Source organism: Lepidochelys olivacea (genome assembly GCF_965140295.1).
Source record: "Lepidochelys olivacea isolate rLepOli2 genome assembly, chromosome: 10".
NCBI lineage: Eukaryota > Metazoa > Chordata > Testudines > Cheloniidae > Lepidochelys > Lepidochelys olivacea.
Window position 1 is genome coordinate 43,303,067 of NC_140420.1, and position 70,908 is coordinate 43,373,974.

The window sequence follows — 70,908 nt, forward strand, 5'->3', positions numbered from 1 at the left end:
GGGAGTCAAGAGGTCAGGGCTCTGCTCCCATCTGTCAAAGATTACCTAGGTCTGACTATACTAGGCCTAAAAGCACTGTACAGTACTAAAAACCTGACCTGGAATGCCTTACGTTTGCTACACATGTGCAATACCATGTAGTCACACAGAACAGCAGTCCCAGGCATTTTATGAGCATATGGTTGTGATACCTGGGACAAAGCCTTTAGCTCAAAGCCAGCTGAACTTGTGCAGTCTCCACTGATGTCTTCTCGTTGTGAAGTGTAAGCCACTAATATTTCAAAAAATTCACTGGTCCTCCCAGTCCTCTTAATGATGTCATGAAATGCAGCCCCTCACAGACACAGAAAATGGCTAGGATGATATAGTTGGGGTTGGTCTTGCTTTGAGCAGGGGGTTGGACTAGATGACTTCCTGAGGTCTCTTCCAACTCTAATCTTCTATGATCCCACTCCCCCCCTCCACCTCCAGCTCATCACTAACTTTCAGGGGAGAGCTCATGCAGACCTTACTTACAAACCATAATTTGAAATTACTAGGTTGGCCAATATCGCCAAAATGAATGTGCTGATATTGTCATAAAAAAACGCAAAGCCGTGTGAGGAAGCTAGTCTTTGTTCATACTTTTCAAAGCTATTATGGTTTCTCAGGTACTAGTATTTTATCATATACTGTATATGCTTTTAAAGTGTGTATTAATGTTTCAATTTCAATTCAAATTTCCAACCAGCAACTAAATTGTAGTTGACCATCTGGAGTGCGGGGGTGATTGGGAAATTCAGGGGGCTTGTAGGGAAATCTCTCCCTTGGGGAGTCGTTTATATCTGTGCCAAATGGCTACATTCTGATTTGGAAGCATGAGATGCCCACTGAGTATAAATGACTGCAGAATCATAGGATTGGAAGGGACCTTGAGAGGTCATCTCTTCCAGTCCCCTGCACTCATGGCAGGACTAAGTATTATCTAGACCATTCCTGACAGGTGTTTGTCCAACCTGCTCTTAAAAATCTCCAGTGATGGAGATTCCACAACCTCCCTAGGTAATTTAGGTGCAGAGCAAAAGAGAACCAGGTTCATTTGGTGCAGCATAGTGTGTCTTGTAAGTTCCTTGGGGGCAGGGACTGGCGTTTTGTTCTGTGTTTGTCCAGCACCTAGCACAATGGTGTCCTGATCCATGACTGGCGCTCCTAGGTGCTACCACAATATAAATTAAATTAATTAATTAAATAATATCTTGCCTAATAAGCTACAGTGCTTGCAAGCAATTGATAGCTGATTTTATAAAGCTAGCTCCCGGGGGCCGAGTTAAGCTTGCGTGGACATTTCCTTAACTCTGTATTTCCTGCTTTTCAGAGGTTTTAATTTTGCTGAACTCAGTGTTCTGGAAGGGTGTGGATTATCACCAGGCAGCCTTGCCACTGCATTAACAACATTTTTTCTATTTAATATTCTAAGGCTAGATTGTCAAAGGTATTTAGGAGCCTAAAGATGCAGGTGCACAGTGGGATTTTCAAAGCGCCAAAGCAGACCCAACTCCCATTGACTGCTTGGCACTTTTGAAAACCCTCCTATATGCCTGTTTCTTTCCTTAGGTGCCTAAGAACTTTTGAAACTCTGGCCCTAGGTGTTTGACACCATTCAAACACTGCACTAATTTATGGGCAGAACTGTCCAATGCCCTCACAATACAGCAACCCCCTCCCCCTCAAGTAATCATAATTTTCAGGCTAGAAGGCACCATTATGATCACCTAGCCTCACCTTCTGCATCACACAGGCCAGAGAATTTTAGCCAGGCAAACAACTTAACCAAGGTCATATAGCAAGTTAGTGGTCAAACTGGGAATAGAATTCAGGCTTTCTGCAGCTATCTAGGCACTAGAGACCACACTGCTTACCCAAAACCCTGTATCATGCACCACTGGGATTTGAACCCAGACCCTTCTGGTTTGTAGGCAGCTGCCTTAACCAGCTAAACTACAGTGCTCTGTTATTAACCCCTCTCAGACCCTCCATAGCCCCACCCCAACAGTTCATGCTCTCATCACCCTTCCTAAATGTCTGGGAAGAGGGGTGAGGAAGGTCACCAGATTTAGGCTGTGCTCAGGTGGATCAAAGGTGGAGTGACTTCCACAGGCAAGGACCCTCCTGGGAAACATGGGTTCGGACAGAAGGGACTCCAGCTCAGCTGCCTCCACCCATCACAATTGCAGCTGCGCAACACAGGGGCTGGCTTCTTCTGTTAGCAAGTGTTGGATGCCTGCAGGAAGATGGTAACTCAGCTCTGGGGTCTCACTGTGGCAGGAGTAGCTTCTTATCTCCACCCTGTACATAAGGGCTTGATCCTATGAGGAGTTGGACACCTTAAATTCCCACTGAAGTAAACAGAAGTTACAGAATCATAGGACTGGAAGGGACTTTGAGAGGTCATCTAGTCCAGGCCCCTGCACTCATGGCAGGACTAAGCATTATCTAGACCATCCCTGACAGGTGTTTGTCCAACCTGCTCTTAAAAATCTTCAATGATGGAGATTCCACAACCGCACTAGGCAATTTATTCCAGTGCTTAACCACCCTGACAGTTAGGAAGTTTTTCCTAATGTCCAACCTAAATCTTCCTTGCTGCAATTTAAGCCCATTGCTTCTTGTCCTGTTCTCAGAGGTTAAGAAGAACAATTCTTCTCCCTCCTTCTTGTAACAACCTTTTATGTACTTGAAAACTGTTATGTCCCCTCTCAGTCTTCTCTTTTCCAGACTACTTAACCCAATTTTTTCAATCTTCCCTCATAGGTCATGTTTTCTAGACCTTTATTCATTTTTCTTGCCTTTCTCTGGACTTTCTCCAATTTGTCCACATCTTTCCTGAAATTTGGCACCCAGAACTGATCACAATACTCCAGTTGAGGCCTTCAGCATGGAGTAGAGTGGAAGAATTACTTCTTGTGTCTTGCTTACACCACTCCTGCTAATACAACCCAAAATGATGTTCACTTTTTTTTGCAATAGTGTTACACTGGTGACTTATATTTAGCTTGTGGTCCACTATCACCCCCAGACCCTTTCCGCAGTACTGCTTCCTAGACAGTCATTTCCCATTTTGTGTGTGCAACTGATTGTTCCTTCCTAAGTGGAGTACTTTGCATTTGTCCTTATTGAATTTCATCCTATTTACTTCAGAGCATTTCTCCAGTTTGTCCAGATCATTTTGAATTATAATTCTATCCTCCAAAGCACTTGCAACCCCTCCCAGCTTGGTATCGTCTGCAAACTTTATGCATACTCTCTATGCCATTATCTAAATCATTGATGAAGATATTGAACAGAACCAGATCCAGAACTGATCCCTGCTGGACTCCACTCATTATGCCCTTCCAGCGTGACTGTGAACCACTGATAACTAATCTCTGGGAACGGTTTTCCAACTATTTATTCACCCACCTTATAGTAGCTCCATCTAGGTTGCATTTCCCTAGTTTGTTTATGAGAAGGTCATGTGAGACAGTATCAAAAGCCTTACTAAAGTCAAGATATACCACTTCTATCACTTCCCCACATCCAGAGGCCTTGCTACCCTGTCAAAGAAAGCTATCAGGTTGGTTTGACACAATTTGTTCTTGACAAATCCATGCTCACTCTTACTTATCACCTCATTATCTTCTAGATGTTTGCAAATTGATTGCTTAATTATTTGCTCCATTATCTTTCTGGGTACAGAAGTTAAGCTGATTGAGTTGTCCTTGTTTCCCTTTTTATAGATTGGCACTATATTTGCCTTTTTCCAGTCTTCTGGAATCTCTCCTGTCTTGCATGACTTTTCAAAGATAATCACTAATGGCTGATTATCCACTAATTGGCTCAGATATCTCCTCAGTCAGCTCCTTGAGTATTCTAGAATGCATTTCATCAGGCCCTGGTGACTTGAAGACATCTAATTTGTCTAAGCAATTTTTAACTTGTTCTTTCTCCATTTTAGCCTCTGATCCTACCTCATTTTCACTGGCCATCACTATGTTAGATGTTCAATCAGCACCTACCTTCCTGGTGAAAACCGAAACAAAGAATCATTAAGCACCTCTGCCATTTCCACATTTTCTGTTGAGTAACGGGCCTACCCTATCCTTGGTCTTCCTCTTGCTTCTAATGTGTTTGTAGAATGTTTTGAGTTCATAGAATATCAGGGTTGGAAGGGACCTCAGGAGGTCATCTAGTCCAACCCCCTGCTCAAAGCAGGACCAATCCCCAATTTTTGGCCCAGATCCCTAAATGGCCCCCTCAAGGATTGAACTCACAACCCTGGGTTTAGCAGGCTAGTGCTCAAACCACTGAGCTATTGTTACCCTTTATTTCTCTAGCTACTTTGGTCTCATTTTTTGCCTTGGCCTTTCTAATTTTGGCCCTACATACTTGTGTTATTTGTTTATATTAATCCTTTGTAATTTGACCTAGTTTCAACTTTTTGTAGTACTCTTTTTGGATTTTTAGATCATAGAAGATCTCCTGGTTAAGCCAGAGTGGTCTCTTGCCATACTTCCTATCTTTCCTATGCAGTGGGATAGTTTGCTCTTGTGCCCTTAATAATGTCTCTTTGAAGAACTGCCAACTGTCTTAAATTGTTTTTCCCCTTACACTTGCTTCCCCTGGGATCTTACCTACCAACTCCCTGAGTTTGCTAAAGTCTGCCTTCTTGAAATCCATTATTTTTATTTTGCTGTTCTCCATTCTACCATTCCTTAGAATCATGAACTCTCATTTCACGATCACTTTCATCCAAGCTGCCTTCCACTTTCAAATTCTCAACCAATTCCTCCCTATTTGTCAAAATCAAATCTAGAACAGCCTCTCCCCTAGTAGCTTTCTCCACCTTCTGAAATAAAAAAATGGTCACCAATACATTCCAAGAACTTGTTGGATAATCTGTGTCCTGCTGTGTTATTTTCCCAACAGATGTCTGAGTAGTTGAAGTCCCCTTATCTATCAACTCCTGTGTTTTAGATGATTTTGTTTGTTGTTTAAAAAAAGCCTCATCCATCTCTTCATCCTGATTAGGTGGTCTATCACAGACCCCTACCGTGACATCACACTGTTTTTTACCCCTTTTATCATTACCCCAGAGACTTTCAACAAGTCTGTCTCCTATTTCCATCTCAACCCCAGTCCAAGTGTATACATTTTTTAATATATAAGGCAATACCTCCTTTCTTTTTTCCCTGCCTGTCTTTCCTGAGCAAGATGTATCCTTCTATACCAATATTCCAGTCATGCGTATTATCCCACCAGGTCTCTGTGTTACCAACTATGTCATAGTTGTTTATTTACTAGCATTTTGAGTTCTTCCTGCTTATTCCCCATACTTCTCGCATTAGTATGCATACATCTAAGATACTGATTTGATTCCCCACCCCAGTTCTGTCTTCTCTCTTCCTTATCCCTGCTATAACAGCCCATGCTTCCCCCAAATTCCGACCCTTCTCCCAGGTCTCCATGTTTTTAACTTACCTGTGGGCTTTGGTCACCTGCCCCCTTCAAACCTACTTTAAAGCCCAGTCTGTATCCAAATATGCTCTTCACCTTCCTGGAATAGCATCCCATGGTCAAGGAAGCCAAAGCCCTCCTAGCGACACCATCCTCACAGCGAGGCATTCACCTCCAGGATGCATCTGTCTCTGCCTGGGCCTCTACCCTTGACCGGAAGGATCAAAGAGAACACCACCTGCACGCCCAACTTCTTCACCCTTACTCTCAGGGCCCTAAAGTCACTTCTGATCTCCTGAGGGTCATACTTTGCAGTATCATTAGTGCCCACATGGATGAGTAGCATGGGGTAGTAGTCAGAGGGTTGGATGATCCTCAACAATCCCTCCATAACATCTCAGATACTGGCCCCTGGCAGGCAGCATACCAGTTGAGAGTGCTCAGCACCTTGCAGGACTGAGGCTTAAAAGAGGCAGGAATGGTCCGTGATCAGAGGGAGCTGGGGCTGGGGACTGAACGGTCCCACTGGAAGAAACTTAAACACAGCCAAGACTTGGGAGATAGCTGGGACTGGTGTGTATGTTGTTTCACATTGAATTATGGGGTTAATAAAGCCAAATATCATGAGCTTTCCTCATCTTCAGTCCCACCAATGGGTTGTATCTCTCTTTTCTGTTGCTGGGTGGTAGAGATGCTTGCTACATCTTACGCTTGCTAAATTATGCAGGTTCCCTGTGTACAGTGGTTGGAGAGATAAACTAGTTTAGAAAGCTATCCATTCACAGGAGATGCCAGTGCTATTCAGGACAACATTATAAGAGATCACACCATTGTTTTTGGTAATTTGCCTTTTTCTCCAATTCATCGTGAACAGCTTACTAAAAAGCTATGCTTGATTCTCTGCTATCAGTGGAGATCAGAATTGTCTTGGCTTTTTGTACATAAGTTTATTACCAACCAACAAATTGTTCAAGATGAGGTCCTCAGATTTTGCTCTAGAGCAGAATTTCTGTGATTCTATTATACCACCAAACCATCTACACAGTGATTGTCTTCCCCAGGCTCCCAGACATTAAGAAACAGCAATATTCACTAGCTCATCCTCCACAGGTTTAATTTCTAGTTTTTATACATCCTTAAGTCTTATTCTGGAATATCAAATTCCCTGTTTAAGTAACTAGCAGGAATACATCAACATTGTTTACACAGCAGCTCACCTATAAATACATATTTAACCGTTCTTGGTTGCTAACATTGAAACATGTTTAATATCTTGTGTCAAGAAGCCCCGTTTAAGTTCAGAACAGATTATAACCCTAGCAAAACTGTCAAGTACTAATTAAAGTTTGTCTTTTCTTTGCTAGAAACATTGCAGCCAAAGAGGCACCCCACTAAATCTGTGGTGGCCATGCCCCAAATTTTCTTCCTTCTTGTTTTTCAGACAGAGAAGTTTCAGACCACAGCTGCTTTTCACACCTGAAATTTTCCTTCTGGGATTTCATCCCAATGATAAATGTTTATAAACAACCACGAGATCATCTTCCTGCCACAAAGACTGCCCTTGTGCAAATGGGGAAAATGAGATTCTCCTCCTACAGAAAGAAAAGGGATTTAGCTTAAATGGGCTTAAATTGCAGCAAGGGTGGTTTAGGTTGGACATTAGGAAAAACTTCCTAACTGTCAGAGTGGAAGCACTCTCTCCCTATATATATATATATATAAAAGCACTGGAATAAATTGCCTAGGGAGGTTGTTGAATCTCCATCATTGGGGATTTTTAAGAGCAGGTTGGACAAACACCTGTCAGGGATGGTCTAGATAATACTTAGTCCTGCCTTGAGCGCAGGGGACTGGACTAGATGACCTCTTGAGGTCCCTTCCAGTTCTACGATTCTATGATTGACAGAATCTTCAACATGGAGAAACTGACTTATTTACTACAAGATATGCGTCAAAACTTTGCCAGTCTCTGGTTTCCTTTTCATACAATTTTATGGAACTCAATTATCCAGGGGCTAATTATTCATCACAATTCCATAACGTTGATATTTACTGGTTACCAACTTACTTCTTAGAGATAATATTGCCTTGTAAGATGACACTGCTGTGTAGTTACAATTGTATATAGAGTACAATTTTTGAAGAAGTGTGGATTTTGTTTGCTCTTGTTTTTCATTTTTCCTTGAATGTTTCTATCCAGGTTGAAATGTGATTTAGATATAAGTGGGCACCCCGTGCTATTTCAGTCTATGTTAATTACATGAACAGTTTTAATAATTGTTAATAGTGAAACTTACAAGAGGAAATATTGCATTGTAATCATTGCCCTCGGTAAAGTTAAGCAAATGCTTAACTGCTTTATTGAACTGGAGCCTTTCAACACACTCATTTCAGTTAGGCCTGGTCTACATCTAAAACTTAGGTCAACCAGATACACCGCTCAGGGCTGTGAAAAATCCATCGACCTAGTTACCTCCTCTTGAAATAGTGGATTTACTACAGCAATGGAAAACCCTCTTCTGTCGCTGTAGTAAGTGTGTACACTACAGCGCTACAGCACAGCTGTAGAGTAGACATACTCTTATAGACTGAGGAATTCGCCAATGTACATCTCTGGCTACTAGTTGATTTAGGTTCACCTAGCTGCTTTAACTCTGTCACTGGCCCCACAGACTCGATTCATGGCTCCATACTCTCTGCCCCCACCACACACAGACCTGAGAATTTCACACACTGAAGATTCTCAGCCTGCATGATTCTCAGGTGCTGATCTACTAACATGTCCACCTCTCAGCCAGTGCTGCTGACCTCTGGAAGTGGGTAGGCAAAACAAACATATAAAGAGGCATGCTCTGAGTTGAAGAACAGCAGATGATACAAATCAGACTATCTATTGCAAGGCCTCCCCTTAATATAGAGGAACCTCCCCTGCTACCTATAAGAAGGCGCAAGCCTCTGTATTTAATGTTATGACTTTTTTTCTTTTCTCATGTAATGATGCCCTTATTTAGGTCATCTCTGGGTCCTTTGGGGATAAAAGCATGAGCCTCTACTTCTTAACTCATAATGACAGGTTTCAGAGTAACAGCCGTGTTAGTCTGTATTTCAAAAAGAAAAGGAGTACTTGTGGCACCTTAGAGACTAACCAATTTATCAATTGATTAGTCTCTAAGGTGCCACAAGTACTCCTTTTCTTTTTACTTCTTAACCAAAGGAGCAGGTCCCAAAAACTCACAGTAAGTAGCTCTCATAGATGCCTCTGCATGGTCTAGCCACTAGAGGGCAACAAAGACACATCATGTTAACCTGGTTTATACATGCATGCATTTGTTGTATTAGGATTATAACTTGCACAGTATGAGACACCTTTCATTACAGCAAAGGGATTCACAAACTTATACCGAAATATAGGAATCATTTCACCCAGTGCTGAAATGCAACTACATCTGGGATGGAACCTGTCAACTGCTTAACAGTGCACAGCAGCAGTTCCAAAGAGAGAAGAAGATTGTATCCAAATGAAATAACACAGGGAATTTGTAGATATGCAGAATGCAGCTACCTGAGTTTGACTGGCCAGGACAGTTGAGTTAACATTCCTATACTGACAAGTGCACAAGATCTTTAATTATTAATATTATCCATCATTAATAGTGTGGTAGCATCTAGAAGCATCAACCAAGTCAGGACGCAGTTATACTAGGTTCTGTACAAACATATAGAAAATAACATACCTTGCCTCAAAGAGTTTACAATCCACTTACATGGTCAAGACTCTGGTTTTACATCTCTTCCAAAAGGCAGCACAGCTGCTCCTAGGAAAGAGTGCCACTTACTAGATCAATATCACTTCCCGCAGCATACACCATAGGTATTCTTTGGAGGTCTCCACTCCCACTATTGACCCAGCCCTGATTTAGCTGGAGAGATTTGAAATGATCGCACAGGAAGGGTTTTTCTAGACTAGACTTTGACTTCCTGATTTAACTAGTTAATTGACTGCCAGTAAACTCATTAACTAATACCACTGTATTACTAGTCTAGATACTATACAAACATTTGCAGTTTGCCCAGTACTGAAAGCAACAAAGCCGTGAGTTGAAAGCAACAAAGATATTTGCACTTTGTACACCTATAAATAAATAGATGCTTTACAAAAAAAATCCAATAGTTTTTGACTGTGCAAATATCCCTCAAGGCTGAGGTAAAGATTTCCAAAGCTGCCTGAACTGGATAGCCACATCCTTTCCCTGGCTTTGAAAAATCTCATCCCAAACTTTTTGTAGTAAACTTGCCTTTTAAGTTACTATTTGTTAAAATGTTCCCATTCACAAATATATCCACAGCTGAGAAATTGCCTGTCTGCTAATACTGAAATTGATAATATTTTGTCATGCTTCCCTGTGCCCTCACATCTCCACCGGTCCCTTCACTTACACTCTAACTGAAATATAAATTGACCACATTCATCTGTTAAAGCCATTCAGCGGCAGAATATAATGTAATAGGAAGCCATATCAACAACCGATCCAGCTGCAATGTCATGGATTGCTTTTTAATTGGTTCAAAATTACACCAGACTGAATCCTGCATTAGAATCAGGCTTCTGGTATAGAAGAGGGTAGTCAATCAAAGTTCTCTGCACCTTCGGGTACCAATTAAAAACCGTCTTTAGCTTAGGAGCTTCTTTACTAATAACTGTGTTACATTGTACTTAGCTGTCATTTTCTAACCTTAACAACCACCAATTCAGGTTACTGTTACTTTAACTCTTAGCCCTCTGTCTAATGTAATTAATCATCCAGTTACACTACAGGATTTAGAATGACTATATATTAGCCGTAAAAACTTTAGTAGAACTGACTCCCAGATAAATTATTCCAAACCCAATGAAGGAAACACATTCTTGTTGTTTCACTTTCAATATAGCACAGCAAATATGCCAGACACCACCTCATCCAGGAGGCTTGTTACATTCCAGCTCTTACGTGAAGTTGTCCTGAGCTACCTTGTTCCAAAAGTACAGAGATTTGCAATATAAGGGCCCAATCCTGCAAACGCTTGGGCATCTGCCATGGCCCCTTACAGCTGGGACAGTTGGACATGCTCATTTCAGGAGTCTGATCCTGGAAAGTGGGCAGTGACACAGGACTAATGCTGGGCAGCAGAGTCACCACTCGGAGAGGGGGAATGGAAGAGCTCAAGAGAGTGTGTTAGTGTGGACCCCATGGCCAGGGGTAACTAAGGTCCTGGGCAGTGCAGGCCTGTGGCAAGGGGTTCAATGGCCTCATAGGTTGGGCATTGGCTGTAGGAGCCCTGGCCCCCACGCTGGGTCTCATTTGCACCCTTGGCTGCATTTTCCACATTGTGCCTGGCTGGGAGCGTCAAATCCCCGGTCCGGAGGCCCAAACCCTTTGAGGATCTGGGTCTGGCCAGGGGACTCCTCCCCAGGACTCTCAGGGCCCATCTCTGGGGGGAAGGGAGTACTGACAGGCACTAGTGTTGCGGAACTCTGGAGTAGAGTTTTGGGCCCAGCTTTGTGGCTGTAGATAAATGACTCTTGGTTGTGGGGGTGTCCTGGGGGGAAGGTTATGCTGGATGAAGCTGAGGAGATACTTGTGGGAGGGGAGCTCCAACTTGATGGTTAGAGGGGCCTTTGAGGAAAGTGCCTTCCTCTCTGGGGATGCAGCCCCCTGGCATTCTCCTGATTTACAACACTTTCTCTGCAAAGGCCCTAAGTGTGATCCATTAGTGTAAGCCCCAAAATACAGCACAAGTGGACTGAGTTAAGGATCCTCGGGAAATGGTAATTCAGGCACTTCTGAGCTTGCGAGCTATTGGCTTTGCCACCTAAATGTCCGTTTAACATCAGGGTCTGGGGTGAAATAGGGAAAGAGACAGGGCCCAAATTTGGGGGTTTGTCTCAGGAACTAGCCCAGATTGTCTAATACATAAGCTGATAGCAGGGGCACCTGGAGATGGGTACTTCATTGAAATCGCCACATAATAAATGCTTTGGGGAAATATCTGTTACATTTTCCATGTTTCCATGACAACCAGCATCTCTGCCTTTACCCAGGGAAGCTGCTGTTGCAGACAGTGACACTGGTCCTGTTTCTCCTCCCACTCCCTCCTAGTTTCACCCCTGTGCCTGCCATTCATTTCCGTGGAGTTCCTCTTGATACCCCTGGTGTGAGATCAGAATCAGACCTACAGGCCTGGGTTAGGCGAAATGCACTTCTGAGAGTGGGGAATGTTTCCATGAATTGGCTTTTACGGCTTCAGAGGCCCCAGTTCAGCAAAGCAGTTATGCATGTGCTTTATTTACAGCACGTTATAAATCCTACTGTAGTTAACTGGAGTAGAGTTTAGGTATGTGCCTAAGTGCTCTGTTGAGCTGGGACCTGAGGGTCAGATTTTCAAAGGGATTTTGGCACCCAAAGATGCAGATAGATAGCGAGGTGCCTCACTCTCTGGATACTCCTGGGAAGAGTCACACTGGCCCTGGGGACCCACTGGGCTGTTCCCATGGGGGTGAGTCATATGTCCTTACAGATGCTCACCCCAGGGGATTCTGGGGTCCCCACAACTGTACAATCTGCCATCCCCTGGGCCTCCCCACTCTCCCCATCCCTTTGCAGGAACTGGTTGTGGTTCTGGGTGCCAGTGACTGCAGCTCTCCCTTTCCCAGGAGCTCAATAACAAGTCAAAGCCAGAAGCAGCTCCTGCCTGGGAACCTGAAGTCGCAGAGGCACCAAACCGCCCCACATCTGTCCACACAGGTGTTGCCAATGGGCACCTCTGGCTGGGACACAAAGCATGGTCTGGGCCCAGCTGCAGATATGATGAGGGCAAACCCCAAACTCCACTCCATCCCAGATTCCACTCATCCCTAGGTAGGGCTGCCCCCTGCCCCACTGAGTGAGAACTGACCTATTCCCAGCCCCAGATTGAGACACCCTCCCCAGCCTCTGGGCCCCCTGGGGAGCCACCCAATCTCCCCAGCAAAGGCCCCAAAGAAACCACTGAACTCTCCTCTGCCCAACAGAACAAGCTGGAAGTGGCTCCCATCCCACCTCTCACATGGAGCACCAGGGTGCAAGTCCCTCCCCATCCCCAGAACAGGTCCTTCTGCAAGGACAAACACAAAGCAGCAGGAATCAGGGGACTCACCCCCAATCTGCACTATGGACACTTCTCAGTTCCCTCCCCATGGCTCAGACCCCTCCAGCCCAATGGAAAAGCTGGAGATAACAGCTGAGCAATGGCTCCTACATCTAATGCTGGCCTGAAACCTGCTCAGAGGGCACAAGGCTTCTTGCCATCTTGTACTTAGCAATTGTATTGGAAGAGGCAATGGAGATGTTTGGAGTTTGGGCAGTGCAGTTCTGCTATTTCTCCGGAGCCCGCTCTTTTTATGTGATTAAATATTAGTACTGCTTTTGGACAGACCAGCCACCATAGAAATACAGGATAAACCGAGGGTGGATTCCTCCTCCTCCTGAAATAGGAGCAAGGAAAAGAAAAAAAGTGTGTGTGTGAAGCTATGTGGCATTGTTATAAGGGAAAAAACAGAAGAAACTTAGGGGTCTGCCAACTCCAATATGCCGTGGATGTTGCCATGTGACTGATCAGTCATTCCCAGGGCAGTAGAGACAAGTCACGCTTCATGTTCCAGTCCAAAACCACATTTGTTTTATTTTATCATGGTGTTCAAACTCTCCGTTCCCTCCCCAGCAGCTCTCTTCATCACTGACATATTGTTTGCACTATTTTTCTGTCATTGCAAGTTACAAAGTCAACCGAGAGGCCCTTGAGAGCCATCTTTCAGCTGAACCTATGAACTATAAGGCATTGAAGATTGCTACCAACACTGACAGTTCGGGGCTCCTTGAAAGGCTCCCCTGACAAGTGAGATTAATGATAGTGTCTAATCTGTAATTATAAAATCCAGCCAGTAGTGTAGTCAAGGGTAAACAGAGTATTGGTATATCCATTAGGGGTGTAATTTTTTACCAATATAGCTGTACAGCCCACAGTAGGACAAAGTCATAGAGCTATAAAGCTCCCTTACACTGGGACAGCACATTCTCCTTCCCACGGGGGAATAGCTGCATGAGCCTACATCTATGCTACAGCAGCACAGCTACAACATGGCACTGTAGATGCTTCCTACCTCAGCGGAAGAGGGCTTTCTGGCAGTGTAATTAATCTACCTTGCTGGGGGGAGTAGCTGGGTGGGCGAGAGAATTCTTACATCTCCCTAGCAGTGTCAGGCGCCCTTACTACAGTACTCAATGCCTGCCCTGACCAACGCAGCAGGTTGATCTAATTTTTAAGTGCAAACCAGGCCCTAGTATAAGCAGCCTTTGTGTGGTAAGTGCACACACCATGTGCGTGGACTAGGCCCTAGAGGGTCTGTGCCTCCCGCACCAGAGGGCCGGGTGCTCCCCTATACCCGGGGCGTGAGGCTGAAGGGGTTAGAGAGAATGAAGTGCCCAGATGTTGTGCTGAGGGGACTGTGCAAGGCCCTTGGTACATGGGGTGTGAGGCGAGACCCTGACCCCAGAACACCCTGCTCTCTAGGCCCCCCTGGACAGGCTCCTGGGAGACCCCGTTTGTGTGGCCAGAGCCCTGAACTCCCCTGCGCACGCCTCTCTGGAGGAGCCCCGCCCCCTCTGGCTGATGCCTGGCCCCTCTCAGTGGCCCGCGGGGGCGATTGTCACGCGGCCCCCCCCGTCACCTGGATCACGTGACCGGTGCCGGTGCCATGGCCGGGCTGGGGCTGGCGCTGCTGCTGCTGGGGTTGGTGCCCGCGGGCGCCGTGTGGCCACAGCCCCAGCTGGTCCGCGAGTCGCCGGGCGGGGGTCGCTGCCGCCTGAGCCCCAGCCGGTTTCGGTTCGGCTACGCGCGCTCGTCGGCGGTGGGGCCGGGATGCGCGGTGCTGGACCAGGCCTTCCGACGCTACCAGCGGCTGCTGCGCGACGCCGGCCCGCGGGGGCCAGGTGAGGGGCCCGAGGCCGCGGCGGCCCTGCCAGGGGGTACGGGGCACTGCTCCTGGGGGGGGCTCCACGGATGTAGCGCCGCCCTGGCGAGTGCGGGGAGCGGCATGGTGAGGGGAGGCTTGGGCGGGCTGCCGTGGAGTTGGGGAGAGCGGTATGGCGCGAGGGGGGATGGGGTGTTATGTTCTGGTGGAGGAGAGGGGTATAGTCGGGGGAGGATGTGAACTGCCCGGTGAACTGCCCGGGGGGGGGTGGCAGGTTCCTGCTCTACTAAATGGTTCCCCGGTGTGCGAAGCCCCCACGTTTTGGTATTTCCAATGAAGGCTCGAGGCTGGCAGGCCAGATACCATCTTGCTTCCCCTGTGGTGCAGGTACTTGGCCTGGGCTGGGGTTTGTAGGGATATTGCAGACTTGGGAACAGCAGACCAGTGTGCTTATTATGTGTGTTGGGGTGCTTCACATTGCTACCTCCCTCCTGTTTGGGAAGCACAAAATAAAGCTCTAACTCCTTATCTAAAGTGGGGTGCTTACCTGGACTGGAAGCTGGTGGGGCTGGGATAGCTTGCCCTATGTCAGCACTGGGCTTTGAATTAATGCATGTCAAGGGACTTTAAAACTTCTGCAAAAGTAGCAATATTTCCATGAAGTTTTTAAAGAGAGTCCTATAGCGACACTTCTTCAAGCACAAATGTTCCACTGCAGTCTTTGCAGCCCTGGCAACTTGAAATAAAATATTACTACAAACAAATATGCTGCTGGCTTCATGACTTCTGAGACTCAAGGAAATGGAGTGCATTGGTTTAACATAATGTAAGGTTAATAATGTGACTGTATTGACTAACCAGTAGCACCTCTTCCTGTCAGTTGCAAACCTGCAGCCATTGGGCAAGTTGTCCTCAAAGTGTTTGCATGTCTGATTATGAAAAGTGCGTGCACTGGGTTGGCTTTTGATTACAGCAGCCAAAAGTCTGTGCTTCCTGCTGGTCTGCATGCCCTTGCTCCTCAAAGCAGGTTTTACAGTTGGAAATTAACACGTATGGATAGAGGGCAACAAATAGCAGCTGCACAAAAATAATTCAAGTGATCCTTTTAGATCACGCCTATGGTACATATCCTATAATAATAGCTTATGGAACATCTATGTTCTAACACAACTTTTTCTTTGTAGTGAGTACTGGACTTGTTGGGCTATAACACTGATCTATAGTTGTTGTCCCACAAATACTACAAGCCAAAACCATGTTAATCTGATTGGGGCAGGCAGCAGTGAGTGGGTACAGTTAGATTTGTATATATGAGTCCAGCTGCCTCTTCCTGAGTCACACAAGTAGTATATAATTTCTTCCTTTAAATGCACACACATCTGTTTTCTGTCTTTTAAAAAGCTTGATCTTGTTAAATTTCATAGTAAGATTATATGTTGGTAAACTGGGAGTCAAAGTGGGCTCCTCATTTAAAATGAACCCTTGCAGTAAAATATCTGGTACGGTGCTGTGAATTCTGAGTTTTCAAGACATTGGAAAGTTAATGGCTTGAACCCTCCTAATGGGTCCCTTCCCTAGATTCACACCCAAACTGGCTTCCTGTGAGAACAAAACTGGCTACTAGTTGTCTGTTGGAGTCTAGTAGCCCCAGTCATAGATCAGGGTCCCATTGTACTAGTTGCTGAATGAAAATAATATCTAGCTCTTACGTCAGACTTTTCGTCAGTACCTCTCAAAATGCTTCAGAAAGGAGATCAGTAACATTATTCTCATTTAACAGATGGAGAAACTGGGGTATAGGCAGGTGAGGGAGAGATAGCTCAGTGGTTTGAGCATTGGCCTGCTAAACCCAGGGTTGTGAGTTCAATCCTTGAGGGGCCATTTAGGGATCTGGGGCAAAAATTGGGGACTGGTCCTACTTTGAGCAGGAGGTTGGACTAGATGAGCTCTTGAGGTCCCTTCCAACACTGATATTCTATGAGTCTGGGAAATTACTTGCCCAAGGTCACCCCACAGGCTAGTGCTAGAGCTGGAATAAAACCCAGATCTCCTGATCCTAGTTCAGTGTTCTCCCTGCACCAAAGAGTTAACAATTTTAACATAAAACTATAAGAAACACAAACGAAATCACAGTGAGATGTCAGGTTAAATGTTTGTAGCAGATATCCCAATCCTTAATACGAGAGGAAGCACAGCAGTGACTTGGCAAACATCCCCTGAACAAGTGTATATAAAACTCAAGCACACTCAAACAGTACACTGTAGATTGTTTAAGCAAAAGAAGTTTCTTCTGGTTTATTAAAGTCGATGATTACCAAACATTACCCTCCGCCCCCCCCCCCCCCCGCCCAGCCTCCAGACCGGCGAACAAAGCAGTTTCTCTTCCCATCTCGCTTCCTGGATCTTGTCAGTTCTGTCAAACACAGGCAGACACTAGATCAGAGGTGCGCAAACTACGGCCCGCGGGACCATCCTCCCCGGCCCCTGAGTTCCTGGCCAAAGAGGCTAGCCCCCAGCCATCCCCTGCTGTCAGCCATCCCCTGTAGTTATGCCGCCATGTGGGCAGCACTACTTGCACCCGCCCACCTCCCAGGCTTTCCAATAAGCCTGTCCTTCTGCTCTGAGCAGCATGGTAAGGGAGCAGGGGCAGGGGGGTTGGATAAGTGGCAGGAGATCCCAGGGGGCAGTCAGAGGACAGGGAGTGGTTGGATGGGGCAGAGGTTCAGGGGGGCAGTCAGGGGATGGGGAGCAGAGGGTGGTTGGATGGGGAGTGGGGCCCTGGGGGGGTAGTTAGGGAGTGGGGAGTCCCAGGAGGGGGCGGTCAAGGGACAAAGAGCAGGGGGGGTTCTGAGGGGGGTGGGAAGTGGGAGGGGATGGGGGCCAGGCTGTTTGGGGGCCCGCGCTCGAGCCAAAAAGTTTGCCCACCCCTGCACTAGATCCCATTTTCATTGGCAATCCAGTCTTAATTCTAAGAGTGGTGATAAATTGACCATACTTGATTAAATATGGAAATCACATGAACACTCATTGAGCTCTCATCTGTATGGGATGAGGCTGCTGAATTGGCCTGTGTGTTCTGTTCTGAATTACATTCCTCCCTTTTGTGCATGGGCATCAAGGTGCTTCATAAATATCAATGAATTAACCTGTACTGCCCGCTCGGGTGTCAGGGAAATGTCACCCCCATTCTACAGATGGAGAAACAGGCAGAGCTGACAGGCCAGATCCTCAAAGGCATTTAGGTGCCTAACTCCAAGTCAATGGGAGTTAGGTGCTTAAATGCCTTTGAGGATCTGGACGTAAGTTAATTGCCCAAACTCATAACTGTTTATAAGTATGGGAACAGAATCCAGAGCAGTCCTCCACGCGAGTACTTCAACTACTAGCCCATGTTCCTGCTCTGAAGATGAAAGTGGCACTTATTTTATTCCACCCCACCCCCTTTGGTGTTCACAGGGTGTGATGGTAACCTAGGCATAGAGGGTGTGGGGCCTACAATTCTGGTAACTGTGCTTGTAATCCAAGGTCAGTGCTTGGAGGATTGCCCCTTACTGGAGTTCATTACTGTTGCAAATGCAGGAGGGCATTCACTGCAGGAGAATGTGTCTAGTTCAGAGGTCCCCAAAGTGTGGGACAGGCCCCATAGGGGGTGTGGAGAAACGTTGGAGAGAGGGTGTGGTGGGCCTGGGCCAGCCCCCATGGGGGGCAGGGAGGGAGCACCACCCAGCCCCTCCCAGCTCTGCTCCAGTCCTGCCCCCAACCACCTCCCCAGCTCCTGGCCTTGTCCCCAGCCTCGGCACAGCTTTGCCCTCAGCCACTGGCCACGGTTCTGTTCCCAGTTCAGGGCCAAGGCTGGGGCGAGAGTGGAGCGCACCTGGCTGTGGGCCTGGTTGCCGGCCCCCACAGCCGCCCAGCTACAGCTCCGCTCCCCCGCCCAGCCTTGGCCTCTCGCCCCGCTCCCAGCCCAAGACCCATCTCAGCTCTGGCCCCAGCCTCGGCCCCATTACCCCTGTCTGCGTCCCCCCCACCCATCCCCCTGGGCAGGTGGACGCAAACAGGGGTGGGGGGAGTGACCCTCAACAGTTTGCGGACTACTGGTCTAGTCTCTTATTAAAAGAAGTTGGGTCAGTTCCAAGCCTTCATGCTCTCAGTGCAGAGGCAGTAAGGAATCAGCTGCCTCACTTCACTCTCTGGGAGGGTTCTAAATGTGAGTACGTTCTCTGTCGCTTTCTCCTTGGGTGTCTTGGTTTCTTTCCTTCTCTTCAAATCCTGTCCATGGCATCGGGGTTCTACTCTTTACCTTGCTTCCCCCTCTCTCCCTTGTGGTGGGCTGCTGCTGCTGCTGTAACTGCACCAGCTTTGGTTTTCTCCACTGTCTTAGCTCTTTCTAGCATGGCCCTGGCCCTGAACATGCTGCTCACTGTTTGAAGAGTAGTTGGAAGGATACCCCTCCATGTGTTACCCTCTCACAAATGCATCTCTATCCTCAGCACATTCTCTCCATCCAGGAGCACCCGCTTTGGCAGGGGAAATTGTCAAGCACCCCTGTCCCCAAGACAAAAAGCAAGGTTTTTCTATCCTGGCAGGAAGGGGACATGACTTACTCCTGGGTTCATGCTACAAGGTCAAGTACTGAAGGGTGGAAACTTGGTGTGGGATGGCTCATGACTTCCCAGTGAGCCGGTACCTTTTCATGGTGGCTGCAGTCATGTCCTCCAGAATCTAAACTTCCATTTAAAAATATTCCCCTAGCCCTTGTTGTCATAAGGCTGTGAACCCAATGTACACTGAGGCTGTAATGTTTGGATAAGTCTGAAGACAGCCTGAAGCAATAGCTCTGAGAAACACAAAATGCATCCCATTAATCAAAAATAAACAGTAAATCACATGCCTAATAACTTGAACCATTTCACCATTGATCAAAGTGGACAAGGAAAGAAGGGAATTGGTAGTATTAGAATTCACTCTGCACAATCTGCAGTGAATGCACCTTATTGCAGGTGAATAGAGCTGGGGTTTGACCAGACAGGAAAATAAACAAGTGGTTCACTCCCAAATCTGACCCTTTAAATAGCAGTGGAAAACTTTTGATTTAAGATCTGAAGGGACCCCACATTTCTAGGTGTTGCTAGAAATATAAACTTACGTGGAATGGTCTCTTAGAATATGAGTTAACTACTTATGCTAAACAATCTGTTCCACCTTGTATTTAGCTGTGATACTGTGTGACCTTTCCCAGACCTGAAGAAGAGCTCTCTGTGGCTCAAAATCTCATCTCTTTCACCAATAGAAGTTGGTCCAATAAAAGATCTTACATCAACCACCTTGTCTTGCTAATATCCTTGGACTAACATGGCTACAACTACACTGCAAACAAAGAATAAAACTAGTATTCACGCTTCACCATCTATGCCAGCAGGAAAACATGACCATCAAATCACTTGGAACATTTCTTAGTGCTTGGACTCGTGATTCTGTGTGCCCATATCTTCCTCCTCAGCTTCAACATGTGCTTGCATTCTTTCCAAAGTACAGTGGCTCATGCAGGGCTCAAATTACTTCCCTTGTGACTTTTCTAATTGTGTTGGTTTAAAAAAAAAATCTTATAGCAAGGTTTTGTTAGGTATAACAGAGAAAAGGGAAAAATCCAAGCAATATATGGAAGGATATATTGTGTTCCATTGAACTAGGTTGAATTGGAGTTCCAGTTAGAAAGGAGCATTGTGATCGTATTTCAGAGAGTTGGGGAGACTTCAATGTGGATTAGCTACTTATTCAAAATGTGCCCATGCAAAACTCTGATCTAGTTGGTCTGGGTTGTTTGTGTTTGGAGTGAGCATCCAGTGCCCACAAACTAAACCCCTCTGAGCTCCGCAAAATATTCCCATCTACTCAGCTTCCTCTTGCCCTTCTTGAAAGAGCCCATTCAAACAAATAAACTTTGCAGCCTGACCACCTGGTTACTAAACCTGGCCTCTGGCAGATGGAGGTGTTGTTTCACATTGTATTTTCACACTGTATTTTCCACTGCATGCATCTGATGAAGTGGGCTTTAGCCCATGAAAGCTTAAGCTCAAATAAATTTGTTAGTCTCTAAGCTGCCACAAGTACTCCTCGTTCTTTTTGTTTCACATTGACACTGAGAACACCCTCCCAGCAGTACTCTCCCATCCACACAGAAGGCTGATAGCTCAAAGTGCTTTAGCTGATTGCAGCTGTCATGGTGTCAGTTGGTGAGAGAGAATCATAGAATATCAGTCCAACCCCCTGCTCAAAGCAGGAGCAATCCCCAACTAAATTATCTCAGCCAGGGCTTTGTCGAGCCTGAGCTTAAAAACCTCGAAGGAGGGAGATTCCACCACCTCCTTAGGTAACCCATTACAGTGTGTCACCACCCTCCCCTTGAAAAAGTTTTTCCTAATATCCAACCTAAACCTCCCCTGCTGCAATTTGAGGCCATTATTCTGTCATCTGCTACCACTGAGAACAGCCTAGATCCATCCTCTTTGGAACGCCCTTTTAGGTAGTTGAAAGCAACTATCAAATCTCCCCTCATTCTTCTCTTCTGCAGACTAAATAATCCCAGTTCCCTCAGACTCTCATATGTCATGTGCTCCAGCCCCCTAATCATTTTTGTTGCCCTCTGCTGGACTCTTTCCAATTTTTCCACATCCTTCTTGTAGTGTGGGGCCCAAAACTGGATACAGTACTCCAGATGAGGCCTCACCAGTGCCGAATAGAGGGGAATGATCACGTCCCTCGATCTGTTAGCAATGCTCCTACTTATACAGCCCAAAATGCTGTTAGCCTTCTTGGCAACAAGGGCACACTGTTGACTCATATCCAGCTTCTCGTCCACTGTAACCCCTAGGTCCTTTTCTGCAGAACAGCTGCCTAGCCACTCGGTCCCTAGTCTGTAGCAGTGCATGGAATTCTTCTGTCCTAAGTGTAGGACTCTGCACTTGTCCTTGTTGAACCTCATCAGATTTCTTTTGGCCCAATCCTCTAATTTGTCTAGGTCCCTCTGTATCCTATCCCTACCCTCCAGCGTATCTACCACTCCTTCCAGTTTAGTGTCATCTGCACACTTGCTGAGGGTGGAATCCATGCCATCCTCCAGATCATTAATGAAGATACTGAATAAAACTGGCCCCAGAATCGACCCTTGGGGCACTCCGCTTGATACTGGCTGCCAACCAGACATGGAGCATTTGATCACTACCCGTTGAGCCCGATTATCTAGCCAGCTTTCTATTCACCTTATAGTCCATTCATCCAGCCCATACTTCTTTAACTTGCTGGCAAGAATACTGTGGGAGACCGTGTCAAAAGCTTTGCTAAAGTCAAGGAATAACACGTCCACTGCTTTCCCCTCATCCACAGAGCCAGTTATCTCATCATAGAAGGCAATTAGTCAGGCATGACTTGCCCTTGGTGAATCTATGCTGACTGCTCCTGATCACTTTCCTATCCTCTAAGTGCTTCAGAATTGATTCCTTGAGGACCTGCTCCATGATTTTTCCAGGGACTGAGGTGAGGCTGACTGGCCAGTAGTTCCCTGAATCCTTCTTCTTCCCTTTTTTAAAGATGGGCACTACATTAGCCTTTTTCAGGTCATCCAGGACCACCTCCGATCGCCATGAGTTTTCAAAGAGATAATGGCCAATGGCTCTGCAATCACATCCACCAACTCCTTTAGCACTCTGGATGCAGTGCATCCGGCCCCATGGACTTGTGCACGTCCAGCTTTTCTAAATAGTCCTGAACCACTTCTTTCTCCACAGAGGGCTGGTCACCTCCTCCCCATGCTGTGCTGCCCAGTGCAATAGTCTGGGAGCTGACCTTGTTCGTGAAGACATTGTCAAAAAAAGCATTGAGTACATTAGCTTTTTCCACATCCTCTGTCCCTAGGTTGCCTCCCCTAGGCAGTTGTCTAGTTAGTCAGAACCCCAACATCTTAAACTCCTGGAAATCAGGTGTGGCCAGTGCAGGTGTCAGGACCCTGTTGGGAACTCAAGTCTGCGCTCCCAGCTCCAATCACCCTTGATGCTTCACTGACCCTAATTTGCTGTGATTGTGGGGTTATTTTTAAGACTCTTGCTTGTGTTCCAATCCCAGACAATAGCTGGCTCATATAACAACTTCCTGGCACTGCTGTTAGCCTGGATCCTTGGCCAACAGGGTTATTATGTGATCGTCTCTATGTCTCAGCTCAAATGGCGAGCATGTCTCCTTCCCTCTGGATGCCTGCTTTATCTATGTTTTTCCAAGGGGTGTGGCTGCTCTGCTATTTGCTTGCTCTCTGATAGTCAAACATACTCTTTCTAGCTAAGATCCATAGGGCTGGCTGGGTGGGACTTAGTTGCGGGCCCTGCTTGGTTATTGTTGCCCCATTAAATTCCTTGCTGGCTGTGGATCTCGTCCCATCCTGGGGATGGCCCTCCATCAAAGGCATATGGGTGCACTTTGCTCTGCTGGTGCTCACTGCACTCTTTGTATTAGAGGATTATCTGCGTTCATTGGGGTTGGTTGCTAGATCTCACTGGGCCGGTTAGCATGGGGCAAGATTGTCGGGGGAGATTCTATCAAGGCTCAGTGCTTTCCTTACAAAACCCACTTCTGTTGCATGTAGCATTCCCTTCGCATGCTCCTTGGAGAGCTGGGGCAGTGTTCTTCTCTTTCTCTCCGGGACAGGTTAAAATCGTATGGGCTATTTGGCTAGTGGGTGCTTTGCCAGCTCTCAGTTCATCATTGAGCAGACAACTCCATTGCTTCCTGGCGATGCTGCTTAAAGAACAGCTGGTGCCTGATGGAAAATTCTGAAAGGCCTTTGCATTAGAAACAGTCCTGCCCTTATTGGATCAGCCTTGCAAGAGAAGAACCACAGCTATTGTTCTGCACTTGGAGAGAGCTGTTTATATCCTGCACTATTGGCCTTCCTCTGCCTACTCATAAAGAAGTCATCTAAAAAAATCCCTTATTCTCCTGACTCGAGTCTCCACTTGACCAAGCTGGGAAATGCTGTCCCTTGTTTCTCTTGGTCTTGGGAAGAGTCCTGGGGTGAGTCAAGGCCCTACCTCTTCAATTTAGTGGTGGCTGTTGCTGTGTCACTCCCTCCAGTAGTGGGGTTGTGAGAAAGGGACATTTCTATCCCTGATACACTATGGGATCTGGGTTTTCTGCTTTGCCGAGCATGGGCAATGTGGCAGCCTTTGTTACTGACCTCTCTGTATTTGGGAGTTAAATTAAAAGGCTTGCTACCCATCCCTTCCTCCTTCCCCATATCCTACAATCTGTCATGGAAATATTTTTTGTGGTTCCTTAGAACCACTCTGCAAACTTTAGCTCACAGCACATGGTCCCTCATGCCATCTGAATACTTGGTGGGCCAGAGCCCTTGGGAAGTCTTAGTCTCTGTAACTGTGTGCACTCTCATTTGGATCCTTTAGCATGTTGGGCCCTTCATCTTCAGCCAAAGTGTGTTGGCACTGGTTCCCCCCTTGAGTATTAATCCTCAGGGAGGGGAGTAGCTAATGGTGCTGGTTAAAGTGGACAAAGTATGAGCAGGTGCCATTGGGCCTGGTAGGCAACACCTCTTGCTACTTTAGATCTGAGCTCTTTCTGAGCTGAGACTGGACATAGCTGACCATGGTTCCCAGTGGTGGCTTTACATTACTGCCCCTCAATTAATCATCCTTGAAATTGCTTTGGACAGTCCCACCCCTCGCCCTCCTTGGCCTAGCTGCTCCCATTGGAGTCAGTGAGTGTTTTTGCCGAGGGACTCCAAGGTGGAGCAGAGTTAGGCTGATAATGGGTACTTTGGAAAATCCTACCCCAAATCAAAACTGGGCTCTGGTTTGCAGGAAGGAGTGACTAGGGCTTTCACCTGGTGAGCCACCAAGTGCCACTGTATCCTTTCCACTCTTTAACTTGGCTTGGTTTATTCTCCTCTGAACCTGTTGCTGCCTTGGCCGCACGAGGGGGCCTGATCAGTGGGGACTCTCTCTGCTAATTTAATTGGATTGGGGCCTGGTGATAAGATTACATTACATAAGCCTCTTGATGCACTCTGAGATGCATCATCGTCTTCCCCCACAGTGTTTGGAAATGGGGAGGAATGCCTTGGGGCCTCTGTCTCCATCCAAGTACCCTGAAGCCCTGCAGCCCCTGAGACTGTCTAATAAAACATGACCTCACCTCTTCGCTTTCCAAACAGGGTTCTGCTATCTAAAGTTCCGTGTGAGTTGGTGATAATGTGGACTCTGATCTCCCTTAGCTGCCACTAATCAGTCTAACCAGCCTGTCCTTTGGCCTCTCTAGCGCTGGGGGCAGACGGCACTGGTGAGAGTGGCACTTTCTGCTCAGGTGGTTTGTTAGTTATTGGTCCCGTTGCTGATTCTCCCATCATGTCCAAGACAGTGCTTATCAGATTCTGCTACATCAGGCTGTTCTTCCAGGTGTCTGGGTTAGGGTTCGAGAGGCAACACACATTACTCATGTTACTGTTGTCCTGGAATGAGAGAATTAGGCAGCAGCCTAGCAAAGGGTTGGCTGGGTTGTTTGATTTGTCTTTGTCTTCCAGGACAGGCCTTTGACTTTGGAACTCACTGTCCCCTGTGGTCTGACGAAGCCCCTGTCTCTTGACCTTTATGGCTCTATGAACAGGCAGAGTCCTTGCCTCTCTGGATTAATACCTGCATTTGTCCCACTTGCTGGGGCAGTTCTTTTATTGGCAATTGAAGCAACAGTAACATGACATTCAGCTCAGTCTAAGTTTGTTGCTTTAACTAGGCTGTTCGTAGAGTTTCTCTACAGGACCTCTCTTCCAGACCCTAGTTCACTCTGCCCTGACAGCCCTTCCAACCTTCCTTAGCCCCAGCCTGTAGTTAAAAGCCACCCCTACCACACATGTGAGCAGTGATCAGTCAGCACTTCCATCACTTAACGGACAGCAGGTACCCTGCAAAGCTTGGCTTGGGAGGCAGAGTGTGCTGAGTCGGTGTTTGGTTAATCCATATTCTGTGTGTGTTGCAGAGGATACGCGACCCTGGGAGCCTCTTTGCGCTGAGTTGCTGGTCTCTGTTGCCACGCCGCATTGTGATGGCTTTCCCGACATGGACTCTGTGGAGAGCTGTAAGCATCAGTCCGTCACAAAGCAAGAACTGCTGGTTGGGTAGCAATGATCAGGACCAAAGATCTAGGCCCACTTTACATGAGGAGGTGATATGCTGCAGCCAAACAGCACTGCCAGGAAGCCCTGGATGGAGTGCAACAAATGCAGGGTGTACCTGGCTGTACAGAATGTGCCCTCTTTTAGGGAGTAATTACTTCTGGCAGCTGTCAATGAGACACTTAACCAGGGAGTCTCCTGTTCCCTGGAACCCACAGTGCTGGGCCCACCACTGAGTCACTGCTGTGGAAAACTTCAGTGCTCTGTCTGTTATACCTAGGATCTTGAGTCCTGCCTCACTGGCGAGCAAGTGGCTCTGAGGGAGTGTGGGGCTGGTTCTGGGCCTACAATTGTCAGGAATATATAGTACTCTCTATCCCTAGATCTCCAAGCCCTCTACAAAGGAGGGCAGTATCATGATTTCCATTTTACATTTGGGGAAACTGAGGCATAGGTGGGGACGTGACTACTGGCCCAAGGTCTCCCAGCAGGCCAGTGCAGAACCAGGAGTAGAACCCAGGTCTCCTGACCCCCTCTCTAGTGCTTTATTTGCTAGGCTATGCTGCTTTCCATACAAACGTCAAGTTTACTGTTGCCCTGTTCTTTCTTTAAACATTTTCACCAGAGATTGTATAAATGGGAAGGTTAAGGCAGGGGTTGATTATATCTGGCTCCCACACATCTTCCATTATTTCAGAAGTCCACCTTTCAGTCTCTCATCTGTTGGTGTACACCAGTTATTGTTGAAGTGACCGAAGAGTGCCAAAGGCATTAAGCTAGGCAAGCAGTGTGGATTGGACCCTGGGTGGGAGCAAGGGTTCCTGGTGAAATATTCCTCTTTAAACTATCTAAAACTTGGCAGTGCCCGGCTCAATCCAGGTCCTGGAGCTGGAGCTGTAATAATTTGCAGTGGGGTTCACCCAGCTGGGGAGGGCTGTGCTAGAGGTGCTAACATCCTGTATGATGCTGTGTTTCAGACAAGCTGTCTACTTCAGAGGACCTTTCGCTGCTGTCTTCAGAGAGTGTCTGGGGAGCTCTCCGAGGTGAGGCTGCATTTGCCATTTGGGGTGTCTGTCCCCATTAGTGCTTTCTGCTGAGCCTTGCTGCTGCCTCTACTCCCAGGCCCATTGGATGGAGCATCTCCCTGTTCCAGTGTGTTCTAGCTTGCTTTGTTAATTGGGCTCTTCTTTGGGAGGAATCCATGCCCAAAGCCTAGCTCTGTCTGTCTGCTTCCCACAGGCCTGGAGACCTTCAGCCAGCTCATCTGGAGAGATGAGGACGGGACGGTGAGTGTGACACTTGCTGAGCTGGAGGGAGGCATTGATGCAGTACAGGGTGATGGGTGCAAACTCTAGTGGGGAAGCCCTGCCCTGCTCTGCCTCATGGGGGAAGTATTGCTTAGCTGCTAAATGTGGCCACGCTGTGGCTGGACTGCAAAGAGAATTCTCTTGGGCCTTCCGCCTCAAAGACTGGGGCTTCAGAGGGGAGTTTTTAAACCGGGGACCCAAGTGGACTCCTGGGGCACCAATGAGATAGTGCAAGTAGGGCTGGGGACCTCATGCTTTGGCAATATAAGGCTCTGAATAGTGCCCAGCCCCTGGCAGGAGGGAGCCATGTCCTGGAACTTTGTACTGATTCTTCTGGCTGGCTTCTGCACAGTGCCATCTGCAGGCTAATGAAGGCACTCCTGCCCAGCTGTCCTGTGCCCCAGGGAGGTGCAGATCTCTGCCTGGGGAGGCAGCTAACCCTGCTGTAAAAAGCACTCTCCTGATGATGTTATGGTGTCTGTATATTTGCTCTGGGCCTTCCCTGAGGGGGCTGTTCATCTACTGCATGCCCTTTCTTGCAGTTCTACCTCAACAAGACGGACATTGTGGACTTTCCCCGCTTTGCTCACCGGGGCCTGCTGCTGGACACATCTCGCCACTACCTGCCTGTGAGAGCCATCCTAGAGACTCTGGTGTGTGCCCGGGTGCTCAAGCACATGTCCTGCCTTGCTGGCAGGCTTGCCAGCCTTTGATGTGGCATTGTAGGCAGAGCAGTCTGGCTAGCTGTTCCCTTCGGCAGGTCAGCTGGGGGCTTCCTGAGGGCCTCTGGGCCTGGGCACTGCATTGGCTCTGCAGACATGTTTGATGGTGCTACAGGGTCAGATAGTGCCTCCCAACCAGGGCCAGCCCTTACAGCTGGGAATAGGTAAAGCACCATGGCAACGCTCAAGGGCGAGGAGAGGAGCTCACAGAGTGAAGCTGTCTGATGGGTTTCAGCTGTAGTGGAGAGAGGGGCTGTCGGAAGGGGGTTGGGTGATGGCGGATCTAAACCAAGGACAAATGCTCCTAATGCCCCACACCCCTTCTAGTTTGCTGTTCTCCTTAGCTCCCCTTGTGGGTTCACTCCCTGGGGAACTCACAGCTGACTCATTTGGACTGTTTTCATTCTCTGTGCAGATGAACTGGAGAAAGAGAGAGAGCCCCACAGACCCTCCCACTACCCTCAAAGCTGGCCTTTTCTCTAGGCAGTAGGAACACTAGCCCACTGCACTTGGAGCAAGCCACAGTGGCTTTTCCAGGAAGAACAGGGCCAGAGGGTGGTGATGGAATCCTTGCAGATAGTCCCTTGGAATTATGCATCTGGTATCTTTTCCCCAAGTCTCCCCCATCCCCGCTGGGGAGCACTGGCATTTCCTGCCAGCCCCAGGGAGTAAAGGACTATAAACCAGTGTGTCTAATGAAGGGGCCTCCCCTGCCTCCCCATGGTTTCCCTTTTCTGTACAATGACTCCTCGCTTAACGTTGTAGTTATGTTCCTGAAAAATGCTACTTTAAGTGAAATGATGTTAAGTGAATCCAGTTTCCCCACAAGAATTAATGTAAAGGGGGAGGGGGTTAGGTTCCAGAGAAATTTTTTTCACCAGACAAAAGACATTATATACATATATAGTATAAGTTCAAACTATTTAATACTGTATTCACCAATGATGATTATGAAGCTTGGTTGAGGCAGGGCATAGTGGGGTCGGGGCGCGGGGCTTGCCCCACTCCGCCTGGCTGGCGCTCCTGCCAGGGGTTGGGGGCTTGCCCACTCCCCAGCTGGAATGCTGGGCAGGCAGAGTGGGATAAGTCCCTGCACTCTGACCCTGCTTCCCAGCTGGAACGCCAGGTGGGCAGAACGGGGTAAGCTCCCACTCCCCAACCCTGCTCCCTGGTTGGAATGCTAGGTGGGCAGAGCAGGGCAAGCCCCCATGCCCCGACCCCTCTCCCTGGCAGGAGCACCGGGCGGGCAGAATGGGGCAAGCCCCCGTACCCCGACCCTGCTCCCCGGCAGGAGCACCAGGTGGGCGGGTGGAGTGAGGCGAGCCAAACAACCTTATAACAGAACGTTGCGCGACTTTAAACAAATATGTTCTCTAATAGATCAGCAACCTAATAACGAAACAGTGTTAACTGGGATGACTTTAAGTGAGGACTTACTGTACAAAGGGAGTACCCCTGGGGCCTGTCTGTGCAGTGCCTACGGTATTTCTTTATTTGGCCTTGTTTACAGGATCTTTGTAAATGAGAGACTCGTTCATCTCCTTGGGCCTAATCTCTCTCACCCCTCTCGTGATGCTGGTGTCCCTTTCATAGAACCAAATGCAAAGCAGTTCATAGAGCAGGACAAGCTCGGTTTACAGGAACAAGTGTAAGATCTTCTACACTTTCCACAGTGTGCATCCGATGAAGTGAGCTGTAGCTCACGAAAGCTTATGCTCAAATAAATTGGTTAGTCTCTAAGGTGCCACAAGTACTCCTTTTCTTTTTGCTAATACAGACTAACACGGCTGTTACTCAGGAACAAGTGTGGGGCAGTCTTGAGATGGACTAGTGTCTCTTCAAATGATTCCCAACTTAACTGAAATAAAGGGAGGAGAAGAGGGATTAAACTTGTTGGGCTCGCTTCAGGAGTAACAGGGTGAAATTTCCTGGCCTGTGCTATTCAGGAGGTCAGATCAGATGATATAATGGTCCCTTCTGCCCTTTGAGTCTTTGATTCTGAAAATGACAGGGAAGGAGAGAGTGATCTAGGGCTTGGAGAAACGTAAGGAGCCGTGGGAAGGTCTGTTTAACTCTGTCCCTTAGCAAGGAACCCCAGAGCATTAGTCTGAAATAGAATATTTCCAGCCACTCCTCACATTGGTGTTTGGCTCTGAAAAATGGCCCTTACTGGTGTGCCCCCTTTGTGCTTGGAGTCTTAGTTGCCAACCTTACTGACAAAACCCAGGCTGTACTGTGCTTGTAGCCCTGCCAAGCCAAGGTAAACGGCCTAGTGCAGGATTGCCTTACATTGGCAACACAGTTCTGTTCCATCAGTTCCTCCTGTGCAGATCCTGTGGCAGTTTCACAAGTGTCAAGGGCAGCCCTTGACCTGCAGAACCTCTTACTAGTGACAATGGGTATATCCCCCGTGACTCTCAGATCCCAGAGGGAGCCGGAAGGGCTTGTGTGTGTGTATGAGCCTGTCTTTGTGATTGGAGTTTGTTCCAAATGTAAGTCGAGAGGGAATAGCCCTGGGTATCCTGATCCCCATTGGGAGGCCACTTTGGCATAGAAGGGTGTGCAAAAGCAGGCTGGCTGAGCTGCCAGAGTAGGGCGTGGGTGTGTTTGTCTGAATCCTGTTGCTCTCTTATGGCTCCCCAGGACGTCATGGCTTATAACAAGTTCAACGTATTTCACTGGCACATCGTGGATGACCCCTCCTTCCCGTATGAGAGCGCAGCTTTCCCGGAGCTCAGCCGAAAGGTAGCGCATCCCATTTCCTGTGTGGCACCCTAAACTCTGACATGCTCTCAGAGCAAGCACCAGGGGTCCTGTTCTCCCACCACTAATGTCTGGGGCCCCGATTAAAGCCAGTGGGAGTCCCCTGTGTCCTGCAAAGGAGAAGTTGGCCCCATATTCTTTGTCCTCTCCTGATGGATATCTCTGTGCGTGTGCTCTCTGTGTAAAAGGGGGTCCTCAGCCCATATGCCATCAGGCCAAACCTCTGTGCTCCCCTCAGCACCTGATTCTATTAGTACCCCCTCTGTTAGAAACTGCAGCATCATGCATTCTTTGGCTTTGTGTTGCAAGGAAAGATCAGGTTTGAAATAGAAGCCTGGATCACAAATGAAATGAGTCCAGTGGTCTCAGTCCAGGCCTTGGACAATATTTGCATCACTGAATTGCAACATGCATAACTTAGCATAATTGGCAGTGTTGGTGTCTGACGGATCCAGGGCTGGGATAGCGGGGCGGGTTAGGGCAGGATTGAGGTGCACGGGCAATATGTGTGGGGTCAGAGCTGGGATAGCAGGGAATACAGGTCCAGGGCTGCGAATGGAGAGACCCTGGCCATGTGCTGCACTTTAGCTGGCATGACTGGTCTCAGTTTAAGAGCCGTATTCTCTAATTCAGCTGTTCTCAAATTGTGGGTTGGGACCCCAAAGTGGGTATCGACCCCATTTTAATGGGGTCACCAGGGGTGGCTTAGACTTGCTGGGGCCGAAGCCTGAGACCCATTGCCCAGGGCTGAAGCTGAAGCCCGATGGCTTCCGCCCTGGGCATCGGGGCTCAAATTACAGGCCCCCTGCCTGGGACTGAAGGCCTGGGGTTTGGCTTGCCCTCCCCCCTACCCGGGGGGCAGGGCTAGGGCTTGGGTGGGTTCACGCTTCAGTCCCCCTCCTGGCGTCGTGTAGTAATTTTTGTTGTCAGAAGGGGGTCGCGGTGCAATGAAGTTTGAGAACCCCTGCTCTAATTTCACCCTAGAATGTAAGGAGCAATGCTGGTGACCTGTAACGAGCAAGAGCTTCCTTGCTAGCAGCCCTGGGGACAGATCTGGGTCCCCCAGGGGCAGCTGCCCATCTTTCTTCGCTCTTACGTGACTGAGTCAGAACAGAAGTGAGGAAAGAACTTATGCAGTTCCTGGAAATTTGCTGGTCAGCCTGGGAACCCGGGCTGGGCTGCAGCCTGGCAGGAGGAATTCCCAACCACATGCTGGCCTGCTGGGGGAGCACATAAAGTGTAGCCAGTTACTTGGCAGTGTTTGCTGGCAGTGGCTACTGCCCAGCTGGTACTGTTGTGGGAGGGAGGCAGAGCTCTGTGCACTGCACCAAAGCTTTCTAATCATTACAGGTTGCTTGGGCCAGGCACAGGGCCTTTCCTGTCAGCGCAGTGGGAAGCTGACTATTGGCGATGGCTAACGATAGGTGGGGTGGGTCTGAATGGGCGCACACTGGAGCAGTAGGGACCTGTGATTCCTGTGCCCTCCCAGGGAGCTTACAATCCTGTCACCCACGTGTACACGCTGAATGACGTGAAGCTGGTGATCGAGTACGCCAGGCTACGTGGGATCCGAGTCATTTCGGAGTTTGACACCCCTGGCCATACCCACTCTTGGGGCCCAGGTAAGGAACGGGGCCTGCCCTAGGCCCCAAAGCAAAGCGTGGGTTGGGGATTCTGGGGTTGTGCCCAAAGATGGGTCTCAGTGATCTAGGTCTTAGCACAGATATCCAGCTAGATGTGTGTGCATCCCTTTGTCAGAGCCTGGGCCTGGCCAGTAACTTGCTCTTAACTATCCTGTCCGCTTGTCTGGTGGGTCTGAGGAACTCAGGGGAGGATATAACCAGGCATAGTACAGGGAGATGCTGTTTGTGCTGTCCTCCCCCGACTGTGTACCTCACTCCTGACCTACAGCATCCTTGCTATCCCAGTCCTGGGCCCCCAACGCCTCTGCCAATACACCTCAGCTCATCTCAGCACACACCTGCTCCACGCCTGTCTCAGAACATTGCTTGCTAATCTGCTTCACAAGCACTGAATTTGTAAGGGAGGGGATGGGGTCGGGGGCCATAATCCAGTCTAGGCCCATTAATGAACACAAGATTTAGGCCAGGGGAGGAGAATTCCAGATCTTGGCTAGTCCACGTCCTTCCAGTCAGTTAGTATTGTGCTTTCCTTCGGGAGCACAATAGTCTGGAGCCATCACCCCCTTGTGGGACCTTAGGCCATGTAACTGTTACATTTCCCAGTCCATCTCCTCACGTATGCTAAGAGCCTGGTGTGGAGGGGGTCAGGTTCTGGCCCCTTCCCATCCTGCAAAGATGACTCCCTGCACACAGCTACCTGCTCCAGCGCAGCCGCAGAGTTCTCAGCCTTTCTTGGCATACTTGAGGCTGCCTGACCCAAACAAAGCACTGGACTGGGAGTCCAGAGGTCTGGGTCTATTCCCAGTTCTGCCACTGACCTGCTGGCTGACCTTGGGTACATCACTTCCCCTCTCTGTGCCGCAGTCTGCCCCTGTCCAGTGGGGTGATGGGACATACCCCACTTGTGTGCTGATTGTTGAGATCTGTGGCTGGGATATGCTCGCTTGGTGTTGGGGGCTGTGCACTGGCATGTGCGTTACTGAAGCATGAGATGGGAGAAGACAGCTCCAACCAAGCAGCTGCCTGTCCTGTGTGGAGCCTTTGCTCTCTCCTCTCCCTTGTTTGCTGTGCCTGGAGTTGCCTGGCTGTCCCCTCCAGTGGTGGGGAGCAGCAGGTGGCATTGGCCAGCCAGTGACCCAGAGCTTGGTGGCACGTAAACTTCCTTACAGCATTTTTTGGTATTGATCCAGGTGCTCCGGGCTTGCTGACGCCCTGCTATGCAGGCTCGATTCCCTCCGGGGTCCACGGGCCAGTCAACCCCATCCTCAACACCACTTACCAGTTCATGACAGAGCTCTTTAGGGAGATCAGCACTGTGTTCCCAGACTTCTACCTCCACCTTGGTGGCGACGAGGTTGACTTCACCTGCTGGTGGGTTACGCTTCTTTGTAGCTGCTCGACGGCGGCCGGGATAGCAGGGACAAGTCCATGGGATAAATGACCTTGGACTGTCGACTCTGATCACTAGCTAGGAATGGTCTGGATTATAGCAGTGCTTAGAAGCCCCAAATGAGATTGACACCTTGCTGTGCTAGGCACTGTACGTAAATACAGTGAGAGACAGTCCCTGCCACAGGGAGCTTCCAGGCTAAATAGAAAAGAGAGACAGGGAGGCACGGCAGTGCTATTATCAGTGGGGGAACTGAGGCACAGAGAGGCATGAGGTCACACTGTGTTTGTGGCAGAGCTGGGAACACAACCCAGTCCTCCGAGTTGTGCCTTGGCCACAGACCATCCTTCCTCACTAGCAGTCACTCTTGGCCTAATAAAACAAATCAGCCCCCAGCCTTTGTCCTACTACACAAGGCAAGAGACATTAGCGCTGAGTGGCTGCCCGAGGGAAGCAGACACCACCAGCCCATCCAGAGACAGCTCTCTGGCCTGCATCCTTCAGGCCATTGGGGACGATCCCTCCCACCCTGTAGAGATGGCCATTGAGGCACAGCAGCCCCGTGATTCGCTCTCCTTCCTGTTGCTCTCGGCACATGTCTCCAGGGTGCTGCACGCTCCACAGTGTGGCCTGTGCTTTCATACTGCTCCTCTCTTTGATGCACAGGAGGTCGAATCCGGAAATCCAGGCCTTCATGCAGAGGATGGGGTTTGGCCAAGACTACGCCAAACTGGAGTCTTTCTACATCCAGAGGTGAGGGCTGTGACAGGGGCCTGCAGAGAGCAGCAGCTGCAGCACAACCAGTGTGCCTTCTGTGGCTCACACATCCACCCCACCACTCTGTATTTCCTCCTGGGGAGCAGGCCCTCTTGAGAATACCCACCTCTACTCCAAAGCTGGTACCTGGGTATGGCCCCAGCACACCTTGTCCCACACAGGCTTGTGTGGAGAGTTTACCCCAAAGGGGTTCAGGGTTGGTGATGGCTCTCGATAGTGGGTGGGTGATGGACTGGGAGCCCTGGTTAGGACCTGCCTTGGGATGGGGAAGGGAGAGAACCAAGGTAAGCTCCTGGCCTAGGTAATGTTCCTGTCTAGACACAGGCCCTGACTTGAATGATGGAGGCTCTGGCTGGACTCTCCTTGGTCACTGCAGCTCAGTGATGGGGGAGCTGTCCCTGTTTATTCTGTACTGCTTCTCTCCTGGCTCCAGGCTGCTGGATATCATCTCTTCCTATGGCAAGGGCTATGTAGTGTGGCAGGAGGTGTTTGATAATGGCGTGAAGGTGAGAGCCACTCTGTTTTCTTTGCTACAGGCCCCTGGCTCTCAGCAACAGCCGATGCAGTGTGTCTCAGTGTGCCTTGGGAATGGAGGGGCCTGGCTGTGTGTTGATGGAGGGATGTCTGCTTACTGCATGGTCTCCTCCTGCCCCATCCCCTGCTGGGCTCTGCCAGGCACTGGGTTTGCTCTTGGGCCAGGGGTTGGTGGGGGGAATTCTCCACCCTCGCCCATGGGCTTTTTCCCTCCTTTGTTAGCCATGGTTCTTCCCCTGATTCCTTGTGGCCTGATCCCTTAAGAGGCAGGTCTTTGATGCTGTCCCAGGCATGCTCTCCCTTTAGGTCCATAGCTCCCTCCGCAGCAGGTGTGCTGTTCACAACCTGTGGCTATTCGGTCACAGCCTACTCTATCAGCTGCTCACTATACCCACTCCAGGCCAGTGCAGGGGGCTGGCTCACACCATGACCCTGCTGGTGGTGGGGGTGGGTGAGGAATACAACCAGGCACTGTCACTTGCTGGCATGGCATTTGAGAACTCAGAGCTGCCCTGCTGCTGCAGCCTTGCTGCTCCCTCCTCAGGGAAGGCACTCCCAGCATCTCTCTCTCCAGGCCCCTTCCGCTTCTCTTTCCCCAGCTGAAGCCAGCCACTTCTGCCTGGTACCTTGAGGGGATTGTGGGGGTCAGAGAGGGCGTCGGCTAGGGGAAGAGCAGCAGGGACTCCCCTGGGAGCGAGCTGTCTAGGTACTTACACGGCCCTCATTGCCATAGTAACTGAGCACCTCACACTCTTTTCTCACTGGGAGGCTTGCAGGGGCTGTAGTCTGGGGTACTGAGGCACAGGAAGAGCTCAGAGACTTGGCCGAGGTCACATAGGAAGTCCAGAGTCTTAGTCCAGTGCCCTGTCTGCTAGAGCATCCTTCCTAGTTTACCCTTTGGGCTGGGTGCGTGGAGTAGGAAGGATGACGGAAGTGCCCTCCGTGGGGTCAGTTTCACATGAGGGCACAGCATGCCTGTGCTACATTGCTGTCAGGTAGGGGTGTGGTTGTCTAGAAGAATCGTCTTGCTGACTCTTGCCATTACCAGTGCAGCAGTGACTTCCCATTTCTGCTGCAGGGTCCCAGGCTGAGCTAGCAGGAGAAAAGTGTGTACAGCACAGGGGTGTGTGTGGCTCTGGGGAGTGTGAACTGAGGGTCGTCCTTGGGTGGCACTGTTCCCATGTCCCTGCTGAAGGTCCCCACGTGGGTGGTGTGTGCCTTGCAGTGTTGTGTGCTGCAGATTGCCTCGGGGGCTGTTGGCCTGGCTCTTCTCGTGTGCTAGGGGAATGGGGCACGCTGACCCCTTGCATGGAGCATCATGCGTATTTCTGTCATGTGTGGCCAGGTGAAGCCAGACACCATCATCCACGTATGGCGGGAGAACGCCGGGCCGTACCAGCAGGAGGTAGCTCGAGTCACCAAGGCCGGTTACAGGGCCCTGCTCTCTGCCCCCTGGTATCTCAACCGCATCTCATATGGGCAGGACTGGCAGACGGCTTACCAGGTGGAGCCTCTGGAGTTTGAAGGTGTGTCCCTTGCACATGTGGGCTGTGTCAGCCTCCCCTGTGGGGCCTCACACACAGCTGGCTGTCGAGGGGGTGATGTAGCAGTCCTGGCTGGTCAGTCAACTAACAAGCAGGCCAGTCAAGTACTTCCTACTGCTGAACCAAGTGAGCACAAGTTCCTGTGCCCTTGGCTCCAGTGACTGGCAGCTGCCCTGCTTGTTAGGGGATGGGCACTGAACAGCCTCCCTCTGGCGTGAAACAGTCAAACTGTCCTTCAGCACGTGTAGCTGATGTTTGCCATCGGGGACCTCCAGGGCAGAAGCCTGAGTCTCTACAGCTTGAGCTGATTAGCTAAGCCCTGTAGCTGGATGCTATAACAGACTCCTCTCTGTGGGCGGGGACAGAGGGGACATGCCACCCCATATTCTGATCCTTTGTCATTCGAACAAGTGTCTCTTTTGACAGGCAGCCCTGAGCAGAAGGAGCTGGTGATTGGCGGAGAGGCCTGCATGTGGGGTGAATATGTGGATGTAACTAACCTGACGCCCAGGCTCTGGTAAGAGAACCCATCAGAGTGGTGGGGGGCTGGCTTGAGCCCTTCTCTTCTGACATGGGTGATGGTCCTTGGCCCGATTTCCCACTGCATTGTGTAAATTGCAGGGAACTCCACTCCACTGGGGCCAATAGGGTGAGATTGTGGGAAGAGGAGAATTGGGCCCCTGTGTCTCAATGGGAGTACAGCAGGTGTGGTGGTCTCCTGATCTGTCTCCCATCGCTGTAGTGGCTGGCTCACCTGTAAACCTGGATTTATGGCTGTCTGCTTGGATATAGTGAAACTCCACAGAGGGAAGCCCCACGTTGTGGTGAGTGCATCACAGCATCCATAGCGGCTCAGGTTGTAGGGGACCTGTGCCTAGCACGACACTCTATGGGAGGAAGGCAGTGTAGTGGAGGATTCCCTGTTTTCAGAATGTAGATGTACTGGCAGATCTTAGCAGACAGCGTCCTTCCAGTTGGGCATGTTTCCACTGTAAATGCACAGGCCCCGGGTGGCAGGCAACCTTTGTAGATGAGCAGCTGTGCTTCGGTGCTTTAGAGTCCCCATCTTTTGGGTGCTGAATGGTACCAGGCTTTGGTCCTTGTGCCTTACAGTGAATCCCACCTCCATCTGACTGCCTTGTGCTGAACTGAATGGCCTGAATTATTTACAGTCTCCAGTTCCTGCTGGAGCAGAGTTAACTGGCTGTTATCATAGGCTGGGCACAAAGTGGTTCCTTGAGCTCTTGTTTTCCAATGGCTTTTTTTTTAAACACTCACTTGCTAAATTATTATAAAAATAAAAAATAATTACGTTGACTTAAAATGTTGTCCCACCAGACCAGTGGCCTTGCTCTGCTCCTGTCATTCTCATGCCAAACTGGCCTGCTCCAGGCCCCCCAGCTCAATTAGCAAAGGAGAGGTGTCAGCTAGTATTCTCTAGGCCCTGTGGAACTCATTACCTCCCCCAGGAGGGAGGCATTGTAAAACCTCTATGCGGTTGTCGTGCTACCGTCCTCCTTTTGTTTCCTTTCTGCCTTCTCCCCTAGACGCTCTAAATGAATTAATATAACTGTTGATCAATGCCTGATTTAGGGACCCTTATACAGGACTTAGCCAACCTTCCTGTCTTAAAGCCTCTGTAGAAAGACTGGTTAATCTCAGCTCAGCTTTCTCCTCTTCTCCACTTATACTTTACTATGCAGGGGCAGGGGCTCATGTTTTTGCTGCAAAACTTCGTGAGCATGTAATCCTGTGTTGTCTGCTCTGCCATCCCACCCCGTTCAGTCTGTTTCAAGGTATGGCAATGATAGGCATGTTGGTGTTTGTTGGGGGAACATCTGCAAGGAACCAGCAGGTGGGGTTTCCTTAAGTACATTCAGTGTAATGGCTGTGGATTGGCATAACATCCTGTTTGCTAAGAGGCTCCTATTTCTCTTCTTTCCCACCACCCACCTTTCTAGGGTCTGTCTATGCTGCAGTCACCGGGTGTGATTGCCACATGTGCAGACATATCCAAGCTAGCTTTAATTTAGCTCAGGTACCAGTAACAGCGAAGCCATGGCAGTTCTGGGAAGATTTGTACAGCCTGTGCTGAAGTCCCATGCTCCCACAGCTTCACTAATCTGGGCCCTGAGCTAGTTAGATTAAGGCTAGTTTGGGTGTGCTGGCTTGAGCTGCAGCCACACCATTAATCCCGCAGGCAAATGGCACTCTGCTTTCCCAGTGACGTGGAAGCATGAATGGGTCAATGTTATTAATTTGCTCAGGTGCCAGTTAGATTTTAAAGCTGAAACCTGACAAACTAGATTTGCCAATTGAATAAATGTTCTAGCCAATATTGGAATGGAAAATAATTCAGAGAACCCCTTTTTATTTAGTACAGGGAGCAATAGCTTACTCATTAACACTGCCTTCTTTTCAGATTTACTTTTACCTTGGGACAGTGCTTTTCTAATCAGGACACTGAGTTGTTCTTAACCAATCAACAAGTTTATTTATTCAGCCAGAACCACATAAGTATAAAATCAATAGTCTATAGTCAAGTTTAGATGTCAGAAGTTCTAGTGTGTACGGAATACAACATGTTGTTTATATCATAGAATAGTACAAATAACCAATATTTCTTATTATGCTTATAATTGTCAGTTATCAATTCTTTAGTATCTGTAGTACATTTGTCATATTTCAAGTAATTCTGCAAAGAGTTAGGATGTACTTGTTTTAAGGCAATCTTAGCAGTGTGGTCCTAGTGTTTGGTACAAAAAGGACTAGTTTAAAACATCAAAAGCAATTTCTTCAAGTTATGATTTAGTTGGGGATTGGTCCTGCTTTGAGCAGGGCGTTGGACTAGATGACCTCCTGAGGTCCCTTCCAACCCTGATATTCTATGATTCTATGATTATTTGACAGGTTTCAGAGTAACAGCGGTGTTAGTCTGTATTCGCAAAAAGAAAAGGAGTACTTGTGGCACCTTAGAGACTAACCAATTTATTTGAGCATAAGCTTTCGTGAGCTACAGCTCACTTCATTGGATGCATCTGATGAAGTGAGCTGTAGCTCACGAAAGCTTATGCTCAAATAAATTGGTTAGTCTCTAAGGTGCCACAAGTACTCCTTTTCTTTTTATGATTATTTGAGGTTCTCTTCAGCCAATTTTATATATTCAATATAGGGTTCGTTGAGGTCTCACTAGAAGGGGTGGTGACTCAACAAGGGAACTTTCAGGTTTTTATTTAAAGAACAGAAATAAATACAATCTCTGAAATGAAATCTCACCCCTCCTTTGTGCTGGGAACCCAGGAAAGGGAGAGTCTGCCCATTCCAGGGGCTGGTCAGGTGTCTGGTATTGAATCTCACTTCTGCAGTATATTTTGGAGAGAAGGTTCAGCGAACTGAGCCCCACCCCCACAGTGACCTCAGTTTTACACCTTTTCAGGGACAGGGAGTGTTGGAGGGGGCATGGCTTTTATTTCCAATTGGATACTGACCAAACAAACTCACATTTCAGCACTCAGTTTTCCTGCTGCTTCCCTCGATAGCCAGTAAATGTTTTTTTTTTTTCATCAGAAGTTTTTTATCAGAGGTTTTTGTTCTTCATTTCAAGGATTGTAGTTCTCTATTAATCCCTACTGTTAATTGGAATTTTCTCCCCTTTTAAGCGATTTCTTTCAATATTTCAAAGCTGTACCCTGTATAGGTGCTTATATCTGTCAATGGTCTTTTTCCTCCTTGTTCTTTACAATTAATATCACTTCTAGAGTGCAACAATAATTGAAAAAGAAAACCAACAAAATTCCTTATAGTTCTGCTAAATTTAGTGGATCTAGCCTATTCATTCTTTGATTATATATACAGCATTTCACATCCTTGAGGGCTTGCAATACAAGAGAAAATATTTTGAAGGAACAAGACTGGAGAGAGGGTGCATTTGATTGATAAAGCAAGCAAATGTACATCTTAAAATTTGGGGTGAAAGCTAATTGGTTGGATTTCTTGGGGTATTGGGAAGTTTGTCCTGTGGAACCTTTAGTTTTCTGGGTCTCACAATAAGCAACTATTTGAACAGTTTATTTGATTTATAGTTGCTCCCCTCTGCCCCAAAAAAGTTTCTGGCACTTAATTCACTCCTAGGATGAAACAGGCTAACGATCACTGCTGTCAGAAAGCAAGGGGTTCCTTCGGGATTTTATGGGCAAGAGAAAGGGGGTGTTCATAGCAGCCAGCTAGCATCACAAGATGCTCTATCCACATGCTGCTCATGAGAGGAACTTGTCTGAGTAACAAGAGCTTGCAGAGTTTGTGTTTCCTGTTTCTTATTTCTGGGGGTCTGAGGTTTCTTAACCCCATCTGTCTTGCACTCTGGAGGTGGATGTTGATCTCTTGTTGTCCAGAGTTCCTTTAGGAGGAGCTAACATTTGGAACAGGCGAAGGAGTTGTAGGTGCAATCCTGGTTGTCATGGAGAAGGGAATAGAATGGTTGCTTTTCTCTTTTAAGGTCTTAAGGACTAATAGTTACTAATAATATTCAAGGCATATTTGACATTCTTCTTCTCACAGCTCCCCAGCCTCCTCCATCATTGTTCCAATTTTTCCTGGCCTCGGAGAGCCTTTTGTAAATCATGTCTGTGCTGACCCCACGTATAGCAAAGTATAGCAGCCTGGGTGTTAGTAATGCCTCTCCACTCCCAGGGATTGCTACTGGAGCCCTTTGCGTTCCCTGGGAGGTTAGTCCAGCTTTTCTGCTGACATCCCTGCATTTCTGCCTCAATAGGAACAGTTTCATCTCACAGTTCAGTGCAGGAGTGTTTGGGAGCGCCTGCTCTTAGCAGCCCTCTGACTTCCAGTGTAGAGTAACACATCTTTGCATCTCATTTCCTCAAGGCCAAGAGCTGGGGCTATAGCTGAGAGGCTGTGGAGCAATAAGACTGTGAGAGGTCTGCAAGATGCATATAGACGACTGGCAAATTTCCGCTGCACACTGCTCAGGTAATTGTGACTTGCCTAGCTCCTTTCATCCAAGACCCCAGCTAGACACAGGAAATCACTCAGTCATCTCTGGGGTGGGGCAGCAGTGAGGAGTGAGTCCCTTTGGAGCTGCTAGGGAATCTAGGGAGGCAGACTGTAACTGGCTGCTGGGATTTCACCAGGGCACTGGGGTTATGCAAAGTGCCATGGCATCATTAATGCCTATGAGTGGTCAGGACCTTAGTTTGCCAACTCTGGTAGATGGCACCACACAGCAGCACAGCACCCCTAGTGCCATGCTGAAGCATTGGTTCAGTGCTGATTCAGTGGCAGAGCACTCCCTACAGAGTTGCCAGCACTGCTGCTTGTAGCATGTGGATTTTTCGTGAGGGTCTCCCTTCAGGTAGAGACCAGGCTCCACCCTGCTTAGCCTGTGAAAACTGGTCTAATCCCTCACTTTCCTGAGCCCTAAAATATCATCAGATACCTCAAAACTTCAGTATGCAGGGGAGAGAAGAAATGAACCCTGTACTTCAGCACATCACTCTCATCAGGGCACCAAAGGGTTAAGAGTAACTCCCTCCCCTTCAAGGACTGGAAGCCTCAATGGGTTCTGTGTAGTATTCCTGTGTCTCTTCTATTCCAGGCGAGGCATCCAGGCTCAACCTCTCTTTACAGGATACTGTGATCCTGAATACAGTGGGTTCTGAACGGAGAGCTCAGCTGCCCCCACCCCTTCGACCTGCGTGCTGTGTGTGTATCTCAGACAATAGCTGCTCCCATGTGCTACAGGTCGTCCCTGTTGCTCTTGTTCTTGCAATGAGCTGATTTAGATACTTTGCCTTTTTTCTACTGTTTGAATTTTAAATCCAATAAAGAAGGAGTCCCAAAGAGAGAAGGTGCCTTTCAGTCTGTCCCAGTGCCGGGGCAGGCTGTGTGAGGCTCCTGGCCCATCTGCAGCAGGGTAGCTCCAGTCAGCTATTGCACTGGGGATGCACAGGGTTTGGTGTGTGGAAGAGCCCAGGCTGGAGCTGCCGGGTTGGCAGCTACAAACCCTCTTTACTTTGTAGTGACATATGCAGTGCCGCAGTACCAGAGTGAGAGTCGCTTCAGAGCAGATGCCCCCCGCTCCACGCCAGCAGGGAAGCCTACAGACCCTGACCTGCATGTGCTACTACACCCGACTCCTAGTGCAGCAGAACAGCTCCACTCCTGCCTACCTCCATGCCTGCCTACCTCCAGGAGCAGAGGCCTCAGCTCAGGGTTTGCTCCCTGTCCCGAACATGCCTGAGCATGATGATATTGCTGGGAGCCTGGCTGGCTTAGCTCGCGCTGTGTGCCTAACTGTATAGCTTGTGACTGGTCTGTGTCTGTCTCAGGTCTTGGGGGCACAAGGGGTTTAGCCAGGTGGGGCAGGCAGTTGTAGTCTTAGTTGGTTGGATGAAACCTTAGGCTCCGCCTAGCTTTTACCTTGACCACTGAAGGTGTTAAAACTGCAGACTACTTTCTCCATGCTAAGCTGTTACCGTGTGGTAACACCCCCCCCCCCCTTCCTAGTGTGGACACACCTTTGGCGTGTAAGATTCTCTCCGCACCAATGCACAAGCTGTTAGTGGGGACTAGCCATTCAACCCAGCCCTTGTTTGTTCTGCTGTTTCTTTTCTCTTTGTTCCTCCTAACTCTGCCTGCAGCCCAGTTGTGCTTTCCTCTTCATGCCACCGTCTCTGCTCCTTACCCTGGATGCTGCCTTCTTCTCTTGCCTGTCTCAAGAGAGTGGCCCCCCCCAAAGCCTCTATGAGGCAATAACTCCAGATTCCTCCCTCAGCTTCCTTCTTGCCTTCTCCTTTTTAGGAATTGAGGGAATTGCCCAATGATATTACAATCCCCGCTGGGCCCTCACTGGCCAGTCCCCTTGTCGGGTATGCAGCCTCACACAGGAGTCAGTCAGCGTATCCAACTTCCCAGTGTTTGAGTCCCTGCAGTGAGGGTCGGCTCAGATTTACCTTCTTCTAGTCTTTATTGAATTGATTGTACACTCCTAGAGGCAGGGACCAGCTTAGCTGTTCACTAGATGATCAGTGAGTTGAGACACTTGTCTTTGACAGCTAGGATCTCCTGGTGAAAGCCCCTACCGATGCAACTGGTATCTGGTTTTGGGTTAATTTTTCTGAACTGGACAAGATGCTGCACTGTAGGAACGCTATGTGACTTTGCTTTAAATAAGCCACTGCTGTGCTGTCACTTCTCTACAACTGTTCAGACGTTATGATTGTTAAATTTTCATTAAAAATATCCAGAAATGGCTGAGTTTGAATTTATTTTTCATCTCTAGTTCTAGGGTATATTCTTAAAGGGACGATTATGTCTGCAGTCCTTCCTGTCACCACTAGGGGACAGTCTTGGGAGATCTGCTGTTTACGTAGGCCAGTGGTTTTCAACCTGTTGTCTGTGGACCCCTGGGGGTCCGCAGTCTGTGTCTAAGATTTCCAAAGGGATCCACACCTTAATTTGAAATGTTTTAGGGGTTTACAAATGAAAAAGGTTAAAATCACTTCTGAGCTAAAGCCCTCAGTACTGGCCCATGTCCATGGAGGGTGCTATTAAATGAGGGAATAAGAGGGAACATTTCCAGGGGCCCTGCATTGTAATATGAAATAGTGTTGCAAATCCCAACCTTTTCCATAGCAGGGTGCCCCTTCCAGGCAGCAATCTGGGCAGTGCCATGACCTACAGGGTAAGAACAGTTAAAACAGCCTAAACACTGTATCTGATTTAAAGACTGGGGTAAATGAATTTACTGCCTACAATGTGTGTTACTAAAAAACAAAACAAAAAGGAAAACAGGAAACTGCTGTCTTCAAAGTACATTGAATTGTGCCACACAGCCTGTGCTGAATGAGGTAGACTTCCCATTGGTGCCTTTAGTTGCAAGTGGTTTAGTATGCATGATTTTTATTATAAAGATCACTGGAAAGCCGTGTTTCATAGTGGTTAGAGCACTGGACTGGAACTCGAGGCCTGGGTTCTATTCCTGGCTCTGCTGTAGACCTGCTGGGTAACCTTGGGCAAGTCACTTATCCCTCTCCATGCCTCAGTTTCCCCATCTGTAAAATGGGGATGATAAAAATGCTTTGAGGTCTATGGATGAAAAGCAGTATAGAAGAGCTAGGCAGTAGTATTTCTTTTATCCATGTACGTTTGTTAACTCTTTTAAACATCATCCAACTTATTGAGAGCAATTTTCTGGAAAATCCAGATACATTTTTATCTTAAAAGGTGTTGCCAACTCTCATGATTTCATCGTGAGACTGGCACTACTTGGTGTTTTTTCTTGAAGCCCTAGCTCCTGGAGTCCTGGGGTTATGTGAGATCTCAGCTTTCATTTTAAAAACTTCAAGCCCTCAGTGCGGAAATAAGCTTGAAAACATGATCCCTCAGGGCTCAAAACTCCACAAGGGGAATAAAAAGATCCCAACATTTCTTTTTTTAAAAAAAATCTCATGATTTTTAAAGCAATGTCATAACTTCTATAGGTGGGGCGGGCCTCCCAGGCCCTGCAGGCCTTGAGCACAGCCCAGACTCTCTGTGGGGGGTTGGGGGGAAATCAGGGACGGCCCTGCCTGGGTGGTAGCATGGGCACTTGGAGCAGCGTGGGGTGGGGTAGGAGAGGGAGACAGCACATAAAGAGCCCTGGCATAATCCTGCAAAATCCAGTTCTTGAGCTAAGACCAGAACAACCTGGGGCCAGCTGCGCCCTGCTTTGGAGGCCAAACACCGCCTGGCCTGGTGACCCAGCTCTGGGTGACTCTGCTGAGGATCATGCCTGGCTTCCCCTTTGTGGCAGCAATTCCTGAGTGTAACCCCACCCTGTTATCCCTCAGCCAGGCTTCCTGGCGCAGTCACAGGGCTGGGGGAGGCAGAGGCCTGTGGACAATGATCACATTTGGAGTGGCTAGTTATACTTCACGCAGTGTGGCTGAGGTGCCAACAGGGGGCAGTACTGCTCTGGGGATGAGCGCCCCTCTCCCTTTCTGCGAGGGGCAGCCCACATGGAGGGGAGGGATTCTCATCCCTTCCTATTTTTAAAAGTGACTATAGCTTTTCCCATGCAGCGTAAATTGTTACCATGTGGCGTGGGCGCCTTTGTTCCGCATGAAGCCGGTGAGAGCAGGCGGAGGCTGACTGGCACGGGTTGCCGCTCGCACTACGCCCGATCTCGGCTTCAGAGCTTGGGTAATGGGGAGACTGGGGCCCTACCCCCCCAGCCACAGAAGTGCAGAGCCCTGGGGCTGCTGGTTGTGCTGTCAGGCCTGGTCGCCTGCACTCTGAGCAGAGATCCCCCTACCCCACACACACACTTCCCACAGGCTGGCTTTCCAGTCGGTTTGCAGTGAATGTGAGGCTGCCTTAGGGAGCCTTCTCTACCCTACAGCATGGACACAGCATGAGAAGCAGCAGGGCGAGCATCTTTTGTGCTCTGGTAGCAAAGGGCCTTGCTTGTTGTCTGGCACGGAAGAGAGGGATTCAGCCTCCCATTATATGTCCTTCCTGTCTGACTGCTCCTTTCACCTCCTGCCTCACGCCTTTCCTCCCCCACCCACAGCGGGGTGTCTCCCTCCTCTCGGCCTCTTTCACCCTTACTTCTTGCCTCTCTGCCCTTCCCCTCACTGCTTCTTTTATCCCGTGTGTCAGCCGCTCTGGGACTGTTGGTAAAATGTCTTACACTGCTGTCTAAGGGCCAGCCCCTCACCACAGCTCAGCAGCCACTAAGGGGGTCCTTAGCCCAGCAGGGAGCTGCCAAACCAGAGCTGAGTTGGGAGCGGGGCTAGATGGACACAGGACCGGACCAGCCCCACCCAGATAGCAGCGGGGTCACTTTCCCCTGGAGCACCCATCAGTGTACCACCTCGCCGATATGGGGTGATGGGCACAGTAGGAGAACCTTGAGTAGACTAGGCTTCCCTCGCTCCCTTTGATCCTCGGTCTCTCTGCTGCACCTGCCCATATGGGGCCAGCTGTAAAGTGGAGTCAAACCCCCACCCATTGGCCACCAAGTGACCATCTGCTGGGATTGACTTGTGATGGGTGTCAGTCTGGGCTGGATCTGCCCTGCCAGCCTGGAGGCAAAGGTGCTGTCCCGTTCCCTGTTCCTAGAACCATTGGGCTACCTTGCTCTCTCTCTTGCACTCTGCAGCTTGAGGGCGGTCTGCTGCCTGTCTGGGCAGGGCTGCAGTGGCCACGGGATGCGATGGAGGTGCCAGCGGGACAGAGCAGCCCGATCCACATCAGGGATTTGTTGTGAAAATCAGGCTGCGCTAACCCAAAGGCCAGGATCAGCTTGGTTTACCCAAGCTTAGGTAAGACTCGGAGATTGCCAGTGGTGGCCTTGGAGTGACTGACTCACCACCTGTGGGCTGCTTTGTCAGAAGTGCTGAGCCCCAGCATCTCCCGTTGACTTCAGCTGCAGCCTTGGGTGCTTCAGGGGGAACTCCCATGTGTTGCCAATGGGAGCTGGGTGTCCTGCTCAGCTGAACTATGGCCCTGCGCACATAGGGCTGGGGGCGGGGGGGGGGTGATTGACCTAGCATCGCCACAGCTTCGGACTGCCTGTGAGATGGGGCCCCAGGTTCAGCTGCAGAACTGAGCAGACGTTGATGTCCCACAAGCTGTCCCCACTCAGTCCTGGCCTTGTGGAAAGCTGCCCAATGACGCTAAGGCAAGGAGACAGCTCAGGAGGGTGATGGCTTACTCCTGAGTCCCACGTGGGAAGTTGAGAGACAAGGCCCAAATTCATTCTTGGTGTAACACCACTGAGATCAATGGATGGGGCTCGGTGTATCCCCCCCATCCAGCACACAAGGCCGCCCCACCTCTGGAGAGCGATACCAGGGAAGCCACCCCTGTGAAGCAAGTTTGGGCTCTGGCCAGTGCTCCCTGCGGCGGGAAGCATGCTAAGCTCACCCCAGACTTCAGTCCAGGCTCTACCCACTGGGGTTTGGTGTTCCCAGACCCTTATGAAGAGGGGAGGGGATGGAAGTAAGGGGTCACAGCTTGGAGGGGGCTGGGGAGAAGCAGATGGAGTTAGTCATTGCTGCAGCGTCTGGTGTGGGGGAGGCAAAGCACAGCCAATGATACCACCTGTCTGCTGGCACGGACGGCGTCAGCAGTGTGCTGAGCCCCTCCCAGCACTGGCACTCCACAGCAGCGACTGACAGCCCGGCACGGTGACAGTTCAGTGGGAGTGAAAATGCTCTTTCTCTTTGGAGAGGAAAAAAAGCCCAGGGAGCAAATAATAATCCAGAGCCGGTAATAACACAACTCCCGGTGTTCTGGCCTCGGAGTGGAGCTGCCTCTGCCTTGAAGGCCGCATTCGCCCCATGCCACTAGTGCCATTAGGAGCCACCTTAGACTCTCTCTTGGCGGCTGGCAAGCAGGACTCAGCTCCACCGCAGATGTGTCAGTGCCCTGAGAGCGCTAGACACGGAGATGCTCACACCAAACCCCTGCATCCGCCATGCCCCATCACACGCACAGCCATGCGCCCAGAGGCACGCTTGCCCAGCTGTCCTGCCACAGCCACGAGTATCCATGCGAGATCTCGAGCTACCCGCACAGCCAGATGCTGTCAGGTGCTCACAGCATTGTGCACACACTTGTACGTTCCCAGAGCTGCAGGTGTGCCTGCGGGCTGTGCCCCTACACGTTCATGGTGTGTGCACACGCCCGAGTCACTCAGCTGTGCCCAAACACACCTGGATGTACCCCACCTACAGCCTGATGCTCTCTCGCCTGCCCCCCAATGTGTAACCCCTCCACCCAGGAGCTGGGAAAGCTCCAGAACTCTGTATCACGCTTAGGAAAAGACATTTGCCATTGAAATAAAAGCTGCTGCTCTCCTGGCTTTGCCTCAGCCATTTGTGTAACCCCCTGAGGAGTGAACCCACACCCTCCAGGCCTGCTGGGAGCTCAGAGCTGAGATCTGGAGGGCACAGCTGGTGAGCCCAAGTGCCCGCTGGGCGGGGCCCTGGCATGCAGCTTTCCATCCTCCAGCCCTGCTCCGCTGGAAGAGCAGATGGCTGATTATTACCTTGCTCCGAGCTCGGCGGTGAGAATGCTGAGTGAAAAGCACCTGGCGGCTGTTGTCTATCCACAGGGCAGGTGCAGTGCAGGGCCTGCTTGCCCCAGGCTGTCCTGCCCTGTAGGGATCAGCCCTAGGCAGGAGAACACCCCCCTCCCTGGCTCCTTCTGTTCTTGGCCTTCAATGCAACTGCCCCCAAAGGGCCAGCCATGCTGGTGTGTGTGATGACGGGCTGCTCCCCTCCCCCCTGCCAAGGGCTGTATGGGCCATGCCACGTGACATCCCCTCCCAGCTCCCAACCCGCAGTCCCCAGGGCTCTCCTCTCCCTCCCTGAATGCTCTCACCCATGATCTCGAGGAGCACCCTCCGCGGCCGCCTCTGGTTCCCAGCGGCCTACTGTGCCCTGCATGGCCTCTTCCTCCTCCACCCTTGTCCTTAGTGAGAGCGCCCCCCTGGAGCCATCCCACCCCATAGCAGGCTGAGAGGCCCAAGGCTGGGCAGGAGGGTCCATGCTGGGGACTCGCCGGAGGGAGCGGAGTCCCGCTGGCAGCTGCTTGTGCATGGGACAGAGGGGAGCTCTCTGGGCCTGCCGGCACTGCCTCCCTTGGGGGCCGTTCTGCTGCAGCACTGGGCGTGGCTGCGGAGGGGCACATCCCAGGAGGTCAGGTTGGCTTCCCAAAGCTGCTTGCCAAGTGGTTTGAGAGGGCCCCTGCTTGTTGCTAGGGCAGTTGCTGTGATACAGCAGGTCCCGTGCCGTGGAGCTGGCAGGTGCCTAGCCCAGGAGGGATCAGCAGGTCCAGCTGCAGGTGGCGTTTCATTACTGTAGGTTAGTTGGGGTCCTGGTTGCCATGGCCACACTTTTTAAGGCCAGCTCCGTAGTTACCTAAACACAACACCCACTGGAGGGACTCAGAGAAATCCCATGCCCAGGCCGCCCCCTCCCATCATTACCATTCAAACCCTGCCCCGTGCCCACCCGAGGTCTCAGATCCTGTGCCCAGCCCCCTGAGTGCCACCATTCACACACTGCCCCATGCCTGCCCGAGGGGCTCAGATAAAGGCTGTACCTGCCCCCTGCCACCTCCAGAGATGCTTTCCCTGCCCCCACCCAAAGGGCTCAGATTATTACTTTGCTATGTGCCAATGGTAAAGAATCCCAGAGTTGCTTTATTAGAATAATGGAACCAGCGTTATCCCAGAAGCTCCTCCCTCTCTCTGCTTCTCTGTCACTTCTGCTACAATCTCCCCAGCCCCCACCCGGCTTCTTGCTACCAATTCAGACACAGCACACACAGCCACACGTCTTGCCCACCATTTTTTGGCACAAACTGTCCTTAGCAAGAGTAAATACTTACCAACAGCATGTAGAGATCCAGCCAAGTCACTGGCTTCAGCCCCTGCCCATTCACCTTCTGGCCTTGAGCCTGGGTTTGTCTGGTGGATGCACCTGGACCTTTACATCCCAATGTGTAAAGACTGTTCTGGAGGGTGAGGGCAAGTGTCACCATAACAATCTACAGCTGTGGGGTGAGTGCCTTTTCTCTGAGGGTCACACGGCCAATCAACAGGCTTTCAGAGCAGCTGAGGATGGCCCTGGTCTACTGCACTGAGTACTTGGTACCAGTCTCAGCCAGGTAGGGTGTCAGGATATGGTGAGGACAGGTGATAACCAAAGCTGGCTTAAGTGTTGGGCTGCACTCCCCAGTTGCAGAAGGCCTGAGTGTGCTTGGATTTGCAGCCATTTCTTTGGGGCCCCAGGGGATGGAGGTTACCTCTAGGGCTGGGGCAGTGTTATTTTGACAAGTCCCTGGGCTGACTGCAGGGACCGGTGGGGCGTAGCTCAGCAGTGTTAGCATGGGGGGTTTGAGGTGAAATTCTCTGTGCTGCTATCTTGGCTAGTCCATCCCCTGCTGGGTGGTGGGTGCTGGCATAAATATGCCTGAAAAGATACTGTATCCCAAAAGCTTGGAATTTGAAGTGGGCAGACAATGGCCTGTTGGCCAGGGTTATTCCTCCTGGATGCCAGAAGGAGAGAAGTTGCCTTTCTATTGCTCTGTGACCTGGTGATCCAATGAGAAATAGAATCTGTATGGCCCTAGTCAATGGTTCCCTGATAGGTAAGTCCTGGTCCTTACACAGCTCCTCCAAACCTCTCACGTCATGCTAAGAGCTCCTTCGAATTGTGTCTCTCTGGTCATTTGGTAAGAGTCACGTGATGCCATCTTCCTTTTCACTTCAAACTATCTTAGGGGCTTGTAGGGCTTCCTTTGCCATAGTACCTGAGTACTTCACAAATCCTTAATGTATCCATTCCCTGGCAAAGCAGGGTATTATTCCCATAGTACAGAGCGGGAACTGAGGGACAAGTGACTTGCCCAAGGTCACATATTGTCTGTGGCAGAACAGGGACTTGAGAGCTGGTCTCTCAAGTGATAGGCTAGTGCTCTAACCACTGGGCCATCCTTCCTCAGTTTCCTGCTCTGTGTTGGGCCACCACACTGAGACTCATGCCTAGCATTTTGTGAGGCCCTGGTGTCCCATATGCAGCCTTTCCATCATGTCCTGCAAGGTCTGTGGTTCTACAACATGATAGCCATAGGAAATCAGCCCTGCAGTTTTGGAGAGTTCCCATCTCATTGCAGAGGAGTCACAGGTGGATGTGGGATCCCCACTGGAAACTGGGCCAGCTGTGTCTGGTAGCCATGAGTACACTTAGTTGTATAACGCTAGGGGCTAGTTTAATCAGGTCTAATTTCTGCCATGGCTGACCTGCCCCAACAAGTGGTCACTATGTGGGCTTCTCTATCACCCAGAGTTGAAGAAACAGTGGGATCACTGAGGATTTTGTTCAACATCTTTATTAATGATCTGGATGATGGGATGGATTGCACCCTCAGCCAGTTCGCAGATGACAATAAGCTGGGGGGAAAGGTAGATAAGCTGGAGAGTAGGGATAGGGTCCAGAGTGATCTAGACAAATTAGAGGATTGGGCCAAAAGAAATCTGATGAAGTTCAACAAGGACAAGTGCAGAGTCCTGCACTTAGGACGGAAGAATCCTATGCACTGCTACAGGCCAGGGACTGACTAGCTAAGCAGCAGTTCTGCAGAGAAGGACCTGGAATTAGAGTGGATGAGAAGCTGGATATAAGTGAAAAGTGTGCCCTTGTTGCCAAGAAGGCTAATGGCATATTGGGCTGCATTAGTAGGAGCATTGCCAGCAGATCGAGGGAAGTGATTATTCCCCTCTATTCAGCACTGGTGAGACCACATCTAGAGTACTGCATCCAGTTTTGGGCCCCCCACTACAGAAAGGATGTGGACAAATTGGAGAGAGTCCAGCAGAGGGCAACAAAAATGATCAGGGGGCTGGGGCACATGATTTACGAGGGAAGGCTGAGGGAACTGAGCTTGTTTAGTCCCCAGAAGAGAAGAGTGAGGGGGGATTTGATAGCAGCCTTCAACTACCTGAAGGAGGGTTCCAAAGAGGATGGAGCTCAGCTGTTCTCAGTGGTAGCAGACGACAGAACAAGGATCAATGGTCTCAAGTTGCAGAGGGGGAGGTCTAGGTTGGACATTAGGAAACACTATTTCACTAGGAGGGTGGTGAAGCACTGGAATGGGTTACCTTGGGAGCTGGTGGAATCTCCATCCTTAGAGGTTTTTAAGGCCCGGCTTGACAAAGCCCTGGCTGGGATGATTTAGTTGGTGTTGGTCCTGCTTTGAGCAGGGGATTGGACTAGATGACCTCCTGAGATCTCTTCCAACCCTAATCTTCTATGATTCTATGATTCATACAGGTTTAAATTTCTCCAATCGCATGAGAGATCTCTGGGACTGAAGGGCACCTTGACTAGGCCGTTGCTGTTTATTAACGGTGTGGGTGGCTCATGGTCTGTCATAAACTTGATATTATCAAGACCCTGAAAATAGCTTAGGACACATTTGCCTGCCCATGCCCGCACCAGACAGTCGAGGAGACATGGCAAAGCTCCCTGGGACTTTGATGGGGTCAGGATTTCATCCTCTCTCTCTAGCAGGGGATACCTGCTCTTGCAGTGTGAAAGTCACCTGGAAAAACATGCTAAGGGCTCCCAGTCGTCTTTAAGTGGAGTAGCACTCCACCCCTCCCGCAACTGCCCAAATAGTTGTAGGCTCCAAAACAACATAACATGCAAATAGTGGGAGGTGGTCAGTTGATTCTGTAGATCCTCAACTGCATTTGATTCCTGAGTGTCTCTTGTAGGTCATCCATAGAACACTTGGCCTTTTAGGGCCAGATCAGGACTGAATTAGCACCAAAAGTCGATCATGCCGAGGAGCCACATCAGTTCTGATGCATTTTGAGGTGGTGACATTTCATCTGGGGCTAGGCTGATCAGATAGCAAGTGTCAAAAATCAGGACAAGAGGTGGGAGGTAATAAGTGCCTATGTGAGAAAAAGACCGAAAAATCGGGACTGTCCCTATAAAATCGGGACATCTGATCACCGTAGCTGGGGCTTGGACTTTTTCTAGCTTCTCCCACTCCCACTACTTGCAGAGTGGGACTTGACAGCTCCATGTCATTCAAATCACCAATTGAATCTGCTGTGTTGATGGGATAATCAGTAGTTTTCCAAGACTCCTTCTCAATTGTGTGGGCTTGAGTGACTGGCTCAGAGTCCCAGGTGCAACAAGGCATTGAGGCCTTCATTTATCTCCTTAACAGCTGCTCTCTGCTGTTTCTCCTGGGCTAGCCCACCTCTCCCATGCTGGATTCCTTAGTTTTTATTTCATAGAATCATAGAATATCAGTGTTGGAAGGGACCTCAAGAGGCCATCTAGTCCAACCCCCTGCTCAAAGTAGGACCAGTCCCCAATTTTTGCCCCAGATCCCTAAATGGCCCCCTCAAGGATTGAACTCACAACCCTGGGTTTAGCAGGCCAATGCTCAAACCACTGTCTCTCCCTCACCTTCCTGTGCTCCCGTTTCTCCATCAGTTAAATGAGGATAATGTTACTGACCTCCTTTGTGAAGCATTTTGAGAGGTACTGACGAAAAGTCTGATGTAAGAGCTAGGTATTATTTTCGTTCAGTAGTCTCTAAGGTGCCACAAGTACTCCTTTTCTTTTTGCGAATTAGTACAATGGGACCCTGATCTATGACTGGGGCTACTAGACTCCAATAGACAACTAATAGCCAGTTTTTCAACCATGACATCATTTTGCTTGTGCCTACCAGCATATTGCTGTGTCAACGCTCACACTACATCGGCATGGCTTCCAAGTAGTTAGGAAAGGGCTGGGTGCCAGGGATAAGAGTCAACGCTGATTCCCTGATGTGTGTAACTCCAGCGACTTCAATGGGGTTATCCCTGATTTCCATCTTGGGGAGCGACATAAAATCAGGCCCTAGTGTGGGGTAGTTCCTTGTTGGGGGAGAAACGAGTGGACACAGAATCAAGAGGCTCTTACCTAGTGTGACCCTTCGCCAAATGTCAATGGCAGCAAGAAGGAGCAGGTTCTAGGATCTAGAGGACCCTGTCTAGGATCATCTATAGCTGTTTGCTGTGTGGTCGTGACTACAATGTTCCGTAAGCCTGAGAATCTTCCCCTGTGCAAGAGATGAAAGGGCTGGGAGCTAGCCCAGCTGGGGATCTAGCCCAGTCCCAGTGGAAGGGCCAGCTCAAGGGAAAGGGTAGGCTGGGCAGGGGCAGGGATGGGACAGGAGCTGCAGAGCACCATGCACGAGGCCTGGCTCAGTGCTGTGCGGGCTGGGCTGAGCGAGGGAACATGTTCCTGAATAGAAGGAGATAATGAAGGAATAATGGAGGTGGCCCCTGTGATTTATGGGAATGGATTAAGTGTCAGTGCTGAAAAGTACAGGTGAAATCGCTGTGACCATCTGTTACCATGTGGGCAAGGCCAGGCTAGGGCATGCCACTGAGTTAACTCCTTCAGTGCCAGACTGGGGAAGGACTAGCGCATGCCACTGAGTTAACCCCTTCAGTGCCAGATTGGGGGAGGGCTAGGGCGTGCCACTGGGTTAACTCCTTCAGCACTAGATCAGGGGAGGGGTAGGGCCTGCCACTGGGTTAAGCCCTTGAGCACTGGAGCAGGGGGAGAGAGCCAAGCTGGGCTAGTTCATTTCCAAGTATTAACCCCTTCAGCACCAGGACTGGAGGATGGTGGCTAGCCTGGGCAAATGTATAGCACTGCATTAATTTCTTAAGTGCCAGGACTGGAGGGGGCAGAGGGCCACACTGAGCTTGGGTAGATCCCTCCAAACAATAATTCCTATAACAGCGGGATGAGGAGGCTGGCATCTGGTCTGGTCTAATGAGTACCATGGCATCTACTTCCCTGGCAGAGGGGCGGTGGGAGGGGGTAAGAGAGCTGAGCTGGACTAGGACCTACCATCATATTAACCCTTTCAGTGCCATCATTTGGAGGAAGGGGACTGGGCTACTGCATATCACAACATTAACCCATTCAGTACCAAGACTGGGTAAAGGCAGACAGGTTGATGTAGTGCATATCCCAGTGTTAACCCCTTCAGCGCCAGGAGCAGCAGGTGGGGGTAGGTGAATGGGAAGAAGATTGGCGTAGGAATAGGAGTCTTGGGGAAACTGTGGGGACATGTTGGCTACAGATCTGCTGGGGCTGCTGTGCCATTCCTAGAGCAGTGTCGGGCAGAGGGCAGGGGCAGGCAGCAAGCAAGACATGGGGGGAGAGGGAGTGGAAAGCAGAACTCTGGCCACTCCTCTGCCACTCCTCTGCCCCTCCATGGTAACAGATGGAGTGGGGGGTGCCCCGGGGACACAGCTCAGGCTGGAGAGGCCTAGTCACACCCTGAGAGACATGGTCTCGTAACCAGCTACCTGATCTTCCCGCTGCCCTGCCATGGTATGGAGGGCAGCAGCAGTGTGCCTGCCTGCCTGACCCCCCTCCAGAGCCCCAGGGGCTAAACAGCTGGGGAGGGGGGTCCATGGATGGGAACACAGGCGAGGAACACCTGCCCTTTGTTGACAGGTCAGGTCAGTGATTCCTGAAGGAAGGCCAAGCTGCCTACAACCCTCTGGCAGGTAGGGATCTGGCCCTGGCTGGAGAGGTCTTCCTTTGCCTCTCCACCACACTAACCTCCCAGTGATAGGAAATGCCACCCAGCTCAGGGCAGCTACCGATCAGGATTGAACAGTGCTAATCTCTGTGATCCACACCCTCCTCCCGGAGCTGCCCTGGCTGGTGCAGCTCACTTTGTCCGCAGCCCTTGATGCTCCACCAGGAGCTGGGAGCCATGCAGGGGTGCATGCATTGTCCTAGCTCTGGGTGCCCAAAGTGGGGATTGCGAGGGGGATGCCGGGGGATCTCAAAGCCTCTAACTCAGAGGTACTGCCTGTTCTCTGGCCGGGAGAGAGAAACAGCCTTTCCTTTAACTGGCAGGTCTCAGCCACAGAGGCAGGGCTGACTGTGGGGTCTGGGAAGGAGCCCCGGCTATGGGGCACTGGGCCAATGGGCGCTGCTGAGAAACGGGAGGTGGGAGGAGGTGGGGCTTAGGTGCCTGGCTGGACCCAATCAGGTGTGAACTCCCTCCTCAGTTCCTCCCACTCCAGCTCCCTCCTGGCCCCTCTGAGCTGCGCCTGCAATGGGCTGCCTGCTGGGATTGTGCACATTGTGCAACTACTGCCTGCCATCTGGGCGCTGCCTGGCCCATTGGCGCACAGTGCCCGCTGCCTGGCTCTCTGCAGCAGGCATGTCCCAGTGTGGGGTCTGTGTGAAGTTGGTGTGATTGCCATGACTGCTCGCGTACAGTTGCCATCAGATGAGAGCCATTCCTGAGAGTAGGCTTACCTGGCACGCCTTGGCACAGTGACAGACCCGCTCACCCCACAGTGAGGGCTGTCGCTGGCTGAGTGGGGAAAACGAGCTACTGGTGTATATGTCAGCCTTCCGAGGGATCCGGTCTCCCGACGGGCTCGCCTAGCTCCTGAGCCATTCGCACCAACACACAGGAGACCCAAGTCGTTACGTGGGACCACACCGCAAGTGCAGATGTGTACAGATATACGCACAGTGCTACATACATTGTAACCGTGCAGTGCGGCTGATGGAGTCTCATCCAGTAGCTTATCTGTGGGGAAGGGGAGGCATTGACTATGAGTGGCCTAAAAAAGGGGTCATGACTTTGAAGCTCAGAGTGTTTCCACTCATCCTGTGGCAGAGATCCTGGGGAGCATCTGAGGGGCCTGCCCGACCCCATTGGCTGGGGGTCTCCTGGGTAGAACTGTTGGGGGTGATGGGCTCCAGGGGCCATCTGTATGCTAATGGCACAGCCCTACGTCTCCTTTTCATCAGATCCAGACAAAGGCATTTCCTTGCTCTCTCAGCGTCTGGCAGAGACACAGACCTGGACAAAAGCCAGTTGGCTTAAACTCAACCCGGATGAGATGAATGTGAGGCGTGCTGGGAGGGGGCAGCATCCTGAGACCCAGCAAAGCCTGGCATGGCCTCAGCACTCCAAGGCCTTTGCCCCCCACACCCATGGTCAAAGTGGCCTGAGACATTTTTGCCCACATGGGATCTCCTGTGTGACGAACGTCTCACCTCCATCACCCATGCTGGGCTACAGCACTGCTGCCACCTGGGACTAAGTGCAGGGGGCAGCCAACAGCAGTGCACGCTCACCTCAGGGGAGCCCCTTGCTCTTTGCTCTGTGCTGCCTGCTGGGAGGCTGCTGGCTGGAATTCAAGGGGCAGGTTCCTAGGGCAGGTTTCCCTACCTGCCCAGCCCTCCAGCCTGAGTTACAGTCTGGTCTCCAGAGGCCAGCTGGCAGAAGGCACAGAGGTACTCGTACATACACTAACAGTTTTGTGCTCTTGGGCTGTAGGTAAAAGCAGGTCGCTCAAAGGTAGCATGTCTTGAGATAAACTTCTCCAGGCAGGATGGGGGAAACATTTATTTTCCTGGGGGACCATTGTGTATTGTGTGTTATACAACAGCTGCCTATTAGCATACTGAATCAAACGCTAATGAAGAGCTGGCAGAGGCTTCAGGAGGAAATGAAGGGGAAGAGGTAAAGGGGGGGAGGGGAAGGAGGCGGTCGTTACCATAGAACAGTGGTTTTCAACCTGTGGTCCATGGACCCCCTGGGGGTCCACAGTCTGTGTCTAAGATTTCCAAAGGGGTCTGCACCTCCATTCGAAATTTTTTAGGGGTCCGTAAATGAAAAAAGGCTGAAAACCACTGCTATCGGAGACAGGGAAATGCCTTGTGAGTTAAGGGCAGGCTTTAGAAAGCATGTTAAGATTTTGTTTTATATGTAGCCTTTTGTTTCCAGTATTCTGACTTTCTATCGCTCAGATCTGTTGGTAAGAGTCTTGTTTTCACTCTCTCTATCTCAGTGCTCTGCTAAGCAGAGCCAGGATCCTGAGCTGACTCCTGCCAGCCGGTGTGTGCTGTTCCTTTGGGAACAGTGTGTCTGAGTGCAGGGAGTGCTCAATGGAGCGGGGCGGGGCGCTGGAGGACGATGGAGTGAGGCCTGATTGTGTTGTGTCGCCAGAGGCTGGTGGAGTCAGGCAGCTGACCCAAGCTTCATGCTGAGGGCTGGTTGGAGCGAGGTGCCTTACAGCTTGGGACGCATCATGGAGTTAACTGGGGGTGGCGTGTCCTGAGGAGCTGGGGCCCTCCTCTGGCTCTCATGCCAGCCAGGAGTTCCTCAAAGCCTGAGGCTGACCCCAGACAGAAAATGCCCTTGAATGCAGCTGTTTCTCCAAGTCTTTGATCAATGGCTCCCCCGCCATCTGCTCTCTATGTCCTGATGCCAAGGGGTTTGGGGGGGTGGTATCTCCTAAGCCAGGGAGAGTTTGTGCCTTCATCTGAGCCACGGGCCATGCTCCCAGACACTGCGGTGATGGACAACATGCGGATAATCATCAATAATAGCTCCTGCTGGGGACAACAGAGTCAAACAGGGTCCATGCACTCATGGCTGGGCAGTTCCCTCTGTTAGCCAGGTAACCACATATGACCCCTGGGCGAGACACTCATTGCTCAGCATCCCAGCACTGCAGCAGGGTCCATGCTCCCATGCAGATATAAGGGAGAGTGACGGCTGACAGGAGTGGACTGGAGACAGTGGATCTCGCTGGCAGTCTCTGGCAAGTCCTTCCAATGAGGTCACCAAGTGACTGACAGCTGTCATGTCAGCCTGCTGTTCCTGCTCCCAGCCTGAAGGGAGCAAGCAACATGAGACATGCAGGGCTGCTCTGCAACCTGTATTCGCTCCTACTGACATGCTGCCACCCTTGGCCTGGGCTTGTGCCCTGGGATCTGTTGCTCGTTCTGCCACTGGTGTGCTGGGTGACACTGTGCAGGTCATTTTCCCTCTCGGTGCCTCAGTATCTCAATCAGTGAGACAGGAATGATGACACTGACCTGCTGCCCAGGGCTTGCACACAGGTGGTGCTTTGGGATCCTGGCCTGGATCTGCAAGGAGCCCTTTAGCTAAAAGAGAAGCGGTCAGTGACTGCCAGAGGGAGACGGAGGCTGAAGAGAAATTCCCCGCCCTGAGCAACTGGGGTGGGCCCTGATATCCGGGTGGGACTCTGCTTCAAGTGGCGGAGCAGATCTGCCTCAGCAGGAAACACCCAGCAGCAATGAATAGGAGGTGGCTCCGGACACAGAGGGAATTTGTGGCCATGCCGCCCTCTCCCTTGAGAGTTGCCACACCCCATTGCACAAGGAAGGCCTTCCAGAATCAGGTAGCTGTGTGGAAACTGGGGGGATCCCCGCAGGCACCAGGGAGCAATGAGTGAGGATAAAGATGTTGCAGAGACGCTACCACCGAAAATGCTTACCCTGGAACAGACCGAAGACACACTTAGTTTGTAAGCCCTCTGGGGCACAGCTCTTCTCTGTGTACAGCACCTAGCACAACGTGGCCCTGATCCTAAGTAGACTGTAGGTATTACTGTAATAATAATAATTTCCAGCTGCAGCTTCTGTGTTGGCAAGGAAACACAGATACACCAGAGTGCTGAAAGCCAGCCTAGACTTGCTAGCTGGGAGAGCCTTGGCCATCTACCCCTGTGTAAAGCCAGATAGAGTGCACTTAGAGGAACAGCCATCAGGCAAGCCACAGTCCCTGCTGGAAGCTCAGCAGCGTCTGTGTGGGGACTAGGCAGCAGCCGAGATGCTGGAGTGAGGACCAGAGACCGTGATTGCAGTTGGTTCTTTTCCAAGTCACTTTTCGTCACCCGAAAGGTGGAAAAAAACAAACAGTTTCTGAGCGGGGAATGGAGAGAATTACTATTCATGGTGGTTCTAAACAGAAAAGAAAAGAGCATTAAAGCCCGCTTTATAAGCAGAGAATGCTCACGTGAAGAGCTCATCCACAAAGACAATTGCCGTGCCAATATCTGCCGTGCCACTCCACTTCCTTTAACTCCTCTTTGGAACAGGCGCTGATCAGTCAGGGGAGGGGCTGGCTCCCCGTTCTCTCCTCGCCAACTGGGAACAGCTTGGGCTCCAGGCCTTGGCGCTGACGTCAGGGACGGGGGACGCAAACACCAGCAAGAAGCCACCATGGGGAATGATATAGTTTGTCTGGGATGAGCCCCACGCTTCCCAGCATCTCGCGCCCCAGGGATACCTTTGTATTCAATTGATTGTTAAACAAATCAGCCAGCCTTACAGTGAAATTAGATTAGCAATTTACACCTTTGTAAAAGGATTAGCGGAACTCAATTCTTTTGATGTCTGAGTCTTAATTTGCATCCTTAACGAGATGGGAGCCCATCCAGGGAGCCGGCTCCCGCGCCTCCATGTTTGCAGCTCCAGACAGGATGAGGCAGGGCTGGGTGTCTTTGAATGAGCACTGGGGCTGATTCTGCCCTCAGTTGGGCATGCTTGGGTCCCAGAGAGGTCAGTGGGGCCCGTGGAGCCAGCGGCGGCCATTATGATTTTGCTGCTGGCTTCTGCAGGGATCAAAATAGCTGTGTAGAGGCTTGGGCTTCAGCCTGGACTCTGAGACCCTCCTCCCTCATGTGGTTTTAAAGCCCTGGCTCCAGCCCAAGACTGGATGTCTGCACTACAGTTTTATAGCCCTGCAGCCTGAGCCCCATGAGCCCGAGCCAGCTTTATTGCAGTGCAGACACATGCATTCCAAAGTCACATGGTGCCAGAGCTACAAGCAACCCATTACACTGGGGCAAGGATAGCCATTTGGTTAGGCCCAGGGCATTCGCCTGAGACATGGGAAACCTAAGTTTGTTTCCCTGCTCTGCCATAGACTCCAGTGACGTCGGGCAAGTCTCTTGGTGTAGTAGGCCTGGCTCTAGCACCCGCTCCAGCAGGGAGGCAGCAGTACAGAACATTGGCCTCGGGGGAGAGACAGTCACTGGGAGGCAGCGTGAGCTGGGGACGGGGCTTGGGACCACAGGGAAGGAGGAGAAAAGAGGCAGTGCTGGGTGAAAAGGGGATTTGCTGAGGAAGCTGGGCCATGAGGGCCACAGAGCTATCCGTGGTGAGGTCGGCCATTGGGACACTGACAGAGGAATAAGGTTTGGGCACCTGGGGAATGGGCATGGCTCTGCAGGTGAGTAGCCATGGGCTGTGGGTGGAGCTGCTGAAAGAGATGTGGGCATTGCAGCATCTGAGCAAAGGAGCATGGCAAGCTGGAGAGAGATGAAGACAGTTCAACTGGGTGAACTGGAGTTTGTAGCCAGGCAGAGGAGGAGCTGCTCCCCGTCCTGGGGTGACATACCATGGAGTTGGAAACCTTCTTTCATGGTGCTGGTAATTTACAGTTTATTGTTTTGCTAAGCGAGTGTTGGATGTTACTTGTTATTCTATTGTTCTGTTACTGATGCTTCTGCCAAATTTCTAGTGGTTTCCTTTAATAAAATTTAAAATGGAAGGTTATCTCCAGTGTGTTGGTTTGCCTCCTCTGCTCCTCACAATAGGCGCAGCCTAGCCGAGGCCTGAGTTACTGCAATTGGCCTCACAAATAGGCTTGGAGGAGTCCAAAGCAGGAGGTTACCATTGTAAAACACGAGTCAGTCAGGAGAAAGGTTTTACAGGTGGGGTCCAACTGCCCCTCGGACAGACACCTCTAAGCATCCCATATTTCTCTGGCGCACCCAAGTTACCTAGGTTTTCTGGAGAAGACTATGAAGATTATGCTGTTTCCTTTGGGGGAATTGAAGGCAGTGTTTAGATGGCACGAGCTGCTGAAAAGACAGAAAATAGAGGTTCGCTGCTGGGGCAGCTAGAAGGGCAGTGCGGACGTGGCTGGAAAGGGAAGGCGCTGTAGGGCAGGTATTTCGAAGGCTGGGCTCTATGCTGGACACTTGCACTTTGTCAGAGTTAAAGCGAAGGTTCTTCTTCAGAGTCCAGCAGAGTCTAAGGGAACACACAACGGATTACAAGAGGCTTTGCAAGCAACAGAAAAGTTAGAACTGCTTGAAACCCAAGATACAGACCAATGCTGAAGGCACATTTGTTGAGGAGTTACATGCTGATACTTTAAGGAGAGAACTAAGGCTGTCACAAAGACAGAATCCAGAAATTTCCTTCCTAGACATTAAGGAGGATGCTATAAAATTTCTAGGAGGTAAAGGACCAGACAGGGCAGCTGTGATGTGTCCCCGCATGGATACAAATGTGTTGTTGCCTCGTGGCTGGGAGATCCTAGGCACAGTGTGGTGCAGGCTAGCCAGAAGTCAGAGGATGGTAATTCTGCAATGGAAGATACTTTTCAGAGGAGATTTAGAAGGGAGCTAGAGGGTTTGAAGAGTTGTGCACAGGACAACTGATAAGTTTGATCCTGATGGCAACCCTATTTGCAGAAAATGCGGTGAGGTGGGACATATAGGAAGGAGGGGCATGTCTGAGGATAATAATGCCAGGGCATTAAACACAAAGTCACCTGGATTGGGGGTAGGATTTTGGGAGACAGAGAATAGACCCAAATGGCATTAAAGGGCAGGCTACTGCTGTGGGCAGGTGCCCGACTGTGTTGGTTAAGGCTAATGGGATATACATGTGGGCTTTGATAGATACTGGATCTCGAGTCACCACCTTACAGAGCCAGATTTTAGGAAACATTGAACTCCTGATTGGTTGTTGACTGCCGAGAACAGGGTCAGACTGGTAGTAGGACATGGTTTGGCTATCCCATGGGCTGACAATATGGAAGCTGAAATTCAAATTAGAATTACTAATCTCCAGACCTGGGTATTTCTGTTAGCAAATGTCAGCAGTGAATGTTTACCCCCAGCAATCACCAGCCTGGATCCACTGCAGCATTGTTACAAGGAGTTGTTACAAGTATTAAAGGAGGAGGGGCAGCAGCTCCTCAGTCAAAACAAGAACGTTTGGCAGAACACTACTGGGCATGTCAGAAGTTATCAATGTTTTGCCAGTCAATGCGGGAAGCTGGGAAAGTGAGAATAAAAGATCTGCATCCCATAAGCTACACACAATACAGAAACCATTCTCATGTGTAAACCACAAGTTGGTCTACAGGGTCAGAAGGAGATCCCACAATGGTAGCAAAAAGTGTTGTCACAGTGGAAACAGGATTAGTACCAGTTAGGGTCTGAATTATGGAGCCAGACCAATGACACTATATAGAAATCAGATGGTTGGCATCTGATGTGCACAAGTTGGGCAGAGATCTTGGTGCCTGGGGAACAGATTGGGGAAGTCGGACAGTGATCTGGGATGCTGGGATAGATAGATCCATATGCACGGATGAAGGAAATAGACTTGGGAAGTTCTTCAGCACCTGCAGAGCAGATGGAAGGATTAGTACAATTAATTAAGAAACATGAAAAAGCTTTCTCCTAACATCCTTTGGATTTTGGGTGAGCCCCCCAGATAAAGCACACCATACTCACAGGGGTACATCCTCCAATTAGGGAATGATTTTGACCAATAGCTACAGCTTTATATTAGCCGGTGAAGGAAATGAAAAAAAGATGTTGGAAGCTAATTTAATAAAAGAGAGTCAAAGTCCATGGGCTGTGTCCATTGTGCTAGTTAAGAAAAAAGATGGGAAACTATACTGTTGTTTCAGAGTAGCAGCCGTGTTAGTCTGTATTCGCAAAAAGAAAAGGAGTACTTGTGGCACCTTAGAGACTAACCAATTTATTTGAGCATAAGCTTTCGTGAGCTACAGCTCACTTCATCGGATGTTAATTACCGAAAATGGAACCAGGTCATCCATAAGGACGTCTATCCCTTACCTAGAATTAAAAATTCCTTAATGGCATTAAAGTCTGCAAGTTTCTTCTCTACTATCGATTTAGCAAGTGGGCACTGGCAAATTCCAGTGCACCAGAAGATCAAGAAAAAAAAACACCTTTGTAACACTCCTGGGACTTTATGAATTTACAAGAATACCATTTTGGTTCTGTAATGCTACACGGACTTTGCAGAGATTGGTGGAGCATTGTCTAGGCTCTGAGAAATTTAATACCATTTTGATGTATCTAGATGACATCAATGTATATTCAGAATCCTTTGGGGAACATTTACAACACATGTATGTGATATTCGATAGTCACCTTTTCGGTTAGGAAATGAAACTTTGAAGGTTTTATTTTTAATCCATACTGTGTGAGTCTATTTGGGACACCCAATGTCTGCCACAGGGAAGGCTCCTGATCCAGACAGTGGCAGAGGAGTGGCCAGTACCTGATTTGGTACAAGACATACAGAAGGGCATAGGATTTCTCAGTTAGCATCATTGATTTATTAAGGACTTTGCTCAAGTTGCTGTGCCATTACATGAATTGTTATAAGACACTGAAGACAAGAACATTTCTAAAGCTGCCCAGGTAAAATGGAGCTCAGAGTGCCAAGTAGCACTGAAGAATTAAAATCTCTCCTAGTGCAACCACTGATCCTGGCACATCCTGATTAGGAACTACCTTTCAGAGTGCATATTGATGCCCATAACAAAGGATGAGGAGCTGTCTTTGCTCAGGAGCAAGATAGGAGGGAGCGAACGATTGCTTATGCAAGTCAAGGCTTAAAGGGGTCTGAAAGAAATTATGAGAAATACAGTTCTTTCAAATTGGAATTCCTAGCATTGGTCTGGGCAGTGGGAAAAAAGTTTCACCATTATCTTACAGCAAGCCCAGCTGAAGTGTTTATAGTTAACGGACTGGTGACATATTTGCAACTGGGCAAACTAGGGGCATTGGAGCAATGGTGGACTTCTCATCTGGTGAACTGTAACTTCACCATCAGGTACCGATGAGGCAGAATTAATGTCAATGTTGATGTATTGTCTAGGCCTCCACAAAAGGTGATTCCAAAAGAAGGCTCAGATGAAAGGGAGGATTTGGAAATGCCTCCATTTCTGAATGTCCCTATCAAAGCAGTACAGGTTTATTGCCAATTCTATGTAAGGCATGAGGTTGGGGATGAAGAGCTAGAACTTGATGTACAGCAAGATTTATGAAAGGAGATTTAATCACAAAGTCTGGTAAACCAGGAATTAGTAAGGCATCTGAGAAAAGACCAAGTGCTGATGTTTGATTGCTGGAAAATGTTACCAGCTGAGCTAGTAAAACTGTAGAGACAACAAAAGCATCTCCAGGAAGAGAATGGGTGGGTAGTAAGGAGGGTTATAGATCCTAAATCTAATAAAGAGCCAATACTGATTGTCTTTCCCAGAGAGAGAGTAAAGCTGGCATCAGAAGCTTATCACAATGTGTCTGGACAGTTTGGACATAAAATGACAGAATTAAATTGAAAACACAGGTTCTGTGGGCTTGGGATGAAGGACGACATTGCACAGTGGTGTCAGAAATGTGAAATGTGCAACCTGACAAATAAAGCAGCAGTTCTGATAGAGCCTCCTCACATCCCGTTCATAGCAAGAGTCCAGTGGAATTGGTGGCCTTTGATCATTTACAATTGGAACACAGCCGGGATGTAGTTACCGAGGTACTTGTCCTGACTGATCATTGCACAACATTTGTGATGGCTGTTCCTGTGAAGGATTTGTCTGAGCAGACTAGGGACCAGGCCTTCTGGGAGTATTTTGCAAGGTCTTAAGGATACCCAATGAAAGCGTTGACAGATCAGAGAGCTGCTTCTGAGTCCCAGTTGTTTAAAGAACTTGGTACGCTTTATGGCGATCATAAACCGAGAACAACAGCATATCACCCTCAAACAAATGGATTGTGTGAAAAAATGAATTGGACTATAATTGGAAGGATTCACAATTTGCAACAGGAACAGAGAGCAGACTGGCCTAGGTTATTACCTGAGTTAATTTATGTCTATAATAGTTCAGTGCATTGCTCCACTGGTTACACTCCATACTATCTAATGTTCAGTAGACATGGAAGGTTACTGATGGACGTAGCTTTATGGATTAAGATAGAGTAAAACATCCTTAATGTGTCTGATTGGGTACATGAACAGCATAAATGAATGAATGTGGCAAGAACCCAAGTGCAACAGAATATGGGAAAAGTTAAGTTCCCACAAGAGTACTATGATAAAACAGCCAGTGCAGAGCCCTTAATAATGGGAGAAAGTCTTGTTGAAATGCACAAGGGGTGGAAAGTTAGCTGACAGATGGATGCCTGAGCCATATATCGTGACTGACATCCCCTATGAAAATTTACCTGCGTAAGAAATCCAAATGGAATCTAATGAGCATGTGACTAACGTTGGACATAGGAACCTGCGGAAGTAAATCTCCCAGTGAAAATGGCGACTCAGAACTCTGGCACTGTGTGTGAGCAGCAGGGTCCCGCTCTTGAAGAAAGGAAATGATGTGGGGGTCCAATAGAACAGTGGGTTTTGATACCAGGGCAGACACCTAGAAGCAAAAACAGGCTGGTATCGGAGATGAGGCTGCTGGTAAATCCCCAGGCAAGTGTGAGGTCAAATCTGGGTATCCCTCCGAAAGGACTGATTGAAGAGGTGACTGGGGTAGAAGGGCCTGAGCTTTGGGAGTGGTGGAATCTGCTAAATGTATGTTAGGACAGTAAAATGTCACTGGTTTAAATATATCCAATGATTAAGATGGTAGGGTATATGTGAGGACATGGACCATTAAGGGAGGGTGACTGCAGTGCCCCTGACCCTGGCTCTGGCCCACTCCAGCAGGGAGGCAGCAGTACAGAACACTGGCCTGGAGGGAGAGACAGTCACTGAGAGGCAGCTTGAGCTGGGGAGGGGGCTTGGGACCTGCCTGAAGGGGGCAGAGAGAAGGCAGTTAGAGAAGAAGGAGGTGAAAAGAGGCAGTGCTGGTGGAAAGGGGATTTGCTGAGGAGGCTGGGCCGTGAAGACTGTGCGGTGCTTAGATACTATGGTGGTGGTGGGGGAGACGCACCGGGGATGGATGGCTGAGAGGCCTGACCTACAGAGTTTGGATCCAGAACTTCTGTGGTTTTGATTCAGCCCATTCCAGAGATGAGGACCAGCCCTGAAGGCTGGATCCATTGCTGGCCCTGTCGAAACTTCCTGAGCTTGCCAACTTGCCCCAAAGAGTTTACAAGCTAAATAGACATGACAAAGGTTGGGCAGGGAAACTAGGGTTGCCAATCCACCAGGATTGGCCTGGAGTCTCCAGGAATTAAAGATTGTGTCATGTGATGACATCTCCAGGAATACAGCCAACCAAAACTGGCAACCCTAGGAGAAACTGAGGCAGAAGGCAGAGAAGTGACTTGCCCAAGATCACCCAGAAGGTTGGTGGCAGTGCTGGGAATAGAATCCAGGCCTGGTTAATGCCTTCTGTAAGTCTCTACTCACCATGTCTCCTGTATTTCAGCACTGAGCCCCCCGCCCCCGCACCCGATGTGTGGCCGACCGGATTGGTTAGGGAGGGTAAGCAGGCACTCCTTGGAAAGAGTGGTCTTGCTCCATCGCAGCTAGGACCCAGCATCTGGCTGATTATTTGAAGCTACAACCCCCCCACTTGTCATTCCTGTTTCTTCTGTTGTTTCCCGTCTGCATGCTGCATGCACCATAATGGCAGGAGAGAATCTCACGCTTGTGCTCCCCCTAGTGGCTGTGCCGCACTGCCACTGCTGCAGCAGGCGGCGATTTCTCTTGAGTTTCAATCAGGGAGGGGTATGTTTTGGGGGCAGAAGATCCATAGATCTGTCCTGCAGGGTGCCTGTGTAGGGGTCAGATAGCAACTGGGGGTGTGACTGAATGAAACTGCAGCTTCCTTCATACATTTCAATGCCAGAAAGGAACCTGTGTGATCCTCTGGTCTGACCTCCTGCATAGGGGACCCATTACCTAGGGAGGATGTGGAATCCCAGTGTAACCCTTCTGCCCGTCAGAGTTGGCAGCAACAAGGGCCGGGTTCAATATCTAGGGGATCCATTCCAATAACACAATGCAAACCGGCTCGAGCCCCAACCCAGTGACCTGGGACAAATATATACCACCCCCGCTGGGCGCCTCCAAGAGGCAATACTTCCCCTCTCGCAAGCACATAGTCTGAGTGTAGCAAAAAGCCTTTTAATAACAGAAAGAAACAATGTGGCATTCTGTTGGGGAAACACCACCAACAGGATTCATAACACAACCCATGAGCAAAAATTGGGGCATGCCCTTTCCCTTTGATTCTTGAGTCCAGCAACCCCAAATCACCCAAAGTCCCAAAAGTCCAGTGGCCCAAAAGTCTCTGTCCCTGGTCAGGGCAGCCCCAGAGTTCGAAAGTTTATCTGCAGAGCTTTACCTCCCAACCTGGGTGGAGATGGGGGGGGAGGGAGGGAGAGAGAGAGGTAAGGGGCACCTTACATGATCTGAAGCTGACCGCCCCACAGCTCCATAGGCCTTCGCTTCGCTCCGCCCTGTTTCGCCAGCCGCCCCACGAACTGCTTCGCTTGGCTCGGCTCGGCTCTGCTCTGCGGCCCACAAGCAGCTCCCGCCGTCCTATGAACTGCTCCACCAGCCTGTCCACAAGGCACTCCAGCACTCCTTGCAAACTGGTCCACAATATATCTTCAGGCTCCCCCACTACTTAACACAGCGCTCAGTGATTTCAGCTCTTAGGTGAATTCAGCTTGTAGTAGGGGAGCCTCAGTGCTGGTACACCATTAGCCCAAAGTGAGCTCAGCAGCCTGTAACTAGACTCCTAATAGAATCAAAATTAGCTCTGACATTCCACAACAGAGAGAGGAGGCAGTGCAATTAGTATGTAAGACCCTCACCAAGAAGCCTATACCACCAAGTATTAATACTTGCCCTCAGCCTCTCTCAATTCACAGAGTTTTGGAACCCATGACCCTTGCCTAGCGAGTGCTACTTAGTTGATGGTGAGTCCCTCCATCATAACAAAAGGCCAAGTACAGTTCCAAGCACAGTTCCCATAATCAGGGTAATAACAGTTTATTCTTCCTGCCCCAATAACAGAGACACTGGGGATCCCACAGCAGCCAAAGTGACCATTTGGGCAACTATGGGCTCATGCTAGGCGGGGTGGGTGTGCCTATGCAAATGAGATCAGCCCCTGAAGTTCTTTTCCACAACTTGCTACACCTCACCACAAGATGTCAGGGTGCAGGTCATCCTGACTCTGCTTACACCAGCACTGGAGGATTTTAAGAATGGATAGGTCTAGGTTTACTTTATCTTGCCTCAGAATACGGGTGTAGAGTTTATGATCTCTTGAGGCGCCTTCTGTGGTTTTATAGCAGAGGCCAGAGAACCGCACCCAGTGATTCCTGCATTCAAGCCCATCACATCTGGTTGAGCTAGAGCAGGTTGTTTAGATGAACATCCAGTCTCGATTCAGAGATGCCAAGTGAAGGAGAATCCACCACATCCTTTGGGGATCTCTTCAGTAGTTAATTCCCCTCACTGGTCAAAATGAGCGTCTTATTTTCACACAGAACTTTGCTGACTTCAACTTCCAGCCATTGGCTCCTGGTCATATAGTTGTTAGATTAAAGGGCCCTTTAATATTGGCCATCTTCCCCGGGCAGGCCTTCATAAACCCTGATCAGGTCACTTTGCCACCTGTTCTGCCATAGGATAAAGAGATCGAGTTCCTTTAGAATCTGCCTGTAAGGGAGTTTTTCTGGGCCTAGGATCATTCTTGTAGGTCTTCTCTGAACCCTCTCCCAATCTCCAACAGCCTTTGTGATGCAAGGAGGCTGGAACTGGCCACAGCCCTTGAGTAATGGTCTCACAAATGCCATATATATATAGGTATCCCCACAGTGTTCCCCTATTAATACAATGCAAATGGCAGTGATGCCACAAGAACATGCAACAAGCCATCTCCCTGGCTGGATTTCAGGACCTTGTGAAGCTGCCAGCACAGCCCTGCTCTGTACAACTCTTCCTCCTTGGATGTGTGTCGTTAAATGGGTTAATATGGGCCTGAGAGGCCCGTTAGCTCACCTGGCTACACATGGAGAGTGGGCCAGGCCTAAGGAAAGCTGAAGTCCAGCTGGGGGGTGCTATAAAGAGAGGGAGGCTGGCGCAGAAGGGGGCTGGTGGGAAGAACTCTGTCATCCCACACTGGGCACTAAAAAGAGCTGAGGGGAACAGGAAGGCTCCTGCAGGGTGGGGAGAAGGCAGGCGGAAAATAGCTGGAAGAACAGGATTGGTGCAAGCTCCTGCTGCTGAACCTGCCCCACGGGTGGAACCAAATGTCTGGGGCGGAGCCCTCGGTGGTGGTGCTTGTCACAAAGAGCACAGGGAGGGGGTGGGGGAAAGATCCAAAGAATGGTAGGGAGGAATCCAAGAGGCAGTAGCAAAGTGCATGATGGAGCAGACTGTGGCTGCTCATCCTAGGCTCCCGGACTGGAACCCAGTGTGGAGGGAAGGCCTGGTTCCCACCCAGCCCCTGGGAAGGTGGCATGAGGCCCCTGACATAAGAGGATAAGGACGACTGAAAACCCAGAGAGAAGGAGGGCAGGTCCCACAGGGCCCAGAGCTGGGGCTGAAGATCCCGGATAAGGACTGCGACTATTTGTTGGACTTCTTGCTACCCTGGCAGGGAAGGGACTGATCCTGCCTGAAGGGCTCTGAAGAGAGAGACCACTGCAGGGCTGGAGTGGCTGCCAGCAGGAGGCACTGGAGAGGAAAGAGCTGCTGTGCTGTACCCAGCCACGAGGGGTACGCTAGCAGCGAGGCCTTCTTCTGCACGCCCTCATTCACGGCTGTCCTCCTCCCTCTCTTCCTCGTGTAATGTGTGGGGGGACTGGGCTGTTTGATTCAGCTCTGGCTATGCATGAATCCCCTGATCACCACTCCCTTCCCAACAGAGAAGCAGTCACATGAAAGAATGGCTGCTTAGATAACAGCTCAGTACAAACCATGCAGCACGACCGGGCCACGTGCCAGTTAACATTCTGGAGATGCAAAGCGCCAGAAACCTGGTAGATCCAGCCAGCTGAGAATTGCCACTATGAGGTGTAAAGCTGACAAAGAAGCTCCCCAGAGGAAGGTGGGAGGGGGTGGCTGGGGAATAGGGGGCAGGGCCTCAAGCAAAGGAGGCAATTGCTTGGGGCCCTACACTTTTGTGGGGTGCCAACAAACAATTTCATGGCCCATCTTTCTCCAGCAGCAGGAATGGAGGG

At 49.8% G+C, this 70,908-nt stretch overlaps 1 protein-coding gene across 2 annotated transcripts; it reads left to right on the forward strand.

The window, feature by feature from the left end:
* The first annotated feature begins 14,147 nt into the window (after nt 1-14,147).
* HEXA (hexosaminidase subunit alpha) lies at nt 14,148-43,577 on the forward strand. Of its 2 annotated transcripts, XM_084642402.1 has the most exons (15): nt 14,148-14,477; nt 25,493-25,591; nt 26,606-26,671; nt 26,868-26,914; nt 27,478-27,588; nt 30,301-30,402; nt 31,910-32,042; nt 33,254-33,434; nt 34,120-34,206; nt 34,664-34,736; nt 36,110-36,290; nt 36,735-36,825; nt 41,190-41,294; nt 41,920-42,026; nt 42,344-43,577. In XM_084642402.1, the coding sequence occupies exons 1-14, from the start codon at nt 14,243-14,245 to the stop codon at nt 41,981-41,983; spliced, it is 1,575 nt and encodes a 524-aa protein (XP_084498528.1). In that variant the 5' UTR covers nt 14,148-14,242; the 3' UTR covers nt 41,984-42,026; nt 42,344-43,577. The 2 variants fall into 2 exon arrangements, with proteins under 2 accessions (XP_084498528.1, XP_084498527.1); XM_084642401.1 differs by having other exon boundaries at nt 41,920-43,577.
* Nucleotides 43,578-70,908: the final 27,331 nt, after the last annotated feature.

Excerpts from the sequence above, each read along its gene's own strand:
- HEXA (XM_084642401.1), top strand. The coding sequence starts at position 14,243 with ATGGCCGGGCTGGGGCTGGCGCTGCTGCTGCTGGGGTTGGTGCCCGCG. Across the intron at positions 14,478-25,492 it reads CGCCGGCCCGCGGGGGCCAG|AGGATACGCGACCCTGGGAG; the intron begins GTGAGGGGCCCG and ends TGTGTGTTGCAG. Across the intron at positions 32,043-33,253 it reads TACCCACTCTTGGGGCCCAG|GTGCTCCGGGCTTGCTGACG; the intron begins GTAAGGAACGGG and ends GTATTGATCCAG.